Source organism: Adiantum capillus-veneris, chromosome 14 (genome assembly GCF_014529385.1).
Source record: "Adiantum capillus-veneris isolate H3 chromosome 14, ASM1452938v2, whole genome shotgun sequence".
Lineage (NCBI taxonomy): Eukaryota > Viridiplantae > Streptophyta > Polypodiopsida > Polypodiales > Pteridaceae > Adiantum > Adiantum capillus-veneris.
In genome coordinates, this window is record NC_140944.1 from 158,056,708 (window position 1) to 158,128,796 (window position 72,089).

A 72,089-nucleotide genomic window follows, 5' to 3' on the forward strand; every position below is an offset into this window, starting at 1 on the left:
CAATCAGTGTGTTCAATCTCGTATATGAATTCAGCTTCCATTAGCTTATCTATCTCCTCCTTGATTCGCTTAGCAAAAGTATCATTATATGTGTATGGTCTCTGTCTGCTAGGCTTTGCGTCCTGTTTCAGTGGGATTGAGTGTTGGCATATCGATGGGTCAACTCCCTTTAAGTCCTTATAAGACCATGCAAACACATCCCTGTACTCTCTGAGAAGACTCAAAAGTCTCTCTTCCTCGCTTGGAGACAAATCTGTGGCTATGTACACCGGTCTAGGCGTCTCACCTGGAGCTGCTAAATCAACTTTTTTTGCATCCTCCGGTCCGTCATAAGATTCGTTCTCCTTCCTCTCTCGAATAGGTGGAGTTAATATCACCTTCTTATCCTCTATTGTGAATTTCCTATAGTGAGAGGGAACATCCATGTTTTCCTTGATTTTGACGTTTTCGTCCTCTCCACTCTCAATTTCTGTCGTCCAAACTTCCTTCAGAGTTTTCTTGAGCTCTCTGTACTTGTTTCTGCATTCTAACTTGGACTCCGTGTATATTCTGTTGCGCTTGTTCTTTTCTGATTTTTCTGTTTCAGTTTTCGTTCTATTCTTTTGAACTTGATTTCTTGAGCCTCTTTTGTCTTTTCGTAAGCTCTTTTGATCACTGCCTCTCATTCTTCCAGAAATCTTATCCTTAACACAATCTTCAGCCTTTACTAGCATTAGGAATTGATTTTTTCCTCTTATTCTAGGCATCGGATTGGTTCTAACCCCTTTTGTTTTTTTCTTTGCTCTATAGTGTTTCTGGCGTTGTTTAGTTTGGTTCGGAAAATCATAAAATCGGACATCCGTTATAGTTTCTTCGTTTCCGCTTGAATTGTCCGTTGACTCGTTGTCTGCTTCATTTCCCCACTCTGGATGATTGGGAATGTCGTGAAACACCTCTTCTTCATCTTCCTTTTCCAGTGTATCGTTCTTTTCAGTTTCATTTTCGAGTATAGTTCTCAACATGAAATACGGAACCACGTCGTACCCGTCCTTATCGCAAAATTGCGTTGTGGGACCATCTGGAATTGCACAAACATCTAGGGTTGCTAGAATGTGTGTCCATTCTAATGGTTCAAACGTGTCCTCTGGAAAGGGTTCTCTTACATAAGTTTCGTCTTCGATAGCCCTTTCTAAAACATATTCTTCTCGTTTCAGACTTCCACATTTCGAAGCTCCACACATCCATAACTCCTTGGGTTTACCTAACCAAGCTGGAAATTCGGATCCCGCCAAAGTAGCTGAATCAAACTCCTCTACCGGTGTTCGGTTCACATCTTTGTAGCTATGGTCTTTCAGGTTCACACGTGTAATGGTTTCCATATTTCTCAAGTATATGTGATCGTAGCCCCAATCTTGGACCATTTTCAACTGTCTCATGAATGGTCTTCCCAATATGATATCATAGTTATTCTCCTTGGCAAAATCGACAATAGCAAAAGTATGTTCGTATTCAATGCCGCAAGAAGTCACTACAACTTTCTCTAATAACCCCATATGTTTCTCCATGTGTCCATATGCTAATTGGAGTTTCAACCTAGTCTTCCTTATTGCTGGTTTCCCCCATTTTTTCCAGATTTCTTTTGTAGCAATGGCTACCCCTGCTCCGCTGTCTAGTATTGCCATCGTCTTCACTCCTTGGAATTCAACTGGTAAGGTTGTATTCCCCTCTTCACCTTCGCAATACTCTCCGACCTTGTTTAAGGGTACAGGCTTAGCGTTCTTTTGTGGTTTGCTCAGCTCCTCTATGCTCTCTTGCAATCTCGATGTTGGATCTTTTATCCTGAATTTCTCCAAGCATTTTCCTACAGTGGTCCACATATGTGGTCTTAGCCTCAAAAGCTCAGCTAGAGTGATAGTGCATGTCACTGGTGTTGACAAAATCTCTATCAATCCTTGCGAGTCCATGACTTTTTCTGATGAGATTTTTCGTGAGGGAATTGCTCTAATCTCGGATTTTTCTTCATACTCTCCTAAGTATGAAGGTAAGGTTTTCAGTGAATGAGGTTTGCTCTCCATTGTTCCAACAGAGCCCCCATCTCCCCAGTAAGATTGCAAATCCAAGTCCACTTGAGATCCTACGTCAAATTCCACTATGGGAGGATTCCTGATGTCCTTTTCCCAATTTGTCTGATTAGCTTGGCAACTTAGCTCGTTTGCAAAGTTTGCCTCTCTCACTTGTTTCCAAAATTCATTGTAACCCTCATCTTTTCCGTAAATCCTCTGTATGACTGGATGAAAACTCTCTATCTCCTGATCGGTTGTGTTCAATACTATGCGGTCATCCTTTTGTGTATTTTCAGGCTTTTGTGCACCGGGAGTCTTTTCAGCTACCCGTGAAATGATAGTCTCTTGCTGAATTGGGTTTTCCTTTCCACAATTCATTGTTTCTTTTGGTGGTTCTAATAAGGCTTGTGCAGTCTCGATCATTCTCTGGCACATTTCAAGTCTCTGCTTTTCCAATTCCGCGTTTGGGTATGTCATCCACCTCTGTTCTTGTGTTTGGTTGTTCTTTAACCTAGCTTCGTAAGCTCTCATCAGTGCGTCCAATGGTTCGTGTACTTTGTCGACTAGCACTGATCCCCCTGAGCTTAAGCTCATTGTTTCTTTGATACTCTTTTGTTTCGTTCTTTCCGGGCTCATCTCTCGTTTCCCGTTTTGACTCTCAAGTTTTTCTAATCTAGCTTTAGTTTGCTTTAGTTCCTCAGCTAGAATAGCATCTTCACGTTCTTTTCTCAACTTCATGCGTGCTTTTCTAGCTTTCCATGTGTTTTTCTGACTCCGCGGTCCTTGACTAACCCCTTCAGTCTCTAACTTTCCATTCTCAGGTTCTCTAGTGGTTTTCTTAGCTTGAGCTCTAGTAACAACTTGCGTTGGTATCAGAGCTTCATTTTCAGACCCACTGCTGGTAGGAATAGTTTCTAACATATTCAATGTCGTCTTTTGCACTTTGTTTGGATTCTTTGAACAATCCTCAATGAAGTGAGTAACCCCACACTTAGTGCAATAAGCGTTTATTCTAATGATTTCCGTATGTGGGCAAACATTCATCAGATGGTCACCTCCACACTTGTAACAAGGTCCTAGTGCTGGTCTTGGTCCCATTTGATTCGTCCTTTGTGGATAGGATGGTCTCTGTCCTGCTAACCCTCCATGAGCTATGAACATCAAGGTTCTTGCGTCCATATTGTATCTCTCTTCATCAGAAGCACTTGTAACTGTTGGTGTTCCAACATTCCCCATCATGCCCCATGGTTCTGGTTGTTTTGGTTCTTCTGGTGGGTAATACACTGTCGGAGACATGTGTGCACCCGATTCTTCGTAATAGGCTTGAACAGGCACTAAGGCTTGTTCTTCCTGATTCTCTAAGGTTGGTGCATATCTAATGCCCACTAGTCTTGCTCCTGGTAAAGGTGGTTGTTGTCCCAATACCGGTTGCGGTCTTTCTATCCCCATAGGTCCTGGTACATTTCCCGTTGGGTATCGAGGTACTGGATGTATCTGAGGTGGTGCTAATTGAGCAGGAGGTGCATACTGGCGCTCCCTTACATACCCTTTGTTGTAATAACACTCCTCTGTTGGATGATTTGTCCATTTTTGTTCAATAGCACACCATTTCAATGTTTTTGGCAATGGTTTTTGGTATGGTGCCATCCTTTTTAGAGCATCTTCTATCATTTGCTCTATATTTGGCATGGTTGTTGTTTGAACATTCTTTTTAGTGGTAGTCTCACTCGCTACGGAGGAGGAGCTAATGGATGCAAAATCTGTATCCGCTGACACCTCTCCATAAACCGTACAATTATCCACTAAGTACAATGCCTCTCTCGTTACTTGCTCGAAACTTGTACAAGCTTTCAAGTGCAAGTCCTTCTTGAGAGTGTCGTTCCTCAGTCCCTCAATAAAGAGAACAGATAGTCTGTCATCTTGTGGTCGTTCACGTACTGGACATCTCTCAATGTATTGTTTGAAGCGAAGTGAAGCTTCCTTCACCTTTTCGTGTTCTCTCTGTTTAAAAGCATATATTTGTGAGACCGTATTGTGCTTAATCCCTCGTTTTGAGAATTCCTCAGCAAACTCTCTTAGCAAATGGTCAATGTCATGGAATCCCCCTATGTTCATTGGTTGAAACCATGTCAATGCAGTACCTTCTAGAGTAAGACCAAATCCCTCGTATTGTGTATGGAAATCTGTTATCTGCTCAGCTCTTAAGACTTGCTTAAAGAGTGTCACATGTGCATACGGATCTCCTGAACCACCATACTTCTTTGGCATACACTTGGCTACTTGAGATGGTCTCATACGTCTATGATCTGCTACCAATCTCATTGCTCCTGTGTCTCGGCTAAAGCTTTCTCTAGCATCGTGGACTTCATGGGTTACCCTTGTCGGTTCCCCCGCCCTGAATCTACTACTGGGAGGTAAATGTGATGGTTCCGCTTCAAACCTTGGACCTGGAGTGGTATAGGTGGGGATTGGAACTGCACTACCTCGATTCGTCTCCATTGACTCTCTGGAATGTAATGATCCCATTGGTCCGAGCGTCGAGTCCCAAGGTTGACTGAAAGAGTCAGTAACCTGAGTTCTTTGTCCTCCTGTTGTCCTTGAGTTTTGCACTCCAGTTGTTGGTGCTGGTCTATGTGAGCTAGAAGTAACATAATACTGATGTAGTGGTCCCCCAAAGTATGTATATCCTTCTAATTCTTTCTTGCCCATTGTTGAGTATTGCCTGCCATACTTATCGTACGCATCAATTTTCACTTCCGATCCCTCTGTGTAGGTAAAGACATAGAGTCTTTTTTTGTCTGTCAGCTCTCCGGTGTAGGGTTCTTCACATCTATAATAGAGATCTTGCTCCCCATTATTATATTTGTATAGCCCCACATAGATGTTATCAGTGTTGATCCTTGTAGTTTCATTCTCTCTTCTTAACCTCGCATTAGGGAAGTTCATTATTGGTGCTTTCTCCTCGAGTTCTTCATCTATTTTGGCTTTGGTGCCCATCAATCCCCACTTGTCCACAATGTTAGGGTTTAGGACTACCAAGTACATGGTACCCTCGTCATCTAGATATCTATCTCCGCTATAGCTCACAGGCACTAAGTCCTTGAACTCACTAGGTCTATCTTCTATCTTTACACAATAGCGTTCCATTCCGTCTTTGTAGATCTTTGCACCTTGCTCATTGTCATACTGATATTTTATGAACAATAGCTTCATTGTGGCGGAAGGGTTTGATGATCCTGCTGCCATATTTTCTCTGTTGTTCCTGTTCGAGTGTTCGATGAAAATCTCGTAAGACCTCTCCGAAGAAGTATCAGAAACACTTCCTTCAAAGATCGGCTCTAATGGTTGCACCCAACTTTGGTTTACACTTCCCTCGATTGATATGACACTTGCTGGTTCCCCTTGTTTTGGTTGATTATTCCGGAGATTCCTGCCCGATCTCAAATTCAACAATTCCCCTAAAGGACTTTAACTTTTCCGTCTCGGCAATTTGTTTTCCCCAAGTTTTTGTGGTCAGAATTGATCCAAACTGACTGATACTTGGTCAATTGTTTAATCTTGTCAGTTGGACAAATTCTGTTTCATCAAGTGAGAATTTTGTCGCAGTTATGCTGAAAAAAACATTATACGCGTATGATGTCTTTTTTCACAGATTTTGACTATTTTGGTTATGCTCACTCTCAGTGGCCCCTTTATGCTCTGTTCACTCACAAAATTCAGTTTGAACTCTGTTTGAGCAAGTTATGGCTAGTTCAGGCTTTTCTTGGCAATTTTCTGCTTTTGACTTGTGTTTGGGTCAATTGTTATCCAAATGGGATGAAACTTGAAATATAGCCTCTAGATAGCTATTACAATGGATCTGTGTTGGCAAAGTATCAAAATATGTCCAAAATTAGGTCAAAGACATTATACGCGTATGATGTCTTTTTCATCAATTTGGGTCCAAACTTGATATTTATGCTTTCTATAGTGTTTGTAACAATCTTGTCAGGTCAGATTTCAAAACTAAGCAGTGGAAGTGCCAAAAGACATTATACGCGTATGATGTCTTTTGTCCCAGATTTTGACTATTTTTGGTTTTAAGCCTTCTCCAATGTTTATAATTGAGTTTCAAGTGTTTTTGTCAGGTTTGAATGTAAAAACAAGATTTGAATCCAAAATTTCCTATTCTTTGCGTTTCTTGGACTCCGACTTGTCTTTTTGGGTTTCTTTGAGTGTTAATGCTCTTGTTTTAAGTTGATCTTAGGGTAAAACCCCCCTTCTAAACACTCTGGCAATGTCAAATTTTCAATTTTAGTCTCTGTTTAGGTCCTAAGACATCATACGCGTATGATGTCTAAAGTTGCAGATTTCAAGTTTTTCAGCACAGAACTCTTCCAATAGCTCTTTTAAGTGCTCAGCAACAATCAGTTACACAGGAAATTTTTCTAAACTTTGTTTATTGCATATTCCACTACCAAAGCGACTTTTTCAGTGATCTAACATGCAATCAAACACATCAAGCAAATAGAACACCAATTGATAACTCTAGATCAGGATCAAATCAGGCCCTACCTAAGCTACTTCTAATCATAAAATGGATTTTTTGCAATTGAAAATATAAAGAGATTTACTACCACACAAGGAGTAGCAAATTCTTTTTATGTCAACAACCACTTAAACACCATCAAAAACAATCTAATCTAAACTAAACTAAAAATACTGTCAACACGGAAGACCCAGGAATACCCCACTTCCTAGTATCTCTCGAGACCTTCGGAGTCCACCACTCCTAGATCTTTTCTAACTAAAGTATACAAAGTAGTTTATACGACTCACCTCGTAGGATTAGTCTAAGGTCACCTACTTAGGGCTCTCGTCCCCAGCAGCGGCGCCAAATGTTAGGGCGGTTACGCCGCTAGCGGAAGCTAAATAGCGAGAACTCAACCAACAACAGAATTTGTCAGACGAGGACGAAGCTTGACCCGCAGGCGCATGGAAACAACTAGGTTGGTGTCAAATCACCTACTCGACCTTCTAATGAAATTCACTACTAAGGAAATCAAATCTAAGTTCCAAAATACGCAAGTGACTGAAATCCGTACTACGAACGAATGCTATACGAAACAGGATCTAGAATCATGGAATCGATCTCAAACTCAAGGGGAAGTCTATACACTAGGTAAGAACAACACCCTAAAGACTTGAACTGCAAAATCAACCTATAACCACTCCATGCGGCAAACGCGTATGAAGACAGGCCGAAAAATACAGGTAACCGAAACTTGACCCTGATGGTACCAATGTGTAGCTCTACTCGTTGTGGTTCTATAGATATGCTGCACGCTCTATTCCGACACACAAGTTGGAAGAAAACTCACACCGAAGCTCGTAGGAACTTACCACACGTAGAAGCCGATAGCGCGCACTCTTGGTATCTGTGCGTAGCTCTCACCGTTGCTAACACAATGGTGGTGTCGCTTCTCCAATGGCGGCCCCGTAGCCCGCGTAGCAAGAAGATAAGACTCTCTCTCTCTCTCTCTCTCTCTCTCTCTCCCAGACACAGTCACGGCGCTCAAAAACTCTCTTTGATTAATAATTGAATCTCCCTTAGGTTACAAAACTTTGGCTTATATACCTCAGCCTTGGAGGTGAGAACATCTCTAATTATTTACATCAACAGGTGAAGTTACTTCGGGATTACAAGCTGGAAACTCAATTGAGTCCCGTTACTTAATGAATGGCTCAAATCAAAATTAATGTCGGAAAGACATTTATTACAATCAATGGTTACAAAATGATGGGTGTGAGCAAAAATGTGGGTGTGATCCTCTGCTGGCTCAATAGTATTCTTCAAGAAGTAGATGTCTCCTGACACTAGACTGTCATCCTCTGCAACAGTGGTTGTCACATTTACTTCTTGAATCTTCACTGAGGACTTGTTCTTCTCACCATGGTCTTCAGATTTCTCTTTGCCTTTTTCTGCTTTCCATTCTCTGCAGTCTCCTTTCATGTGACCTTTCTTGCCACAATGGTAGCATTCTATGTCACTCTTGCCTTTAGCACTGTGGGACTTGCTACGAGACTGATTCCTCTTTCCACCTTTGTAATTTTCTTTGGTCCTTCCCCTGACAACTAAGGCTGTTCCTTTGCCTTTGTCCATTGTCTTTCTATTGGTTTCTTCAGTAAGCAGACTTCCTTCTACACCTGCTATGTTCAAACCATCTGGAGGTGCAGAATTACTCAAAGCTGTGCGAAAAGTGTCCCAACTTTCCGGCAATGTGATCAACAGGAACATAGCTCTAACAGGTTCATCAAACTTGACACCTTGAGTTGACAACTGACTGTAGATGGTGTTGAATTCATTCAGATGATTGGACATAGGTGTCCCTTCTTTCATCTTCAAGTCAACAAGCTTCTTAAGCCAGTATACCTGTGAAGCTGCACTCTGCTTCTCATAAAGATCACTCAGCTTTATCCATGCTTGATAAGCCGACATCTCATCTGCTACATTGAAGTAAACGCTTTCTGCCAAAGTCAACATAATGGTAGAAAGTGCCAATTCATCCATTTCTCTCCATTCATCTTTGTCCATATCTTCTGGTTTTATCCCCTTGAGCTTTATAGGTTTTATTTGATTCTTTTGTACCAACTCGTGCCAAATTTGCTTCTTCCACAATGGGAAATTGGTTCCATCCAGCTTCTTGATATTGTAAAGAGTAGTGTCCTGTGATCCCAGCCATAGCTACGCTTCACAGTGGTTTACTTTCCTGGGAAAAATTCGGCAGAGTTTCCCCTGTAAACTGACCTCTGAACCAATATCAACCTGTCAAATGAACCAAGAAAGCTTCAGATTCTGCATAAATTTTGGCAGAGTCTCCTTTGTAAAATGGATCTGGTGTACTCAAAAACAGACCAAAAACAGCTCAAAAACACTGTCTCTCTGACACTGTAAGCTTCGGGTAAACCTGTCCTGCACCTGTACTGTCTCTCACTGTCCAGTAAGCATAGACTGCGACAATGCCTCAACGGAAGTAAAGCAAAGATGCAATCCCAACTGTCTAACTCACAGTCAATACATCCTAGCTGCCTATCTAAGGGTGCTCGAGGGATCACTCCAAGACCTGTATCACCGAAAGGATCTCAACATTCGAGAATCCCCCAGCTCAATAAAACCTCACTCGACCCTCAACAAAGGCTGCAGTAAATCTGACAGTACATAGACTTCCCACAAAGTCATACATCCACAAATTTCCCACTATATGTTGTAACTGCTGCGGCGGTTGTTTGCTGCGTGACTCACAGCCAGCAAACCCTCAACAGACATACATCATCTCTGACAATACATCCCATGTGGAAGTACTTGCAATGTCAGGATGAAATCTGGAATATCAAGCAGCAAACACAAGCTACCTGATGAACTAGTGGATGTCGCCTACAGTCTGTGTGTAGATACGCCTGTGTCGTGTGTGACACGCCTCCAAGAACTGTGAGCCGTCCTTCGTTGTGTAGACAGCCACAAATCAACACTTTGGGAGTGCCGATATCCTTAGCACCTGTAGTCGTAGGCCAAAACCCCAAATTTGCAGAGTCAGATCTGCACCCGCCGAGACCACGTAGTCGAAAATGGCCTGCGCAGACCTTTGTCGAAGTCGAACGGTGGCCGAGATGACCTCAGAATGAAATTCTGAGAACACCACGCCCTACGGCCGCTCCCACAAGATTTGGGTCCGTGTCTTTGCCTGTCAAATTTCACTCCAATTTGAGCTGGTGACTCTAGCCTCCTGCTGTGCTGCCCCGAGCCTCGATCTGAGCTCTGATACCAGTTGAAGGAGTACGAGCAGAAGTGCGACGCGAGAGAGAGTGCGAGAAGAAGAGCACGAAGACATGGTGAACTTGCTCTACTGTAATGTGTAGAGCATAGTGAGTTCTTATTAGGTTTTTACAAAAGAATATGTGTACATACTTGGCGGCCCGCCCACTTACCTGGGCAACCACATTGGGCTTTATACCCCAACAGAAAGACCGGCTCAGAGACTAGAGATAATTCGAGTCTACAATGATGGAGAGAGATTCAGAGACGAAAAGGGAAATCACTATCTGATAGTAAGTAACACTGAGGATTACAACAGATATGGGGATAACGTGGCCAAAGGGAAAATGGTTTCAGAAACCCAAGAACCGCCTCCTAACATTGATCGACCTGGAGCGCTTTTTATGTATGATAAGAAAACAAACAGAGTCCCAACCTATAATGAGAATGTAGGGATTTACAAGCATGAAAGCGAAGGAATAGTCTCTTACTTTCAATGCAAGGAACCCTACCCGAATGAATTAAGCAAAGACAAGGTTCTTTACTTATTTTCTTATGAAACTGCTATGGGGAAGGATATTGTTTTTGTTGACAGATACGGGCGAGAATACAAACGTATTCTCCCAGAAGAGGTTGAGTACCAAGAGCCACCTACTCCCCTAGCAAGTCCATTGGGAGAAGAACCAGGCCACTACAGAAGACCAGAGGAGGTATATCGACTAGGACGAGGAGATCCCATGATGAGATTTGGAGACCATCGTAGAATTAGACCTTCTCAAGTGAAAAAATGGGTAAACAAGAAATATACGGGAAGCAAGGATCCAAGAGATCATGTAGCAGCCTTTGTGCGTCTAATTAGAGCTAAAGAGGTGCTAGAATTTCCTACCCAATTTGCAGGATTCGGTTTAACCTTAGAGGATGATGCGGCTACATGGTTTGACTCGGTGGAGCGAAGAGACTTTGAGTCTATGGAGGGAGTGTTTGATGAATTTATCAAGGAATTCTCACAAAGGGGGATAGTTCATAATACCGTCTCGCAAATCCATAAATTCAAACAGAAAGATGGAGAGTCCGTGCGAAAGGCCGCCCTCCGATTAAAAAGATATGTTAAGTTCTGTCCTGTGGAAGAACTGCCAACTTAGTCCAAACTTATGCTTATATTTATACAAGGACTAAGGAATGCAGATCTTCAAAAGGACTTACATATGAAAAGGAGAACTACGTTGAATGATTTGACCAAGGAAGCGCTATACCTTGTGGACAATTGTGTGGTCTACAAAGAGGGTGACTTCAAGGATCTTGACGATGATTCTTCCTAACAACAAAGCGGGAGCAAGTCTGCTAAGACAACACTGAAGGGGGAAGTAGCGGTAAGCCAAGAGCAGTTTGTAGAGGAAGTGCTTAAAAAGATTAACTTGTATTCCAAACCACAAGCTAAACAACCAAAATGGTGTGCGATTGAACAAAAATAGACAAACCATGAAACGGAGGAGTGTTATTATAACAAGGGATATGTAAGAGAACGACCATATGCTCCACAAGCTCAGGCGACATCTCCTCAAGTCCAACCGATGCCTAGATGTCAGACTGGCAACCTACCAGGACCTGTAGGTGCAGAAAAACCACAACCAGTGTTGGGACAACAACTACCCCTACCAGGATTACGACCAGTTGGCATAAGATACACACCCACAGTAACTGAGTCGGACGAGAAGGCTTTGGTACCTATGCATGCATACTATGACGAGCCCAATGGATATGCGGCAAACTCTGTCTATTATCCACAGGACAAACCCTCTACACCAGAAGCATGGAGCATGATAGGAAATACAGGACCACCAGCTGCTGTACATGTAGCGGGAGAAGGACGATATAGCTTGGATGAAAGAACACTATTGTTCATAGCCAACGGAGGCATGAGCGGGCAAAGAATTGCGCACCAACAAAGAGTAGCTCCAAGAGCACCTCAACAGCCTAAAGGACCATGCTACAAGTGTGGAGGAGACCATTGGCTGAGGGATTGCCCTCATGATGAAATCATTAGGGTCAACGCATATTGCACGAAGTGTGGAATTACTCACTTGATCCCTGATTGCCCTAAAAACCTGAGCAAAGGAGCAAAAACTACCTTGAATATGCTGGGAGCGCTACCGTCCAGTGGAGGGTCAGAAAATGAAACTCCGATTCCTGTTAAGGTCTTGACGAGAGCCGAAGCAAGGAAAAATGACAATCAGCCCAAGAGTAACGATGAAAATCAAGAAGAAATCAAGACTGACAAGTCTAGTGTCAGTCGTGATAATCCTTGGAAAGAACGAAGAGCGAAAATGAAAGCTAGACGTGAGCGAAAACAAAAAGATGTAGAAGCTGAGCTAACGATAGCTCGAGAACAACTTAAACAGCAAAGAGAGTCCGACTCTCTAAAATCAACGGAAGGACCAAAGAGTGCAAGCTGAGGAGGGTCGGTATTGGTAGATAAGATCAATGAACCCTTAGATGCAATCTTGCAAGCATATGAAGCAAGATTCAAGAACAGACAGACCCTAGAGCAAAGGTGGATGACATATCCATATCCAGAGATAGAAAAACAGACACTAGAGATGTGCAAACAGCTGATTGAAACTGCACAAGCTTTACTGGAGCCTCCACCTATGGAAGCGGGAGATAGAGTAATCAAACCACCAAACCATGAAACACCTCACAAAACCGAACAAAGGATACCCGACAAGATAGAAAACATTAAATCCTTGCCGGATGTAGAGGATGCAAAAGACGTACCTAATAGCACTAATGAATCACTGAAAGATTTTCCACCATATTCGCCTATTGTGAAAGAAAATTGGCATGAAGAGCTATGCCAAAACGGTGCGAAAAGATCAAGAAAAATATGAGACAAAAACAGTCAAGTCAGCGCCTTTCTCAGAGCTGAACTTGAATAAGACTCCATGGGATTTGGACGTTAAATAATTTCAAGGGGATAATGGTTCAGTTGCATCCGAAGATAGCAGACCACAATCTCTCAAAACTTTGCCATCATATATAGGGGACTATTAGGCAAGATTAGAAATTCGAAGAGTACCTTCTCAGTGAATAGGCGGTTCAAATCAATTGGACACTAAAATCCTGACAGACTTGTTGACCACTCCGGTCAAGTGTACAATCACACTGGCAGAATTGTTAAAAATTAGGCCAAGCATGTGGACGGAAGTGGGCAAATGTCTTGAAAAATTTGGCATAAGGACGCCTCTTAAGTTCTTCGAAACCGAGCTTAATGACACAGAACCGAAGAAAGTCAACACTAGACCAGTGCCACTCAACAAGGTAGGAGAGTATTATGAGGGTGAAGACGGCAACACGACCCTACCAATTGAGTATAATGGCATAGAAACTAAGGCAATACTTGATAGTGGAGCTGGCATTGCCATTGCGACCAAATTGCTATGGGAAAAATGGGAAAAACCAGCAATACGAACAACTAGAATGAAATTGCAACTGGCAGATGGGCACATAGAAAGGCCTATAGGATTGCTTGAGGCAATCGTGGTATCTTCCTGTGGCATAGAGTACAAACATACCTTTGCCATAGTAGATTTCGGCAAGAAGAACAACTATGAAATTATCCTTGGTAGGCCGTTCATGAGGCTACTCAAAATGGTGCAGGACTAGGGGTATGATTATTTGTATCTAAGACATGCTGAAACTACTACACACGTAAACATGAAAAATCATAGCTACCATGATGTCACAAGAACCCCTGTGGAAGAATTTGACTCAACCACCATTAGTGGATCAGAAGTCCCAGCGTGGCTTTGTAAGAAAAAAGAGATATGGATGTGTGGGGCATCTCAATGTAGTGAATTTGACCACGATGAAAGGACACTAGAGAGGGTCTTGGAAGACGATGCCTATATACGAGAACCTTTTCTTGAAGAGAAGCTCGAACCCCTAGAATGGTCTCAAATTTTAGCTACATTGGATGTATGCGTCAATGAAGTCACTCCCACCAATTTTTGTGATGAGAATGGCTACGATATCATACCATACTACATGTTGAGCAAAATTATGGAGGAGGACGAGGACGAAATAGATACTGAGAATACGAGGATCCATAAAACAGAAACGGAACTTGAGATTAAGATAGTGGGCTATGTGGACATCCCCACTAAAGAAATCAAGCAGGAAGGAGAAGAATTTTATGATTCTTCTGATCAAAGTGAAAACAAGGATAACGCGGATGACGAGAAGTTGGAAAATACAGAGGGAGACGACAATCAAGTTCAAGACAATGACGTCTTCTACAATTTTCCAAACCAAAATGAGAGACGTCAAAAAAGATACAAGAGTAAGCGACACCACATCAATACACCAACCAGGTTGAGACCCATGCCAGAGTTTGAGGGTAAGACACATTTCCTTATGAACATTCATGCTGTTGATTGTGCTAAGGATAAAGTGTCAGGAAGATTTCTTAAGGTTGCTGAAGACTCAAGATTTAAGTCCAGACTGTTGAAACCTAAGAAAACCAGCAAACCAAAAAAAAGAGTTCCAACAGAAAAACTGAATGTCTATGGTAGTCCAATTATGACGAAAATTAAACCGAAAACAAGATACAATGAGTGGAAACAAAAAATTAAAAATGTATGGACAACTGAAATGGAAAGTAGCGATGGAACGAACGCTAGTGATGGGAGTAAAAAGATAGATGTACCTCCTCACTATTGTAAGTACACCATTCAGGAAAGAAGATTGGTGGTTCAGCAACCAATGAGGGAGCCTAAATCAAACGAGTCCTACGACGGGCCAGAGAACGCCAAGAAAATAGACTTAGCAGAGCCAGGAGAAAATCCTCGACCTGCTTACATTGCCACAGATCTAGGTCGAGAAGAGGACTTACTGATCAAAACACTAAAGGAATTTTGAGATGTATTTTCCTGGTCGTACAAAGATTTGAAGGGAGTGGATCCTAACATTTGTGAACATTCAATCCCTCTGAAGTCTGATGCAAAGCCAAGCAAACAACATCCATACACGTACAATGAGACATTCGCCAAAAGGATAAAAGAGGAGATAGACAAACTTATGGAGGCTGAATTTATTTATGAGATAGAACACACGGACTGGGTGTCCCCGATAGTGGTGGTACCTAAGAAAAACGGGAAATTACGAGTGTGTGTAAATCTCAAGAAGGTAAACGCAGCAACTATAAGAGACAACTACCCTCTTCCTATCACTGAACACGTCCTGGAACGAGTGGCTGGCAAGCAAGCCTATAGCTTTATGGACGGATTCTCTGGTTATAACCAATTGGGGGTCAAACTAGAAGATCAATACAAAACAGCATTTGCAACAGAATGGGACATATATGTGTTTAGGGTAATGCCATTTGGCTTGACCAATGATCTAGTCACATTTCAGAGATTAATGACATACGCTTTTAAAGAATACTTGTGAAAATTCTTGGATATTTACATGGACGACTTGTGTGTCTATTCTCTATTGAGAGAAGACCATATAGATCATCTGAGAAAGGTATTCAAAAAATGCAGAACGTATAGGATTTGACTCAACCCAGAAAAATGTATTCATGGTACGACAAGGTAAAATCTTAGGCCACATAGTGTCGGCTAATGGAATTACCACTGATGAAGACAAGGTGAAGGTGATCATAGAATTGCCAAGACCAAACACTATACAAGAGGTACAATCATTTATGGGACATTGTGGATACTATCGACGTTTTATCTACATGTACGTTGTAATAGCAAAACCCTTGTATAGTCTAATCACGCTCTTTATTTGGACAAATGAATGTGAGGAGTCATTCCAGAAATTAAAATATGCATTGGTGTCTGCACCAATTCTAAAAGCACCAGATTGGTCAAAGATCTTCCATGTACATGTAGATGCTTCGGCATTTGCAATAGGCTGTATACTAGCACAACCAGATGAGGGAAAGACGGATTTTCCAATCAGTTATGCTAGTAGACAACTCAACAGTGCAGAAAAGAATTATACTGCCACTAAAAGAGAGGGATTGGGTATGATATATGCCGTAAATAAATTTCGGCATTACTTACTCGCGAACAAATTCACATTCTTTGTGGATCATCAGGCACTCTTATACTTAGTAAACAAACCTTGCAACACGGGAGATGGTTCATTGTGTTGCTTGAGTTTGATTTTACGGTAGTGGTTAAGAAAGGAAACACTCATCAAAGAGCAGACCACCTTTCTCGATTACTACATGGCGAAAAAGCTACCGGAGTAGATGATGATCTCCCAGACGCATACCTGTTTAATATAGAGATGGTACCGAAATGGTCAGAGAAAATTATTCCGTTGCTGACATATGGAATGAATCTTGACGACAAACACACGGTGGAAGACATTAGACAAGCACGAAGTTACACAATGCTTGCGGGAAGAATGTACCATCATGGAAACGATGGGATTCTAAGATTGTGTATAGGCCCAGAGGAGTACGAAGCGTATCTAGAGGAGGCCCACACACAAACAGGGGGATTCCATAGAGGAAATCAAATGATGTATGCACAATTAAGAAGACTTGGAGTGTATTGGCCAGGAATGGCAGGCGATGTAGCCAATTACATCAAGACATGCGACTTTTGCACATCCAATACCACAGTGGATTATGCCACATTATACCAAGTGACAGTAGCACCCTCATGGAGTCATGCTATTGTGGATTATTTGACTAATACGGAGCTTCCAGGAGATTGGTCTATAGCCAGACAAAAGGCTTTACAAATCGAAGCGAATATGTATACCATCATTAGTGACCAATTGTATAAAAGAGGAACTGATGACCAGCTGAGGTTAGTTCCTCATGAAAATGACTACTTTCCATTATTGGAACAGGCTCATGAAGGCATAGCAGGTGGTCATTTTTCAGCAGAGAGAACCGTAAAAATCATTATGGTTGCAGGGATTTGGTGGCCGACCATGATTCAAGACGCAGCAGAATTCGTGAAAAGGTGTGATAAATGTCAACGCACTAAGGTACCAGTTAAAAGAGACGAAATGCCTTTAAGACCAATGATGAGTGCTTGAGCATTCGCTAAATGGGGATTGGACTTTGTTGGTCCTATAACTCCACCAGCGTATCGTTCACAAACACAATATATCATAGTGGCCACGGACTACATGACCAAATGGGTGGAAGCAAAAGCCACAACGACAGCGGATGCTAGAACCACGGCACAATTCTTATATGAATATGTGTTTACACGTTATGGCCTTCCAATCAATCTGGTAAGTGATAGAGGGACATACTGAGGCAGTCCGGGGCGGGCAACAAGAAGAGCAACCTCTAGACACCCTTCAAGGCTCCCGTGCTGCTCAATGGGGCTGGGGCACAACACAACACAAACCAAAACAACAGACCCACAGCCAAGTCCCAACTACACAAGGGGCACCACCTAGTTTAAGAGCGAACTAGGACGCAAAAGAGGAGAATCGTTAGAGCAACCCACAAACAAGCAAGGAATTTACACTAACCCTAACACCAATGGAACACTCTCACACACTAAAACACGAGAGAGAGAGAGAGAGAGAGAGAGAGAGAGAGAGAGAGAGAGAGAGAGAGAGAGAGAGAGAGAGAGAGAGATGGTGTACAACTTAGCTTCACTTTATATTTTGCACAAAAAAGGAACTTAGAGCTTGCGGAATCAAGTGACAAGATTTGGTTATAGCATCACTAGCACATTGTCTTAGGGTTATGGGAGCCCTCTCACCATCCACCCTCTTACAATGGTAGCCAAACAATAGCCAATGAATCAGAAGCAACAAAACAACAACCTTCAATGAAACAAGTCACCTTATGAAGCTGAATGAGTTTGCCAAGACAATTTGGAGGAGAAGCGTGAGCCTTTGGACATGAATTGCACCCAAAACTACCAATTCATTGATGTTGGGGTAGATACAACAATGGTAGGAAGAATATCTTCTACTCGCACTCACTCAAACTAGCTCAAGCTTTTCTATGCACCAAGGTGATGGTGTATAGAAAGCTTACTCTCTCTTTACAACCAAGATAGAACTGGCGTGTGGTACGCTCAATCTAGTGTGCAATGGTATAGTGATGTCTTTTACAAGGAGGAATGGGTTCAATTTATAGGTTTTAGAAGCCTTGATTAGGATTAAGCCTAATCAATTTTATTAGGAAAGATCAAGGATTATGATTTTTTATGAATTTCAAATGAGAATGGGGTCTCTCTTTTCTCTTGAGTCACATGGATGTGGGCTCAAGTAAGAGAATTATTGATGTGGTGAAAGGAGAGAAACTTCCATGAGAGTGAGTGAATTTGGTTTACTTGTGCGGTTGCCTACTCCATATGTTGATAGTGTGGGTGCATTTTTACAAGAGAAGTTAGTTGTTAGTGGTAATAATCACTAGAATTGTTAGTGATACATTTACAATGGGTAGGATGAGTTGATTTGATGAAGGAAGAGGGGTGAATTAAAAGAGAATCATTGAGATGGTGAAGCTTTGAAGAAGATTGAACTCACCCTTGTGTAGATTGTGGAAAAAATGACCGCTGGTCTTCTTCTTCTTCTTCGCTTCTTTACGCCTCCGCCACGGTTGACCACCACGATGAAAAGAGGATTTGTTGATGAAAAATCCTCAATTTGCAGAAGTTATCATGGTTAAGATGCTGAATTTTAGATATTTTTAGGAGAGGTAAATGAAATTGTAACATAGAAGCAATAGAGAGAGACATGGAGAGGGTGTATGCATATAGAGGTTCATAAAAGAACTATAGGGATGAGAGAGAAGGGTAATGGTGAAGAGGGTGGGAGAAGCCATGGAAATTGCAGGTTTGAGTGAGAGAAGGAGAAGGAGGGATGTGTAAGAGTGAGTAGGTGTGTGGAAGGGTGAGAGAAGACTAAGGGCTACTTGTGAGAAAAGTGGGCAGACTGGGGTCCACTCAAAAAATCATAGCTCACCGCTGGTAGCTCCAAAAATCATGAAAAAAGTTGAGGTGATTATTCAGAGCGTGGGATACATTTTCTCTTTTGACCACCCCTCCAAATTCGGAGTGGAGATAGGTGCCAAAATTCTCACCAAAAAGCTTGTTTTTGTGCCTGCAAAAGTCTTTTAGTGGCCCCCTCCTTTGTTGAATTTGTACAATGCATCCAAGAGCAAGCCCCTCCTTTGTTATATTATAATACAAAGCATCTAAGTTGCCCTTGACCCATGCATGGAGGAGGATTATTGGTGAATAAAAAAATATATACATGGTGGGACTAGTGTATGGACTATTCATGGACGTTAGCTCAATGAGCACATGGTGTTAGAATAATGAGTAAAAATAATAATAAAAATATAGAGGAGTTATGGATATGGAAAGATATGGGAATCATATGATATGGTCCCTCCTTGAATTATTTTGGGTGAAAGAGGAAAAGGTATGCAAGTAAATAATATAATAAACATAACCATTGAGTAGAAATCAATTTTTTGTTTTCACGAGGGTGAAGGTGAAAATGTGGGAGTGATTTGTATAAAGGAAAAATATGAGGTTAGAGTATGTACATATTGGCAAAAAATATAATTATGGTGTAAGAGGATGAAAGAAGGTGTACATAGGTTTAATAAAACACACACCTAAGTAGAAATATTTAAATAAAATACCAAAATAATTATAAAAAATCCCTATATTTAGGCCATATATACAATGAAATATTTACACACAAAGAGGCCATAATATACTTTCTTTTTTTTATTTTTTTATTTTTTTGGCTCAACTAGCCCAGTGACTAGCTAGCTGAGGGTTTTTAAGAAGATATGGGAAAAGCCCCCTAACTCACACACGCCTATGTACAGTGAAATGGTAGGGATAGCCATAGCGTTTGGGTGAATTTGGTAGGGTGGAGTAACTTACTATGGCAATTATGGAGAGCCGAAAAACGGCTATCAATACTTTGTAAATGAAGTTATCCAACATCTCTTAAATGAGTTTATAGTAATTCATTGCAAATCTGCACCCTATCATCCACAAGCCAATGGCCAAGCAGAAGCGACCAACAAAGTATTGTGCACGATTCTTACAAAACTGGTTAGTGAAACAAGAACAAATTGGGATCAGAAGCTCTATTCGGCATTGTGGGCATATCGAGTTGCATATAAAACAACACTCAATGCTACACCATTTAATATGGTATATGGGTTAAATGCAATATTGCCTATTGACTTTTTGATCCCCACACTAAGGGTAGCAAAACAGTTGGACTGGACGGGGCATGAACTTTCAGAGCGGTTAGAGGACCTTGAAAAATTAGATGAGTTACGACTCAACGCTGTAGCGGCCATCTATGCAAAAAAAAGACAACAGAAAGAGTTTTTTGACAAACATGTCAAGAACAAGGACTTTAAAACGGGCGACTATGTCTTAGTACACCCTTAAACATCATGCCAAAAAGATAAAGAAAAGGGGCATGGGACCTTATTTGATCCAAGAAATATCGTCCAGCGGAGCAGTAAAACTGTCGACACTAGATGGAAAAGAAATGCCGAACTGGATTAGTGGGTGTCGTTAAAAAAAATATCATCTCCCTTTAACACCGGAAATGTTGTTTCAACTGCATTATGGAAAAACATATAGACAGGAACAACAACGAATTCAAGACCAGGCACAACAAGAAGCAAAGGAACGGATTGCTAAACGAAATCAGTTTCTCAGGACAATAAACATGGTCACCCCAATGATGACTGACGAATATCCTCTTTCAACATCCCAAACAATCGAAGCGGATATACAAAGCGACGAATTAGAAAAGACCATGACAGACCTTAGGGCTCAGGACGATAGCATCATCAACGACTTGGAAGATACATGGTGTAGTCCTTACATAAAAGCTTATGCAGGCACAAAACAAGTTGAAATCTATGCATTGGTTGACACTGGAGCAAAAATGAATTTCATCATCTTTGAGCTCTTTCAGAAACTTGGACCAATGAATACGATTCCAGAGACACACAGGTTGAAAGTAGCGTCGGTGAGGTGACCACGATGTGGTCTATTATAATACCAATCACAGTGCAGGCACACCTGTACACTAGAAAATTCCATGTACTGCCACCAAGTAGGTCAGCAACTCCGTGTATCTTAGCAGTGTCATGGATGAAAGCTAACAGGGTATTCATTGATTTGGATACGAATGAGGCACTGTTCAGAAAGGAAAACTTTTCAGAACCCTTCTTATCATATAACCAATTCATATCGAGGAGTAAACAAAAGTCAATACAACCGCAAAAATCTGTCCAACAACAAACAAAGTTTACAAGTCTAGCAACGTCTTATCAAAAATCAGCAACCATGCAGGGAACCAGGCAAGTTTGGGTATGGTGTACAGAGCTGACCGAGGCACAATTACATCAAAAGCGGCAATACAAAGTGTGGATAAGGCGCGATAGCCTAATTCCTATAAAAGAGGAGTTTGAAGAACAGACACAACACCGAAAGCCAACAAAACTTCAAAGAAACATAGTCAATCTGTCAAATACGCAACCGACTATATTGGTATGGAGGCCAAAAGTGCCGATTCAAAGCGAGCCAACAACAAAAGAAGGGCGGACAAAGATGACAATCGTGCAGCTATCTACAACCGTCAAGGTCAACCAACATCATACAAACAGCACGAGGAAAAAAACAGAATCAACAATGAAAATTACAAGGATGTATCAGACACAAATCATCAAGGCAGCAAGAGAGAATGTTCCACCAGATACGACAATAGCGACTTCAAAGGAACCACATACGCCAATTCAAAACCAGTGGAAAACAATCAAACAACGGGCGGTGGAGTTACAACTACTACTTGCAAAGAAAATATGCCAGCCAATTCAAGATACCACAGGAAACCTCGACGACAAATGCCAATAAGCAAATCGCTTATGCCTTCCTCTTGCACTGCATACATTCTTTCTACATGCATTGACCGTACATGCATATAGGGCTATATTACAAGGCCTGCATTAGCACGAGTTCAAACCCATGCACAACACATACCCTTGATGATATCGTGTCGTTCGGGAGGAATCCGACTAGGAGGGGGGGAGGCATTCCAAATGCGGACTCATCATGTCATATATTAGAGGGCAATGTTTGCGAGCAATTTTTCAACCATTTTTTGCGTTTTATTGTGTGATTTTTGGAAAAAAGAATATGCCCTCGTAATTAATCAGAATCGGGGACCAAATCATCATTTATGAGCCCTTAGGGATGTGTATAGACTATAAAGAGAGTCAAATCTGGCCAAAAACTGTCTAAAAACAGCAAAAAATAGGCCAAGGTTGACGATAGTGAGTGAGATTGTACATAGATGAGAGAAAAGTGAGCTAGGCAGTGTTTTTCTTCTCATTGGTATTTTTCTAGGTTAGAATTGTTATTTTCGGGTTATTTTGGGATTTATTTGCTTTATTTTAGCCATTTTCTAGCAAAAATTATAGAAAAAAATCCGCAATCCAGATGGAAACACAAAAGAAGAAACACCTGATCAGAGCAAGGTAAAGAAGACAGAAAAAATAAGGACTACAAAGGTGACAGAGCAAAATGACCACCGTCATGAAGGGACCTCCAAAAGGAGAAATCTACAAAAATGGTAAAATTGGAGCAAACGAAGTCCAAATCAGGAAATTTGCGAGCCTAAACCGCATCTCGCAAAAAGTTATGGCCATAGGTAAAAGATGGGAAAATTTGGTGTCGGAGTCTCGATTACATATAGAGAGACTAGGCTAGAAATCCCTCATTTGAGTCATTTTCCATAGTGAGAGAGAGAGAGCTCCCTAAAGCAGTTGAGACTTCCAGGAGCTCATCCATCGCGCACGGTCGCCAGATCGACATCAGATATGAGAGGTATGCTTGTCAACACTGACTCTAAGTGTTGTTTACTTTAGTTAGTCGCAAAACCTAACCGACATCACAATCACAACCTGTGCACACATACAGTAGAATGGTTGTTAGGGAGACCTAGAGGCCACCAAATGGGACCAAAAGTGAAAGGCACAATGCTAATAGCTTAGGGATCGAGCCTATGACCTCGGTAAGCATGAAGGAAGCCGGTCAGAAAACCCTAATTTAGCAGGACCTGCAAATGGGCGACAAAACCAAGGTGATCGGAAATGAGCCAAAATTCATAGACAGCAAGCCAATGACCTCGAAAAACCGAATGAAGGGTTAGATTATGAAAAATTTCGTCAAAACGGAGCCTAAAGTCCCGACAAAAACCGCACAAAGGTCACGATACTCTAACGGGCCGACCAAGTGACAAAATTACACCAAATTCAACAAGGAACATCCAAAGGAGGTCAACTACGAGATGGAATGTGTCCACTCAGGAAAAAAGTTCTTCCACTAGGGCAAATGCCGACAACAGGCCAGAAAGACGTCCAAATGGTCGTTCTTGGTGTTTCAAACACCAAAATAACAACCGACTGCTTGGATGGAAGGTCAAAAGGAAGTAGAAGACAGCCGGAATCATACAAAGACCAAAAGGAACCGCGACTATCACCTAAGTGGTCTACTTCGACTTCAGGACCAGCTAAGTGCTGCAAACAGGGAGTACATTCTGCTAAATTGATTAAAACTTGATGTGTGTGTCTAGGAGGGCCTATTAACACCATGAATGTCAACTAACATCACAAAACTGGTAAAAATGACAGTGCTCAGTCTATCGCGATAGACTTGAACTTACACTTAGACAAGGGAATCTTTGACTTTGGCTTCATGAGGGGTGCTAACAAGGAATGTTAACCACCAATATCAAGTCAAAGTGCAAGAAAAATCTAATTTGGCCAAAAGACTCAGTCTATCGCGATAGACTTGCTGCAACAATTTTTGGGGGGAAAGACTTTTCAAATTTTTATAAGCTAGACTTGGGGAAGCAAATGAAGGCAGTACACCAAATTTGGTGCCAAGATGGACTCATATAGCAAGCTGAGAAAGACATGCAAACAACTCAGAGTCAGAACAGAAATTCTCAAGGGCAGACAGGTAAAATTTACATGTGAGGGGTCAAGAAACCTTGCATCAACTGGGAGAAGGCAGACAGATGGTCACAAAGCTAGAAAATGACAAACTGGCACTAAGTCCCAGTCTATCGCGATAGACCAAGCAGAGGGATACTGGACCATCTTATCAAAAATCTGAATTAGCAGCTGTCTTCAACGTGATGCAAGATGACCACCCACTAAGTTTGAGCCCAAAACAACACAAAATGAAGGAGATAGACCAACATCTCTCTGAAGGGAATCTGGAAAATTGGGAGTTGATCCAAAAAGGGTCACTTGACATTCATTTGAGGTGAAAAGGGGATCAGACCATGTGCAAGGTATGGGAAACCAAGTGGTGGAGTCACAACTGCAAAAAAGGACCCAGATAAAAAAAATGCCAGTCTATCGCGATAGACTAAGAAAAAGTAGCAAAGGGACAGATTTTGAGCTTTGGCTTATGGAGTGACCTTACATGCCATGAGAGAATACACCACACAAATTTTCAAGGCATTTGGACTCGTTCTCCTTCACCAACAACATTATTTAAAGCCGCCAAAGTCGCACAATGGAAGAACTTGTCTATCTGCTAACATTTTATCTTAACTAATCTTGGGATTAAGAAGGCTCATCTAGATGCATGATTAAGTGGTAATCAATTTAGGAGAGTAGTACTATGTTTGTGCATTAACTGATAATTGTGATGATAGGATCTATGGAGGCTTCTCCGGGAAAAAGAAAAGGCAAGAACCTGGCAACGAAAGGTGCAACACCCTATGCACTTCTACCCAATTCTTTAAAGCCATCAGCCACATGGATACCTACAGATGTGAAACAAGCAGCGGCCTTTCAGCTATATCAAGGTTCATATGTGGATGACAAAAGAAACTTAGTGGATACGGTGATGATTCCCAAGGAGGCAGAGAATTACTTGAAAAGATCACTGCAAAGGTCATGGCTCAAAAAAGTCGGCTTGTGGAACTTTGTGTCACTGCCACCAGTAGGGATAGATTTCAAGAGGGTACATCATCTAATAGAGACTATCCAAGAAGATGGAACTTGCAGAGTGGCAGGCATGGATAATGAAGTGATGGAGATCCAGATCACCAAAGAGATCATCAAAGAGGCATTGAAACTGTCAGATCAAGAAGCAAACATGAGAGAAAGAAGGAAAAATCTCACAGTTTACTTGCAAAAGTCCAAACTACCTTCTTTCGAACTCATAGCAAACCCAGAAGTAAGAGAGCTGACACAGATCTATAGTCAGTGTTTGTTGAGCTACAACAAAAGGCCGCCAAGATACACTACACCGCATGGGAGCATCTCAACCACATTGACATGGGCTATGGGAATGACCTGTGAGTTCTACATAGATCACGCGTCATATCTGTTTGAAGAAATGACAAAGCTAAGGCAGGACAGACCCAATTACATTGCAGGAGGAGAAGTCCTAACCAGAGTAATATACCATGCCATAGGTGCGGTAGATCAGTTGCCACCTGCCCCTCATCAGAACGACTGGCAGGTATTAAGGGAAAATAGCGAAGACGAATCACAAAGGAAAGTACCGGCATCTATTAATACCATTGGAGGACGCAAGCTGGAAAGAGTGACAAGTACACAAGAAAAGATGGCTGAAGAAAAAAGAACTGAAGAGGAAGATGCCCGACTAAAGAAGCGAAAAGCGGAAATGGAAAACAACACCAGGTTGCAGAAGATAGCAAAGATGGAAAGGATGCTAGAAGGGTTTTCTCTAGAAAGATCTCTACGAGGCGATGTAGGCGCCACTTGGAAACCGTCTAGTAGCACTTTCACACTGAGAACGAAGAATAGAAACAACCCAGCTTTTGAGCTGGACTGGTTCGAGAAATACATCCAAGAAAGAAATGCGAGGGATGAGCCAGAACTGATACTAGAAGAGGAGGATCTCCAAACTTTGAGAGATCAGCTGAGGCCGACTTCATGTGATCAGGAGACACCGCCGTCATCTCCAAGGCCAGATACAAGTGAGAGGCAATCTAGCCCACCTGCTGAATCTACTTCGCATTCAGAAATCTCACATCGAGATGACAGAGTTCACACACCACCCAGTGAACAGGAAGAAGAGGAAGAAGAAGAAGAAGGAACAGATAGACGCCAAAACACTGGAACCATATCACAAAGTGATAAAGGCAAGCAAAAGGTGGTGGATCAGTCTAAAGATAAAGATTCCTCCTCTCAAGAAATTGAGTTGGAAGCTACTATAGATGAAGATTTGCAGTCAATGGCGATAATACTAAACCGAACAAGACTGCACAGTCAATGGTTAGCTGATCAGAACCGGTCCAACAAAATGAAGCTACAAAAAACTGATGAGGAAGTTGAGAGGCTGCAAGAGCAAAGGGAAGACACTCTAAAGTTGATCAGCATCAGAGATACTGAAATATTGGGGCTCAAAGCCACTGTAAATCTTCTCAAGGACAATTTACAAGAATTCGGAAGACTCAATGCCATATGTGAAGATACAATAAACGTGTTCCTTGAAGATGTCAGTGAAAGAGACGAACACATCCAGCAGTTGGAAAAGGAAAAGCAAGATGCGCTAGAGACCATCACAAGTTTGCAAGTCGTCATCGAGGACTTACAAATTGAAGTCAAAGATTTAAGAGCAGTAACAGATATCCAAGCAAGAGAAATCGAGCGTGCTAAAAAGCAAAAAACGTCGCTACCAACAACACCAGTAGTCCATCCAGAAGAAGAAGTGGCTGCACTAAAGAGGGAGCTGGAGTTAGAAAGAAAACAACGTTTAAATATTGTTGAAAGTGAGCTTAGAGCAGAAGGTGAACTACAAAGACAAATTTCAGATTTGCAAAGTGAACAACAACAAGGACCAACTCCTGACAGTGAAATGGAAAGCATTGTTTCCAAATCACTCAAGGAAGAAAATGAAAACCTGCACATCAGGATAAAACAGTTAGAGGAGTCGGCCGCTAAAAAAGACATGGAATTTCAAGCTCTACAAATCAATAGTAGAACAATGACCGCACAAATCGCAAGTCTACAAAGTGCAGGGCAGCACCAAGGACAGGGACGAGTGCACATGAAGCCAGTAACAACGAATTTGGCTGGACTCGTCGAAGTTTATGGGGGTCAAGATGAGTACGACGAAGATTCAGATGAACAGGAGGCACATACGCAGACTGATCAAACCGGCTCCAAAGACCAAGAGACAGAAGAAGATTCAGTCACGAAGATGGAAGAGCAGAGGCTAGCCGAGCAGATGGAAAAGCAAACAAAAATGATATGGTACAAGGCTATGCAACTCAAAAAGGAGTTTCTACAAGGGCTTTCCAGATCGGGCAAAACAGCAGCATAGCTACGGCAAGAATGGAATGCTCCTATGTTACCTTATGCTTTGCTGAAGTATGAGACTCTAACACATCAACGATAGCTCAAAAAAGAAGAACAAGTGCCAGTATTTGAAGGAGAAGTACAAGATAGGGAACGGAAAAACAGAATAGTGGACAGCCAGCCAAAGTGGAGGCGTCAATGGATATTCGATCATCCACAACCTGATCCACTTAGTCAACGCACCGCCTGAGCTGAGGAATGACAGAACGTTTTGCCCAACTCCCCGAACATACACCTACAGCTAACATAAAGCACTACAGAGCAGAAATCCAACATGGCTGAATTATCCAGTAATGCCAGGGCCAGCAGAGGGAGAGAGAATATCTGGTTCTTACATGGTGAAAACCCTGCAGGGTGCCATAGCAGAATTTGGAGGCTCTCTTGACCTATCCTGAAAGATGCTATGTAAAATAGCTCGCACATTTTTGGCCTGTCTCACAGCCTTCTCAGAAAGCTGGACATCAGAGTATATGAATACTGAAAGAAGCATCTCAGAATTGTCATACGATCTAAGTGGGCCACCGATAGAGATAATATTGTATGCTTATTTCAAACGGCTGATGTTTCTGCCAAGCTACCATCTCCAGACATTTGAAGAATCATTTTACACGGGCTTCTTCATGTATAAGTCAAAAATTTTTGGCCCATTAATGGCAAGTGACTCTGTGCGCTATGATGCGTTTCTACAGCAAATCACTCAAGAAAGGCGACAACGACAATAAAGACAAAGACGATCATGTCGTGGTAGACATGAACTAGGAGGGGGGGAGTGTTGGAGCCCCATTGGTCCAACTGTTGTAATGAGCCCATTTGTAAAGCATATCAAATTCCATTTTTTATGTCAAAGACGTCTTATCAGTTTGATCCATTCGTCTGGATTATGTAAATATTAGTCAGTTAGTCAGGACTTAGATTTATTCCCACTTTTGTAATCATGAGCAAGAGAACCCCATGTACATTTTTTGAGCTAAGGTGACTAAAGTATAAAAGTCACCTTAGAACCATTTTTGAATAACATTTGAATTAATCATGTGTCGTACGAGTGAGAGAGTGAGAGAGAGAGAGAGAGAGAGAGAGAGAGAGAGAGAGAGAGAGAGAGAGAGAGAGAGAGAGAGAGAGAGAGAGAGTGTCTTATCCTCTTCGCTACGCGGTTCTCCCTCACCGGATTCACGATGCGACCACACCACCGCGATAGTCTCTCCGAGAGCTACGCGCCCACACCACGCATTCGCCGTTTCGAGTTGATCGCGATCGATTCTTCCTCGAGCTTGTTTTGCTTGTAAGTAGCACAAACGGTGTCTGTTTTCAATAATCAAGTGCTTCATGGAATGAGAAAGAGATTAGCTACACATAGATACTGATAAACTTAAGTTTTGCCCACTTTTGGATTATGACCTGTTGGTCTATCGCGACAGCATTCGAGATAGCTAGGGTTCAAATCTGGTGAGATTAGACTTATAGGTAAGTATGTCCTAGTGAGAGGATGGTGCCTAGTAAGTTTGATGCGATTCTGAGTTCATTGGACGTGTAAACTGTGTTGTGAGAGTTAAGGGATAGGGTGGGTTGCATTCTACCATGGTTAGTGATTGATGCATCATAAAAGTGCGTATGTGTAGATTGGTCTCAGCTTGACGAGCTAACGAGATTCCCTACGTGCACCTACGGGTTAGTCGTGTCATCGGATGATAAGTATGTTGTCTGTGTCGTGCTCGTGAGTATGAACAGGGGAGTAGTTAATCCCTAAAACACTATGCCACAAGCCAGGTCGATGAGGTTAAAGGTTCTATGGACTTTAGATCTTACATTATAAGAGAAGAAAATCCCTTTCACATATTAAGGATCCAAAAACAACGCCTTTTTTCCCGCGTTTAAGAGGCACGGACGCCATCCTTAAATCGGAAATATGACATGGGATAAATCTCTAATTAACTAAGACAAAGTGAAAAGTACTCGACTAACCTATCCTTGACTGGCAACCTGAGCCAGTCCCCACTTTCCACCCCACACGCACACTTTTTTTCCACACTGTTTTACGAGTCTTACCATAGCCCGAGCGAGATTTCTCGAGCGAACTAAAACCCGAGCAAGAGAGGCTGGTCAACTTGTGAGTGAAGCGGCCAACTACAATAAGTGAGTGCATGAAAGAAGACTACATTTCTTGAACTCTTGTGGATTTGTATAGGAATCCTATATGTCTTGATTTGTGGATTTGTGAACGCAACACATCATAGGCCATAGGCCAAGCAGGGAAAGAGGAGAGCGATGGGGAAGCTGTACAAAGCACATGACAGTGGCAGTGTTAATGTGGGTCTCTGGAATCTGTGGGTGCTCTAGAGTGCTTTTGGGATGTATTTTACGGCATCACCTCCTACACCAAGGACCACACGCCGGTGTGCGGTCCACTATGAACAACACTGGGGATTTTTGTTTTCAAAACATGACAATATTGCTCACGGGTCCAATGTTTTTTAATCGTTAGATTTCAAACTTGCCTTTAAGAAAATAAAAAAATTTACAGGAAGGACGTGCGGTCCAATAGCAGTCGTTGTGTCAAGCTAAAAACCCTTTCTCAAAGGAGTGGTGGAACGCTCCCGTCAAAAAGGGTAAATTTTCCTACTTTAAGTGTAGCTACAAATATAGGGCCATGGAAAATAGCTATAAAGAAAAAAATTAGTATTAGAACGCAAGGGTAGATCCACACTAACAAAAACAAAACGGATTTGAACTTTTTTCTTATAAAAAAGAGCTCTTCATTCTCTTAGTTTTTCTATTTTGTTCAATATTATAACATTCTACGGGATTGACACATAGCTAGGTTTGGTATGTGCGCAAGATTGCTGCCTCTACTAATAGGGCGAGTAATTTTGTCACAAGAAGACATCATTCCTCCCACTATTATTAAAACATTGTGAAGTATGGAAACATCATGTGCTTCTATTGTCTTGTCTTTGCTCAACTAGCTAGGTGTGAAATTCAAGGCAGGGGGAATATTATCCTTTGTAGCCCCCACACACCAATGCGCCTAGCTAAGTTTGCAAACTATAGGCAATCCAATAGAATCTAAAGATGTAGAATTTTTTTGGAGAAACTAAGGAAAAGGGACCATTTTTACCAAAGGAAAATTTTCAAAATCTTTCTATCCATTAGAGAACGAGATATGGTCTGGATGTAGTGTGGATGTTCCTGTAGGAAAGAACATATCAAATTGTGTAGTTGATCCATTAGGAGTATCTATTGATGGAAAAGGTGGGGCAATTTTTGCTCATATGCGGTCAAAAGAAGCATACATGGCTAGAGTGTTAGTCTCTCACCTATGTATGCGTGACTGCGAAGCTCCCACAATGTCACGATGGTGCTATCTAAGTGCGTCTACCTTCAAATGCACCAGTTGATATTGTGAAATGTGGTGAATAAAATGGAGTCACTTTGCATATGATCTCCTTTGTTTCATGCTAGAGCTCGAGTTCGAGGAAGATGCATCTGTACTAATTCTAAACTTCTTATGTTTTTCTCACTTCCAAAGGTCATGGTTGCTAATAAAAAGGGTCCAATGTTTACTGCCTTTTTGCATATACACCGTGAATACACACGGTAATTGGCCTTGACATCATTGTCACCATCATCGTACCTGTTTGTGGGAACCAAAGTAATGCAGACTTCATCAACCATAGATATCATTCCAAAACCACAAGAGTGCTATCACCCACTGTTGAGCTCTTCTAAGCTCACTATGTTGAGATTGTGTTGTCACGATCACTGTGGGAATGAGTGGATGAGCATACATTGAGGCAAGTCGTCGGCCCACTGATTTGCTATTCAGTGTCATGTTGGAGTCTCTCTCTCTCTCTCTCTTTCTCTATCATTAGTCACCCCTTTTGAGAAGTTTCTACTCACATGTACACATTGGCATCCATTATATATAATAAACTGGTCATTGGTATCTATCATTAGTCACCCCTTTTGAGAAGTTTCTACTCACATGTACACATTGGAATCCTTTATATATAATAAACTGGTCATTGGTCTTGAGAGAGAGAGAGAGAGAGAGAGAGAGAGAGAGAGAGAGAGAGAGAGAGAGAGAGAGAGAGAGAGAAAGAGACCAACACTTTGGACAAATCCACCTCCTCCTCCTCCTCCTCCTCCGTCTCCGCCTCCGCCTCCGCCTCCGCAGCCACCAGCGTCACAACCTCGTCCCCAGCCGCCGCCTTAGCTACCATACCTAGGCTCGTACCCCTACTGTTATACCCATACGCTCGCTTGTACCCGTACCCATGCTCGTACCCTACGTAGCCACGCTCGCTTCTGCCTTCTCAGAAGGCCTGCACACAAGAAGTTGGCACTGTAGCTGAGAGGTTGTGCAGTAACCGCCCACGCTAGCCTTACATACGCGTGTTGACTTCTGAGCCTCGTTGGCACCCTCCACATACACGCACACACTCACACAACAAACACACACACACATGCAATTGCGTCTGTGATTGAAAATCAATGGAGTACATCGCAATGCTCCATTTACTAAGTAGCGTCTATGTAAAGGTACGGGCCATCGCTTGACCAACCGGGGAGTGTTTTTTTTTCCACACACACAGATCATGCATCACGACTAGAGTAGGAGGCGCGACATAAAATTTTTGGCTAGCCCAAAAGGGGGTTTGTTTCCAGGGTTGTGTTGGCAACCGTTGTAATACCATTTGACAAAGGTGACGGTTGTGGCTAATGGCCAGCTTGGACTCCGTAACTACCATGATCGACAGGAGCTCCGTCAAGTTGGCGCGGTTCTCTCTCTCTCTCTCTCTCTCTCTCTCTCAAAACAATGCAAAGGTCTTGAGCAAAACTCTTTGATTCATCATGATGCTGCAAAAATTGACCTAGTACATGGCACCCTTGCGCTTCTTGTCACCACCAATCTCAAAGTGCTTGCATCGCTTGATTGGATGCTGAGTTACATGCTTGCAGCTCTGACATTGCAACCTTAACACAATTTTCTTTGTAGTCTTAACCTTCTTGTGGAAGACCGGCTTTGTTTGGCCACCATAGCTAGATTGCTACCTGTCATAACACCTCTTTCCTTGCACATAGAGAATGTCCTTGCCCTTCTTGTATTGAGTCACCATATGCAAGGTGTGCTTCTTGCAGTCCTTGCCCTTGCAAAAGGGGAATGTTCACCATGGCCGTTGGTTTGTTGAAGCAGCATTGACGATTGGAAGGAGATGAGAGGAGCGCTCTCTCTCTCTCTCTCTCTCTCTCTCTCTCTCTCTCTCTCTCTCTCTCTCTCTCTCTCTCTCTCTCTCTCTCTCTCTCTCTCTCTCTCTCTCTCTCTCTCTCTAGCATCGCACGTCGGCCCGCACCCTTAAAGGGAGTTCGAAAAAAACTTTTTCCCAAAAACTTGGCAAACCGACATATGTGACTGATAGCACACCTTGCAGTCCTTGCCCTTGCAAAAAGGGAATGTTCACCATGGCCGCTAGTTTGCTGAAGCAACATTGACGATCGTAAGGAGATGAGAGGAGCTCTCTCTCTCTCTCTCTCTCTCTCTCTCTCTCTCTCTCTCTCTCTCTCTCTCTCTCTCTCTCTCTCTCTCTCTCTCTCTCTCTCTCTCTCTAGCACCGCGCGCCGGCGTGTGCCCTTAAAGGGAGTTCGAAAAAAAATTGGCAAACCGACTGACGAAACCATCACAATCACGGCTAAGGTTTCAACTTCCAGATCAACTAAGGATCATATTAATCCAAATTTAACTTCTAAGTTTCTAAGAGTGTGGAAAGTAAGATCTTTCCTTCAAAACTCTTCAAAAATCATCAAAAATCAGAACATTGCCTTTATATATTCACTATTTCATGAATTGGCGAACCTTCACACATTCATTTTGTGAGGAATTGCAGCCATTTATATCCATTATCATCATCATCATCTACAAGACCCCACATTGCTAGAAACTTTAGCATCTCATTGCCATCACCCCTGCCTAACAACCACACATGCAATGCCCACGTACTTGTATTGAAGTCTGAGAGCCAAGCAATGAGAATACACCATACAATTATCCCCTAGGCAAAACATGAAAAATCCATGAGAACTTGCTCAATCAATAAATGCTGTGGGAGAAAATCTCTCTGCAAATGTGCATCAAAGGCTACATTCTTACTATAAGCATCGTTCAATGTTGTGAGCAACCATGATCTCTCTCTCTCTCTCTCTCTCTCTCTCTCTCTCTCTCTCTCTCTCTCTCTCTCTCTCTATAGCACCGCACGTCGGCGCGCGCCCTTAAAGGGAGTTCAATACGAAAAAAACTTTTTTCGGCAAACCGACATATTGTGAAACAACAAAGGTAAATTGATAAAATTTGAAGGTTTTTACACCCAATTACAATATTTTTTTCAAATTTTGTAGGTTTTCTCACCTTCAAAAATAAAATTTAGAGGTAAATTTAAAAATTTGTAGGTGGGATTACACTAAACCTAGGTTTTTTTCGAGCACTCGAGTTCAAGTCTTGAGAAAACACACGACTCTCCTCGATCTTTACGGTCTCTTAGAATAGTTTCCTACGAAGTTAAAACTTCTTGTTCTTCTCCTCTTTCTCCCTCCCTCCCTCTCTCTCTTTCGCTCTCTCTCTCTCACTCTCTCTATCCACGCACCGGCGTACACTTGTGAAGGCAGTCCAAAGCCCTGTTCAAATGAACTGGTTCCCTCTCTCTCTCTCTCTCTCTCTCTCTCTCTCTCTCCTCCCAAAGGCTGCATTAGAGACATTCATGTCTTACATAGCACAAAATAGAATTGGCGATTTGGCCTACGTATGGAGTATTCTTGACGAGTACAATCTCTTCAAGAGGGATGATGACAAGTCAAGGGATGGCAACCTCCTTGAACATTTCCTCGGTTTCAATGGCCTGCAACAACTGCTTAAGGATGGATTTGTGGATTTCTTGAGCATGGAGGACTAAGCCATCAAGGCTGATCTCCTCCTTGCTGTTAGTGTAAGTAGTAGACACAAGGGGAGGGGTCTTGTCTGTACGGTGCTTGATGAGAATTTGGCACTTGGGGTTGCTGGAGTTGCGCTAGAAATTCCACGACTAATGCAGACCTCACATCAAAGGCGTTGAACTCGATATTTACCTTGCTTAGATGCTTCAACATCTCTCTTCTCTCTCTCTCTCTCTCTCTCTCTCTCTCTCTCCCTCCCTCTCTCTCTCTCTCTCTCTCTCTCAATGCATGACATTGACGTGCACCTTTTGAAGGTTTTCACACCAAATTACACTACATTTCTCCAAAATTTGTAGGTTTTCTTACCCTCAAATCTAAAACCTGAGCATTAACTATAAATGAATCATCTTATGTCTTGTGCAAACCGAAGCTCTCTTACAAATCTTGCCCACTCTCAAGATACTCTTTTCCTTTTACATGAACCAAGTGCTCCACAACCCTAAGGAAAAAAAATTCACAGTTGAGACATTTTATTGGGTCAAAGTAGTTTCAATCAAAATTGTGTTAATTGATTGGACATAATTTATTTATTTATTTTAAAAATAAAATATTTTAGCGTCTTCAAAATTAAGGATCTTTCATTTGAAAAATTGGTTTATATTTTTATATATTTTAGTGTCTTTAAAATTAGGATTAGTAAAGCATTTTAGTGTTTTGGACGATTTAGAACTCCAATAATCCATCTTGATCAAGCCTGCAGTCAAGAATGATTAGGGACATAACCATTTATGGACCAGAGCATGGCCACAAGATTATTTATATGAATTTGCTACAGCAGACATGGCAATGGTCATGCTTCCGAGTGTTAAGTGTAATTTCTACCTTAAAGGGGCAAAGACGAGCAATGCCCGTGGTATGCAAGTCCTTGCCTAGAGATTATTAAAGCAATGATCTGTTGCCTTGGATGCTAGAAATTTGGTCAGTCTCACCCATTCATCGATGGCAAAAATGGGTTTACAAAGTCGATGACAAAAATGGGTTTGCAAATTCAGTGTAAGATGATATGTTTTGGGATTCTACAAAATCAAACAAGCATATATGTGCAATTAATTAATGATGGCTTACATGATATTAAGCACCGAGTTGTCACACCATGTTTTTGAGGTTGCAAAAAATACATCCCATCCTGTTTGAACCCCATGTTGGTTGTGGAGGGTTATGTTTGGTTTTGCATTTACTTTGCTACATTATCCTCTATAGAGTCACTATTGAGGTCTTGATCTTGAATTTTTTATTTTATATACTCCCTCGGTTACTTGTTCGCTCGGAAGTACTCGCTCGAGGATTGGGATTCCTCCTGTTTTACATATACAAACAGTGTTCCTTAATTAATTCCAAACACAGGTTCTTTTATACAGCCCTTCAAATAATACCAAAACAATTCAAACAATGCTAATGAAGGCAATCCTATTATTCAACAAAAACAACTTTTCCATTTTATCATGATTTTTTGCCGCTACCCGTGGACTTTCTCTGTCTAACCAACAGAGCCTTTGCAAAGGATTTATTCGCTAACCACGAATTACGCAACCTTCCCATCTCGCTAACCGCCAGGCATCCCGCTACCCGCGAGGCATCTCGCTAACCACGAGGCATTCCGCTAACTGCGAGGCATCCCACTTCCCGCGAGGCATCTCGCTAACCGTGAGGAACAAAAGAGAGCCGATAACCTCAGCTTAATCTCCACTATCCGCGAAATCATCTCGCTACCTGCAAGAACCAAAATATATTCTTTCAACAATTCTTCTCATTAATGATTCATCAAACATGATCAACCAATTATTCATATCAGTCAAAACCCACTTATCAAACAATAAAAATTTATTAAGCAATAACAATTCAACAAACAGTAACAATTTATCAAACATTCCTTTCATTAATCTATGAAAACATATGCTTGTTTCATGTGATAGAATCTCGTTTCTTGGACAGTTTAAGGGGTTCCCTACGCTTAACTCCCAAGTCAAACATGAATAACAATGCATAATTATAAATTTGTCTTTCCGGATTTGGAGCGCGTGAGGCTAACTCCTGTGTTGAGGTTGGACGGCTTTGACTTCTTCTTCGGTTGATGCTTTCGCCTGAGATACGTTTGGAGTTGACACCTTTCTTCCCACCTTCCTTGGTGGTGCAATGGCATGGGTGTCCTTAGAACTTCGCGTTACACGCTTCGGAGCCATAGCTTCGGAATGGAGAAAAGAAAAGCGCGTTGATGGAGAGAGAGAGAGAGAGAGTGTGTTCACAAATCGATTGACGGCACGTCGACGATTGGAGATGGAGATGGCTTGAAGGTGAGAGGTTAAGGGAGAGAGGCTTCCTCCGGCGCATCATTGCGAGAGAGCTTCCGCTTTTGTAGATGTGTGTTTTCAAAGTGAGAGGACAAGGGTATTTTATATAGGTTCTAGGGGGTGCTAAGAATACTGAGAGGTTTCAAAAATAGGAGAAGAAAAAAGCTCACGCGTCGTCGCGTCTCAAAAAAATAAAATAAAATTATATATATATATATATATGGGTACGCGAATCCTATGCGCGATTCTAAAAAGCTCTATACTTACAAGTTCCCATTCTATATTGAAAGAGAGAAAGAAAGAAGTATTTTAATTTTGACTCACCTCTCTTTCTTTCTTAAAAATACTATCTCTAAGCTTTTTCTTCACACATAGATTAGGTTCCCACATAAACCTATTGTTCCACATAAAGAAAGATCATAAATAAATAGATTCTGAACCCGATTTTCAATCCGATTGCTCTGATAAACTCATGATGACTCACAAAATTGAGAATCTTAATTACTTTGCAAAATAACTGAAATGACTTATATGGATAAATGTTGGGTACATTACATATTCTAGATTTGAGAGATGTATGTACTTCTTGCTAGTAACATTCTTATCTCTCTACGAGCAATTGACTTGCGATTGTTAACCCTCGCGGCTCACGGACACCCTATCGCCTACAACGAATGCCGTATGAGTCATGTACCGGGCTTGTCGGTCCAATACGAAAAGGGTAGAGTGATCGCCGATTGAATAAGTGTGTGTGTGTATGCATCTAAACCCTAAACCCAAGCCTAGACCTAAGCCTAAGCTCACCCTCAGGCTTACGCATCTATCGCCCTTTAAAATTACGAATTTTAGCTTCACACGTAGCTAAAAATCGACTTTTTTGAGGACCAACGGAGCTTTAGGTGACCGAACGTTGTGCTGTAAAGCACACCGTGACCCTCTGAGTGATACGCTCGTTTTGAGCTATCACACACTTTAATAAAAAAAACCGATCATTAAAAACATTAAAAAACATTTAAAAAAAAAACGAGTGAAAACGGACGCTTAAGAAAGTAAGCGGTTAACCTTCGAGGTTATTCGTCGATGCTTGTAGGGTGCCAAAGGCACATGCATCTGCGCTCTGGTCGTGTGCTAGAGATGGAGCAACTAGAGAGAATTTCAACTTACGCGAGTTCTCATTATCCACCTACTTTAGGTTCCGGGCCCTCGGCGGGGACCGAAGGTAGTACAAACCAAGACCCGAACATAGCGGCTAGTGACTCTTCCTCTGACTATGACGTCATGGAGGGTTTCCCAATTCCTAATCCCGATAGCTCAAGCCAAGACATGTATGCCATGGGCCCACGGTCCGGGCCAAGCGTGCTTAGCCGCTTGAAGGAAACCTTTAGTAGAGCCACTCGCTCCACTCGCTCCGAACATGGCACTAATGATGTAAATGAGGGGGGTGGGGAAGTAAATTCTCCATTCGTGACCAACGTAGATGCTATGCCCTTAGAGAAAGTGCATGTGAATACTTCATTCACTGCACCTCCTGAATCTTCAGAGTTATTTCCCTCTGAGGTCATATTACCCGATGGTAGAAGCCTTGCTGAAGTGCAAGAGGTTGAGCGGTATATCCTTGTAGCGAGGGAAAAGGAAATTGTGAGCTTACGCAAGGCGGAGCAACGAAGAGAGTTAAAATCAAAAGCCCCTATGTCACTATCCTTTCTAAGAGAGCAATCGAGTGCTCCTGACTTAGCAACCGCCCCGCAACCGCTAAGGGCCAACCCATAGAAAGCAACATTGCATCTAGCTCAAAGAACACCCCTAGCACCTCAATCCTAGATGGAACATTCTTAAATGAGAACTGGGAGTACGAACTACAAATAGAAACTCTGATCGACCTATACAAAGGTCACACCTATTACGTGGGTTGGTTAGATGTCCTACAATCCACAATGGGTGCTACTAGTGTGGAGGATCAACAACAAAGAGTTTGTGAGGTCATCCATAGGGTCATTGAGTTAGAGAGGCAGAACAAGGGGATCAACATGCCTTCAACGGGTCTCATGAGATTCTTGGATACAGGAAAGGCTAAACAACCAACCTTATCGCAAATGGAGACTCCCTCGGTAAGTCCGATGGATCTTCCATATGTTGTTTCTCCAGGGGTCTCAGTGCAATCTGAGCCCACAAGTGATAGCTTTACCTTTCTAAGTATAGCTCATCTTTCCCTTGATGACACCACGGCTACCATGCCTACTCCAATGATGGGCATGCCAAGAAACATGCCATGGACCTCATTTGTTAGTAATGCACCGCTACATGGTAGCTCAATGCCTGCAACAGTACCTACAAGTATGTACCAATCGTATGTACCTATGGGTCATCGCACTCATGTAGTCCCTAGGCCCTCCCATGGTTTCAACTACCTATGCTCCACAACCACAACACCCAAGTTCTTATTTCCATGGGACTATACCGGCTAGCATTAGCATGTCGCATCCGATGTATGCTATGCCTAGGGCCACACATATGAACTTTGGGCCACCACATGGCACAACATCGTACTAAATGTGGAACCCAAGGGCTTCCTATGCGCCAAGCCCAATGCCAATACCTACTCCAAATGTAGTCTCTGGAGCGCCTTCACCCACGGTGCCTGCTCACTTAGGTGACTTGGCAACATTTTCTCAAGCTATTGGTCGATCTATTGTTGAGAATATGCGTAACACGCCTGATAGAGAGCCTAGAAGTAAGGCAGTACAAATAGCCAAGCTCACACAAAAAATTAGTGGAGACGGGGATGTGAGAAAGCATATCGAAGTGTTCAAAAAAATATGCCATTCTCTAGGAGAACACAATGACCTACATAAGAGCAATGCTTTACGCCTAACCTTAAGTGGAAAGGTTGGAAATTGGTATAGAACCCTAAGGGTGGAAGAAAAAACGATTTACCCTACTCTTAGGAGTCTGTTCTTGAAAGAATACATACGAGAGGGAGTGCTTTGGGGTGTAGCCTCTCAGCTCCAGAAAGCCCAACGAGAGGAAGGAGAGTCGGTGAGAGACTTTATTAGTCACTTGAAGCATTTGAATTCTCGTTGTAATCCAAATGAGCGCTTCAATAATAATCAATTGCTGGATAGATTCATTAGGGGATTACGACATGAGGATATCTACAATGGCCTAGTCATTAGAGGTATCACCACTTGGGAAGCAATTACCACCAATGCGATCCAATTGGAGGATAATTTAATGATTCAAGGAGAAAGAGTGTCTGTTGAGCCTAAATCTATTAGCTTGCAAGCATCAGGACATCAGCCAATGACCCTAAATCCTATTGCTAAGGACCCAAAGATATCTGAGATGACTTTAGCAGATCTCACCAAGGCTATTCAAGAGAGTCTTAGAGATAATCGTGCTCTGCAAAACAATCATATGTATCCAAGAAGGGAGCAACAATGGTGCTCAGTATGCTATGGACCGCATAGTACCAGTGAATTCCCTACTTCTAGAGTAAAATTAAATGGAGATTGCAATGCCTATGGAAGGTATGGTCATCAAGCTAAGGATTGCATAGTATTTAAGCGCGCGATGACCAATAGACCAACCTTAGCATGGACAGACACACCTCGAGTGCCTAAATTGACATCGACCCCACATCCTGAACAAACAGCACAACACATGGTCCCTAGGGCCCAAAATGTTGTTCAAACAACACCTTTACCACCTCCAGTGCTAGGACCGCAACCACCACATCCGAGAATCACTTCAGTGAATCAAGTGGATTGTGAGTCATCTATTGCTTGTTTGGAAGGCTATGAGGAAGATATAGACCCTAATATTGCCTATGGGATGGATGTGCTTGAAGAAAGTCCACAATACTACATGGAGGACTATTGGGGACAAGTGAAACCTGTATATCAAGTAGCTGCTCTTGCGGAAAGAGGCCAAAATATCAATTACACTGCTAAGAGACCACCTCTTCAATGCTATGAGTGTTTAGGTGCACATCGTGTAACTGAGTGTCCTATTAGGCTACAAAAGAACGCCACACTAATGCAAACCAGTCAAGCGAGCACATCTACAATGCCAATAATCATGTGTAATCGATGTGGCATAGAGCATTTGATTGCCCAATGTCCAAATAATCCAAATGTACCGAAGATCACGCCATTAAATTTGATTGAAGTTACCAAGGAGCCATCACAAAGTACACCTGTGGTACTAGTAAACGTACTCACACGATCGATGCTCCAAAAACAAAATTATATTCTTGAGGAAAGAGACACGAAATCAATTGCCCAATCTCAGAAAAAGAAGAAAACACGAAGGAAGAGATTGCAAAAAGCAGTAAAGTCAGACCCTAGTTCAAAGACCAACATAGGGACTGGTGACGACCCCGTATATACGAACGACACTGAAGAAGATTCTGATTCAAGTGAAACCATGGAGACCAAAACAACCACTAAGATAGAAACCAACAAGGAAGATCTTCATGAGCTACAATGGCCAGGATCCAAGAAGAAGATAGGAACTTATCCAAACCCTACAGAGGAGATTGAGCGAGTCAAGCAATTAAGGAGTTTGGTAGAAGATACCCAACGGGATCTAGAACTAGCACCTAGGCAGATCCAGATTACAGACACCATGTTCCCAACGCAACAACAACCTCACGAAGTCCATAGACCCTTAGCCATACCTAGTGTCATCCAAGAAGAAAGTGAATTAAAGTCATGGTAAAGTGGGCGTACTCACTTCTTGATGGAAAGAATGTTTACAGAGGGACTACTTGATCCTATCGAAGAAATGCAGATCCCATCTTCCCCACGTCAAGGGACTCAAGGCCAAAAGGTGCCGTTAAACATTGCCAAATTGATGGATTTCATGTCTCCAGAAGTTAGAACCACCATCATGTCCAAAGTATATAAAGACCCTGAGCTAGTGTCAGCTCTTCGAGCCTTCTCAATGGAGAACTGAAGTTTGGGCTACCACAATTTTCCCAGATGGATGGAGCTGGGGATATGCTAATAGAGGAAGAACAATTAGATCCACAACCCAACCTAGATGAGAACCTTGTTATAGAAATACCTGTTAACAAGTTGGGACAATACTTTGAGGGTGATGAATCCAATGCGACCATACCAATCACTACTAAGGGATTAATTGTGAAGGGAATCCTTGATGGTGGTGCTGGATTAGCATTGTGACTAAAAATTGATGGGAAACTATGGGAAGACCTCACCTTGCGACCACAACCATAGTAGTGAAAATGGCCAATGGGTCTATTGTTGAACCTATTGGGATGCTAGAAGATCTCAAGATCAAGGTCTTTGGACATAAAATAAGGATTACCTTCATTGTTATGGATTTCTCCAAACACACTATGGCATCAGCGATGATCTTAGGATGTCCTTTCATGAGAGAAGCAAAAATGGTGCATGACTGGTCTAAAAACCATATCTACTTGCAGTTCCAAGATTCTGTCATTCGAGTGGATCTTGTGACTGGTTGAGGACATCCTCTAGGAAACAGATTTATAATCGATCATAGATCTGACACCACAGTTCACTCGGCCCCATTGCAGTATTGTTACACGTGTAAGGCGGACACTGATGTTGGGGAAGATTCTCCTTATATGGATGTACTACTTGGGATGAATGCATCGGACAATGTGGATTGGGTCCACCTAGCAGCAACCATAGACACTTGGGGAAATAGGGGGACAACCTGGGTAACACTTGAGGGGGATGAAATGCCCGTACCCTTAAATATGCTACAAGCAATGCATATAGCTTCTGAGAAGACTCATCCTAATATAGCGAAGAAAACATACAAGTGGGTCCCTAAAGCCTTTTTAGCGACCATAGCTAGTGCTAAAAAACAAAAGCCTTGTAAAAAACGTACCACTCACTCTGAAAAATATAAGAAAAACATGGCGATGGATTCCTAAACGACTATTGGAAGCCCAGGATACTATCAAAGAAATGATCAAATATGGGTGCCAAAACGTAGATTGCGTTCTTACCTGTCACCTAACCCATGTGACCTCAATCCTGTAGCTCCAAAACAAATTAACGATCGTGGAAAGAAAAAAATCACAAAACGCTACAACTAGTTTGGGTATTGAAGAAAGAACGATTTGTTCCACCTAGCTCAGGAAGGGGGGAGTCCCATGAAGCTTCTAGCTCCTCATGTAATGCATCCATAGAGGTAAAAGCTTCTCCACAGCCTCCACCTACAATAGTGGAGCTCCATAAAGCTACAAAGGAGTCCACACCTCCCAGTGTTCAAGAATCACCTAATGAACCAGTTCAAGTTCGATCCTGGGAGAGTACCTTACCACCCTTGCAACTCGACGAGGCACCTAAGGTAAGAGAAAACTACTGGCAAAAATCCTCACCTATTACCAATTGGAACAATTGGTTTCAAAGGGTGACGAGCACATTTCAAACAGTATGACCTACCCAAGGAAGGGGGGAAGTCTTCATTCACGTTAGCCTATTAAATTATTTCCCTCTTACCCTTCTTTCCCTGAACTCTCAATCTCCCAATCTTAGGGAATGTATATATAAAGCCTTATACTCAAAAAACAAAAATAATAAACAGCAAGAGCAATTAGCAAACAAGTATGCACAATAAAAGTCAAAACATTGACCCAGACCTACACATTCACATTCGGTACACTGAAACAAAAACCTATGTCATCAAACACCTTTGATCCTCATCACTCGAGTGATGGAGGGTAGGTAAGATTAGTACAATAGGAGTGTTTTTGTTTTAGAGTTTAGTGATTAGCAAAGTACCTTTTCCCACTGACGTGCCTCCTAGAGGTATTCTTTGTGTTTCTTAGTGTGTATAGGAACGTGTTGCTGTGGTTAGGATTTGGACCTTCATGGAATCTTTCTCTCGTTCACACTTCAAATCAAGCACGACCATCAACACAAACAGGTGTTTCTTGTCCATTAGCATTGCCCCTTATCTTTTTGCATCCATGTTTGTCTGCTTTAATTGTGATTGGTAGCATAATATTCAACGCATTTGCTTAGTATTAAACATTAAATTCAATGTAGTTTTTTGTCATAATCACTTGTCTAGGTTTAAAAATCAAGTAGTCCGACTAAGCTAGTTTGACCAAGCTAGGCGTTAGAAATCTTCTCTTAATACCATGGGGGACGCCTTCCTAATAATCAATGGTTACTTAGGTTCTTAATACGATTTAGGCAGCACTGTGTGAAATGTACTAGAGCTTTCTAGTGGGCTTGACCCTATTGACCTTTAGCTTAAGTATTATAAAGGGAGTTTACTAGTGTGATGAGCCTGGGGAGGTGTACCAGTGTTATATGACCCCCCAAAGTTACAAAATTAAAATGCTGAAAACGAACAAAAAAAAATTAAAAAAATCAAAGTGCCATAATGTAAAATCTTAAGCTGGAAGAGAAATCTCAGCTTGATTGGGTACTTCACTCACATGTATCGCCTATGGTACTAGAGCCCTAGGGTTCCCAGTGTGGGCGCTTTTCCTTGAAAAGCAAAAAACCCAAGGCATACAAAATAAGCACACACATCAAAATGGAATCACTGTGAAAAGACTTTGGGGGGTCAAAGAAAAAGTAACCAGTTAGGCGATGATTTTGTGAGAAATTCTTTTTATCGTAGCTTAACCAGTTAGGCGATGATTTCGTGAGAAATTCTTTTTATCGTAGCTTAACTACAAGGTCTTCTAGGTATAGCCTCTAGTCGGCCCTTGAACATGAAATACTTGGCTCTCGTGATTAAACAACTTAATTGACCAGAGAAAATTAAGAAGCTTACCCATGGTATTAATAGTCGATCTTTAGTGCCTTTCGAACGTTGAATTAGCGACCCCGAACTTGTTTAGTTTTTGACCTTTATGACTGTTTATGCATTTGATTATATTACAATTTAATGTTTATTGCTGACAAATGGTTTAAAATTCTGCTACCATTCAATTTGTCGGTCTACAATTGCATTTACTTTTTAACTGTATATGAGAATGCAATTACTGTGCCAATTGTTGTCTGATTTTGCAGTGACTAAAGAAGGCTAAGGACATTCATCTCAAATTCTCTTCCACCTCGACGAACGAGCTTCAACTCAATAGCTTTCGAGGACAGAATCTACATCAAGAAGGGGGGCATGTTAACCCTCGCGGCTCACGAACACCCTATCGCCTACAACAGATGCCGTATTATTTATTTGGTAGAGCCATGTACCGGGCTTGTCGGTCCAATAGGAAAAGGGTAGAGTGATCGCCGATGAGAGGCGCACTCTAATTGGAACATTCAAGGGTTAGTTGGCTAAGCATGGGTGCCCAAGTGTGAATGGGGCGAGCTCATATAAAAGTCAACTAAACCTAAAATTCACTCATTCTCTCATTTGTGCAATTGAAGATTGCTCTTGCTCCATCTCCATCTTCTTCTTCTTCATCTCCTTGTGTGTGTGTGTGTATGCGTGAGAGAGAGAGAGAGAGAGAGAGAGAGAGAGAGAGAGAGAGAGAGAGAGAGAGAGAGAGAGAGAGAGAGAGAGAGAGAGAGTGCGATCGAGCATTGCGACAATGGCACGGTGGCGGTGAAGCGGTTGAGCGTGGCATAGTGGCGTCTCCCTCTTCTTCGCGGCGAGGAATCCTCCACGACAGCAAGCGTAGAACGGTGAGTGCCACACCACCGCCATCTTTGAGCCTACTAGTTTAGTCTTGTTGTGTGCGTGGAGGCTCGCACACGGTGTATCGGCAAGTTCCTTGCATTGGCACGTGCGACATACGCGCACAACGATATTTAGCATCACAAATTAGGTTGATTAAGTTGGGTCTTAATCTTGTAATTTGTGTGTGTGCCCCGTTAGGAAATAAGACGTAGCTAAATAGATATTTGAGTAGATTACTTAATGGAGAGAGATAGATTTCACACACAAGAGATTATAGAGTAGAGAGAGACAGAGAGAGTACACACGATATACGTGGTTCACCCAATGTGGGCTACGTCCACGGGAAAGCAGCCACTCAATGGCTTTGGTACTTCAAAAGAAGAAGTAGTTTACAAAGGGATTAAACCCTTAATAGAGCTCCCGCCTTCCTTCACTCTCACCACCTCACACTCACCTTGTTGCATCAACTTCACACTATGAAATGTGTGTAAAAATGGCCTCCTTTTATAGGCCAAAAGGGCTGCCCTCTCTTATGAGAGGCAGCCATGTGTAGCCGCCCTTATGTGAATAAGTCCAAATCGGACCCTCCAATCCGCCCATGTGTGTTCACCCTTGTGTAGACAAATCCGCTTTTGAATTCGGCCACCGGCCACCGGCCATTGACTTCCGACCACTTTCCGGCCGCCGTCGGGCCATAATATTCCGGCGAGGGGAAAAAAAAAGTCTCGGGGGCCTCCGCCCCCGAGGCCCCTAAAGTTGCCCCTGATTCTTGTCCATGAAAATTTGGGTTTCCGGTGAGTGATTTTCCTTCACGCACGATGGCTTCTCCTCATAATGGGGGCCTTACAAATGTGCGCTTTTACCACAGAAAATTACAAGGGTAAATCAGGCTCCATACTTAACATGCCCTATTCTTTGCTTGTGTGTAGATAGGTTTTATGAAGATCTAGCACCATTCACCTCGTGTGTGTAGGTATTGATGAAGTGCCTTAATTGACGTGGTAATTAGTGTGTGCTTATCATTAGTGTGCTTGGGGTTTCTAGTCTATGGCAAGTCGGACTTCGGAGGGCTTGATGTGTGTAGGAGATTAATTGATTAGTGATTATAGTAGGTTTAGAGTTAGTCTTGCAATTGCTACTCTCTACTTGCATTGGAGAGGTGATCTCTTGAATCCTCTATCCTATTCATCCGATGTCCGTGCTTCCATGCCCTAGCCAAGTTGCCAGATCCACAAATTTGATAATTTTGTCTGGGTTGCGATCAGGTCGTGCTACAACACCTCCCTACATTTGGCACCCTGCACCTCTCCCATCTCTCCCTTCATCTCTCTCTAGCCATCACACTCTCTCTTCTCTCTCTCTCTCTCTTTGTCTTACTCTCTCTCTCTCTCTCTCTCTCTCTCTCTCTCTCTCTCTCTCTCTCTCTCTCTCTCTCTACACACTACACACACACACACTTTGCCCCGCTGACAGCCCACATGTGCCCGCTCTCTATATTTCCCTCTCTTTTGTCTCTCTCTCTCTCTCTCTCTCTCTCTCTCTCTCTCTCTCTCTCTCTCTCTCTCTCTCTCTCTCTCTCTCTCTCGTGTGCACGTTGCCTCGCCGAGTCGCCATCATCAGCGCCAAGCCAGGCCTGCCACGTCAACTGCGCAACGCCTGCTGACCCACTCCCTCTGTCTCCCTCACCTCGTGCTGTGCACACTGTAAAGCAGTAGCTCCCGCCTCCGACCTCGCCGCAGACGACACTGACAACATCTTCTTCATGCGTGAGCGGGTCAAGTGCCAGCAGGTAGGTATTTTTTAAATATATATTATTATTAGTAAAGAAAAGAAAAGAAAGAAAAAAAATCACTTAAAAAATAAAAAATAAAAAACAAAAAAATCACAAAAATATAGAAAAGTTCACCAAAAATTAAAAAGCTCATTAAAAATTCAACAAAAAAAGGATTAAAAAATCATAAAAAATTACCAAATAAATAGAAAAATAAAAATAAAAAAGTAAAACTAAAATAAAAAACACAGAAGAATCATAAAAAATTCATAAATAACACAAAAAATTCTAAAAAAATCGAGAAGTGACACAGATAAATCCCTAAATAAAAAAGATTCATTAAAAACACAATTTTTTTTAAAAAAATTAAAAATTCACAAAAAATTCACAAAAATTGTAAAAAATCAAAACTTTTCCCAAAAAATCGTAAAAAATCATAAAAAGACCAAAATGTTTAGAAAATTTAAAATTTCACAAATAATTAGGAAAAATAAAAAGAAAGTCCGTGAAGGTGCCAAAAGAAATCAGAAAAGATCGACTCAACTCCGTTACGGGGAGACAAATTTCTAAATTTATCAAAATCGAGCCAAAAATGACAAATCACAATTGTAAACTCATCGAAGCTCAGAATTTCGAGCTAGATTTTGGAATGTCCTTGGGAATCGGGATTGAATTAATTTGGACAAGAATATTATTATTCTAACTAAGGTAGAAGTGAACGTGCCTAATCGTAACCCACAAAAAATTATCAAACCCGTGGATCCGGCAATCCGGCTAGGGCATAGAAGCACGAGCATCGGATGAATAGAATAGAAGATTCAAGAGATCACCTCTCCAATGTAAGCAGAGATTAGCAATGGCAAGACTAACTCTAAACCTACTCTAATCACTAATCAATTAATCTCGTACACATAAAGAGCCCACCGAAGTCCGACTTGCCATAGAATAGAAACCCCAAGCACACTAATGATAAGCACACACTAATTACCACATGTCAATTAAGGCACTTCATCAATAGCTACACACACGAGGTGAATGGTGCTAGAGCTTAATAAAACCTACCTACACACAAGCAAAGAATAGGGCACACACACAAATTACAAGATTAAGACCCAACTTAATCAACCTAATTTGTGATGCTAAATATTGCAAGTCTTGCTGGTAGAGAGATAAGAATATTACTAGCAAGACGTACATACATCTCTCAAAATCTAGAATAATGAAAGTGTAATAATACTTTATGATGAAATGTAGAGAAGAAGTAGACTAATGAGAAAATAAGAATTAGATTAATCAAGAAGAGCTTACTCTAATTACAATGGTTAGCACTAGCCTCTCAAGCATAGACATTAAGCTCAAGGTTAGGTCAAAGAGTGAATACTCTAGAGAGAGGGAGCTCTCAAAAGTGGATCCTCAAGAGTGGATACTCAAGAATGAAGCCTCCTTGCATAAAGGCTTCCTTCTAAGGGCTTTCACCACAATCCCTTCTCTATAGGTTTAAGCTTGAGCCCTCAAACTACCATATACAACTTTGGAACTCCAAGTGAGCCCAATACTTATACAAAGTGTGTTGGAAATATTATGCACAACCATAGATATCTCTCGCTTGATGCATATTCAGTGTAGCCTATGTTAGCCGCTGCTAACATTCCCCCCTTCCTAATTTTGGCGCACATCCTTGTGTGACGGTGAAGCAAGACATGGTGACATGGTAAAAAGCAAGTCCATGGAAGAATTGTTGAGCTGCAAAACATAAGAACAAGTAATGAGCATCAAAGGCCACCAAGAATGAATAAAACATGAAACACAATTAACAATTATGCAAAATGAATTTTTTGCTTCTAAAAGATGGGTGAATCATAGTCAAAAACTAAACAACATAAAGCAAAAAAACACTCAAACTATCATGAAGATTAAACCACTTGCAATTTCAGTTTTATGCATGAAACACAAGCAATGAATTATAGCCCTAGGCTAATGCAAGTTCACAAACCTACAAGCCTAAAAACTGTGTGAACAATCTTAAATAAATCATTCAACTCTATCATGTCTATGGGCTATAAAAAAGCTTCTAATCTATTAGTATATTGTCACAATTTTTTGAAGCTCATGTAAGTTTTGTTTTTGTCATTCATTGAAAAAAGTAAAGCACAATACAAGGCTACCACCCCAAGGCAAGTCTAGGTGCGACTCTCGGCTCCTTGAACCCTCAAGAAGGTGTTCCAAAAGCCTACTAGCCTACCAAGGCAACGGTTAAACCCTATCAGCCCAGGGCATTGGTTTAGGGACTTGACCAAGCAAGCCAAGGTGATTCCCCTTGCCTGCCAAGTGCCAATAAGACGCCAGGCCTCACATAGACACAACATATCATATATATTTTCTTTCATGTGTCTAGTAGCATTTTTGCTACTTTTTCTTGACACTTTTTTGCTTCATTGTTTCATTATTTAGCACTTTTTTATTTGCTTCCAACTTGAGATGCTAATGGCAATTGGACTAAAGAGACTAAAACCTACTCATAGCCCTAGGTCATGTTAAAAATGAATGGAGTATTAAGACTATCACTAAGAGTCTAGGACTAATGAGAAATGATCCTACATTAACCTAAAGTCAAGGCCAATTACCTATGATTAGTACACATAAAACCTAATTTTTTGATGAGTTAATTTTCACCAAGCAAAGTGTTGAAACTTTAGGATGCCTAGCTTTCGAACATGAAAAAACCATAGCTTAGAAGCAAAATTTCACTTAAGCCAAGCAAGAGAATGAAGAGATGAACAAAAGAGAAAATTCATAGAAGAATTACACCTATTCATGTTCTTTGTGCATCCTTGAGCAAGCATCCACTTTGTGTAGAGAACTCTCTTGATGTTTTTATTAAAATCCAAGCTGATTTGAAGCTAAGTGTAAACAGAAGCTCCAAAGCCTTTTATTGAAAAGCCACACAAAAAACATTAATGAAAACCTAAAGCTAGGGTCTTGCATACCCAATTTTGCCAAAGGGAAAAAACCCAAGGGAAAACATGGCCTTTGGTTATGCACATGATGCTCTTTGTAGCAAATTTATGCATACATAACAACAATGAGAGAGAATGAGCTTCTACATAAGAAAATTTTGCAATTTAAAACCTCTCATGCATGATTCAAAAGTTTGATTAATTTCTAGCTCAATGGAAAATGCAAAAAACAAGCCAAGAGTTGAAATTAATGCAAATTTTGAATGAAATGAAGTGGCTCTCGAAAGCCAAATTTTACAATTTAAAGCTTTTTAAAAAGTTGGCTAACAACTAGCTCACATGAAATTTTATAATTTTTAGAGCAATCTATGAGTTAGAGAGACTGCAACTTGATGAAATGAAAGTGAGTGGCTCTCAATAGCCAAATTTTACTTGAAAGCTCTCAAAAAATTGGCTAAACACTAGCTCAAAATGAAAAAGTTTAACTTTTGACCAAGCTATGAGCTAGCATATATACAACTTTTAATCCAAAGAAATGGAATGGCTCTAAATAGCCACATTTTGTAATTTTTTGCAATGATGACATCCCGTATATCTGCAAATTAATCTTGCCACACCCCTTCAAAACAACTCAAATCATTAGTGCTCGAGATTTTTGAATACATATTTAAGCACTAAAAATGCAAAAGCAATGTCAGGCCCAAACTTTGCATGATCTCTTTTTGCTATCAAGAAGCTCAATTTTAGTGCTTTCCAATGATTTTTCATTCAATTTAGGCACTAAAATGTACAAGCAAACCAAGTCCAAGCATAACATGTCTCGATCAAGCATGAATGTATGATCAGTGTAAATCTCGAATGAAGCTCAATTGTTAGTGCACGAAAGCATTTGTCATTCAAAGTAAGCACTAAAAAATGCACGATCAACCACCACCCCAAAAGTTAAATGCCTACTCTTGGCCCTCAAACAAGCTCAATCTTAGTGCTTTGCAATCATATGATCATTCAAATCGAGCACTAAAAGGATTCACAATAAATCACAAGCTCAAAATTTTTAATTCTTTCCTTTGGCCACACACGCCAAGAATTTTAGTGCAAATGGAAAAGATCATCAAACCATTTACCTTACTCCTTCAAAGTAGAACTCAGACATTAGTGCATGAAAGAATTTTATCATTCAAAATAAGCACTAAAAAGGTTCATTGATCACACGCATCTGAAGTCTAATGTGATCTATGAAACTAACCGCAACTCATGGCACCATAGATGCACTAGTATGCTTGTATATAGCAACATTGATTGATTAACACATATAGCATAAGACCTATTGAGCTCAATTCGAATCAATGTGATGCAAAATCTCGTTTTCAATGACCTCTCTTCCATAACACAATAACCGTTCATACCACCTTCAAAATGTTAATGACTATCTCCTTTAACAATTTGTATTGTTGGCACTTAATCTCAAGAAATTTAACGCAAAATTCTAAATCACGAGTTTTGAAGATTTGCATCTGCAATGAGCACGCTACAAAGCGGTGGAACCGGTGATAGCGGTTTTTTGGCTATCTATAATTGCCATAGTAAGCTACCTCACCCTACCAAATTCACCCAACACTATGGCTATCCCTACCATTTCACTGTACATAGGCGTGTGTGAGTTAGGGGGCTTTCCCATATCCTCTTAAAATCCTCAGCTAGCTAGTCACTGGGCTAATTGAGCCAATATATATATATATATATATATATATAGATATTATGGCCCATTTGTGTGTAAATATTGCATTATATATATGGCCTAATTATAGGGATTTTTATAATTATTCTGGTATTTTATTTAAATATTTATACCTAGGTGTGTGTTTTATTAAACTTATGTATACCTTATTTCATCCTCTTACACCATAAGTATATTTTTTGCCAATATGTACATACTCTAACCTCATATTTTTCCTTTATACAAATCACTCCCACATTTTCACCCTCACCCTCGTGAAAACAAAAAATTGATTTCTACTCATTGGTCACGTTTATTATATTATTTACTTGCATACCTTTTCCTCTTTCACCCAAAATAATACAAAGAGGGCCCATATCATATGATTCCAATATCTTTCCATATCCATAATTCATCCATATTTTTATTATTATTTTTACTCATTATTCTAACACCATGTGCTCATTGAGCTAAAGTCCATGAATAGTCCATACACTAGTCCCACCATGTATATATTTATTTATTCACCAATAATCCTCCTCCATGCATGTGTCAAGGGCAACTTGGATGATTTGTATTATGATATGACAAAGGAGGGGCTCACTCTTGGATGCATTGTACAAATTCAACAAAGGAGGGGGCCACTAAAAGACTTTTGCAGGCATAAAAACAGGCTTTTTGGTAAGAATTTTGACACCCATCTCCACTCCGAAATTGGAGTGGTGGTCAAAAGAGAAAATGTAGCCCACGCTCTGAATAATCACCTCAAATTGTTTCATGATTTGTTGAGCAACCACTGATGAGCTATGATTTTTTTAGTGGACCCCAGTCTGCCCACTTTTCTCACAAGTAGCCCTTAGTCTTCTCTCACCTCTTTCCAAACTTCTACACACACACACATTCCTCTCAATACCTCACTCAAACCTGCACCTTCAATGGTTTCTCTCACCTTCTTCACCATTAACCTCCCCACTTACTCCCATAGCTCTCATATGAGCTCTGCATGTACATAGACCATCTCTATGCCTCTCTCTATTATCTCCAAAGTACAATTCCATCTTACTCCTTATATATACACATAAATTCAGCATGTGCACCATGCTTAATCTCTGCAAATCAAGAGATCTCATCAACGGAATTACCATTTTCATCACGATAATCAACCTTGGCGACGGTGGCGTAAAGAAAAGAAGACAAAGAAGAAGATCGATAGTCATTTTGAGAACCTACACAAGTAAGTCCAAAACTTCTTCAATCTTCACCATCACAAGGATTTTTCTCACTTCATTCAACCATATTACTTCAACCATCCACCTCATTCTACCCATTGTAAATGTAACATTAACGTTTTAGTGATTACTAACACTAACCACTAACATACTAACACAAAATAGCATTGACCTAACCATAAAAGACACTTCACCTCAAGACATGTACAAAGCAACTCTCTCTCTCTCTCTCTCTCTCTCTCTCTCTCTCTCTCTCTCTCCTTTTCCTTAAAACTCTACTTTCATCTTATTCACCATCAATAATGCTCTCTTTTGAGCCCACATCCATGACTCAAGCAGACAAAGAAGGCCCGCAATGTTTTGATATTCAAGAAAATCATAATCCTGATTTGTTAGCTGTAAATTAGGATTTTGAATAATCTTAATGAGGGGTCTACAACATATAAATAGGCCCCTCTCCTTCTTGTAAAACAACCTCCAACATCTCACATAGCACCCCAACACTCTATGCGTGAGGAGAGACTTAGGTGTAGCAACCACTTGTGAGCTTCACTCTTGGTGTGAGAGAAGCCTTCAAGCTACACATTGCAAGTGAGAGAGCGTGAGTTCCACAAATCTCAAAACCACTATTGTATATGCTCCTTCATCATTAATAAATTGAGGTTTGGTGCATCAAAGGCGTGATTTGACATTCAAATCTTCGTCCTTCCATTTGTGGAATACGGTTTGGTGAATTCAAGGTGACTTGTGTATTTTGAGTTTCTATCGGTTGATCTTGATTTTAGAAAGTGTTTTAGTGTGTTTTTTCATTGCCAATTTTGTGTCCATTGTAAGAGGGTATTGTGGTGAGAGGTATCCCACACCCTAAGACAGTGTGTGTGTTTTGGCAATGTTTAGCGATCACTAAGCATTGAGTGAGTTTTTGTACAATCTCTACGATAGCAACATAACAAACCATCTCCATTTGCAGGTCACAAATAAGGTATTACGCAAGATCCATTCCTCTCTCTCTTCCCTTTGCTCTAGCTCTCTGTAGTCCATTTTGTGTGTGTCTTGGTGTGAGGTTGCTTGTGTGTGTTGTGTGGTGCATCTTCTTGATTGTGCCAAAATCTCTCTTGCGTCCTAGTTCGCATACCATAACTAGGTGGTGCCCCTATCTTGTTTGGGTTTGGCTGTGGGTTTATTGTTTTGTTGTGTTTGTGGTTGCCCCAGCCCCAATTGAGCAGCACGGGAGCCTTGAGGGGTGTTTAGAGGTCACGTCTCTTGTTGCCCGCCCCGGACCGCCTTAATTTTGGTGCCCCCACTGAGGACTGAGTTTGTGCTTATTATTGTTGTATTGCATGAATGCTTGAATTTTAGCATAATCAAGTCGATTATATGAATCATGAAAACTTGTATGATCGAGTTTAATCTCAAGGCAACAAAAATTGATATAGAATATGGATTGGATTAGCAGAACATAAGAAAGGAAAAAAACATTTTCACATAAGAGTCTAGAATTCATGTTGAAAGTCCTTTCAAAACTTTGTGTAGTTAGTTGATGATTGTTTGGAACTAATCTTTATGTGGTTCTAGCATTGAGAGACTATGACACGCTATACCTTTGAGGATATCCCAATCTTCTTCGGGAATCTAGAAGAGGATGTTGATGATTTTCTTGCTGATTTTAGAATGGTTTGTCGTATCCTTGGTAAAAGGGATGACATTGAAAAAGGGGATTTTCTATTTCTATGCCTTAGAGGCAACGCTGAGCAATGGTTTTGGAGTATGTCTTCTCAGATTGAAGATGGGTATACCCAAATTTCCAAAGCTTTGAAGACCAGATTCTCTAAAATTCCAACAACAGAGACAGCATGGGCTTCATTAGGGAGACTTCAACAACACGGTGAAGACTACTATGCTTATGAGGATTTTTTTTCTCGTCAATGGAGAGGATGTGGATTTAGTTCTACATTTCCAGATTATGTAAAAATGGAGCAATTTATTTCGGGTTTGTCTCCTTTCCTAAAGATTAAGGTTACTTGTAGTGGACCCTCTACCTTTGAAGAAGCGGTCACTATTTCCCGAAGGAAGTTTCACAAGTACTTCTACATCAAAAATGGTTTCCATCATGCTGAAAGATCCAACCATCATGAAAGTGTTTCTATCAAGGAGTCATCTCCTTTGCCATACTTGTCTCCTTCTACTCCTACAAATGTTGAAGAAGTTACTTACATGCCAACTGATTATTCAAGTGCTAAAGTGTGTGGCCAAGATTCAAATGTGGAATCTCTTTCTCCTACCTTTATCATAAGCATGCAAAAATCGACACAAGATATCTCAAATGACATTGATGATTCAATAATGGATATATCCAACCCTTTGGCGGAGGATCAATTTCTAGTCCGAGCAGACGAAGCTTTTGTGCAACATGACTCTATGGAGAATGAAGACCTTGAAGGTAACCTTGATCTTATGGAATTTTCTGAGAGTGTATCTTGTCTAAAAGAAGAGAGTGAAGAAGAAGATGAAATCATAGGTGGAGAGATCATAGACCACATTGATCATAAAGAGATGATTGTGTACATGGAATGCCAACTCCAAAACAAAGTAGAAGAGTGTGAGTTGAATCCATGTGAGGATAATCTTGAAGAAGTGTTTGAGGATGTTGAAAAGCATTGGTATGACCCATGTATGTTAAGCATGGAGGAACCTATCATGCAAGAAGCCAAATGTTTCACAAAATCAAACAGTAATCCATCAGCCTTTGAGGTGGTACAATGTGAGGAGTTACAACCTTACCAAGGGGGGGGGCTTAGAAGGGGATGAAGAACATGGGAGAGTAGTAAAAAATAAAATCATAAAAGGGAACTGTCAGAAGGGTATCATTCTCTCCACTGGTGTTTTAGTGGGTGGCACTTCATTCATGGGACAATTTCTTAGCATGGAAATCCAAGGTTTTGAAGCCCCAATCATCTTCACATTGGGTTTCACCTCTTCAAATTCAACTTCTCTTCTCTTCACATATACCTTTCATCGGGAACACCATACCTTCTTAAGTGGAAAAGGACATGAATACTTGGTGATAAATGGATGTTTCCAAATCTTCTTCATTTGGTTCTTTGGTGTATGGAGGTCTCACATTGTGATGCTTTTGGTCTTCATCATAGATGAAAAACTTGTTGATTGCTACATGTGGATATTTCATCAATCAGTACCAAAATCTATTCTCTTCCAATGTGTTGGAAGCAATAGAAACCTTCGTCTATGATCTACTTATGTGGTAAACTATTTGCAATACCTTCCAACATCAACTGGAAGCATGGATCAAGCTTTCCTAAATCATGAAGGCCATATAATTTTTGACTTGATGAGCCTACCCAGGTTGAATGAATTTTATGAGCTACAGTTCAGGAATTTGCTCATACAAGCTCTTGAAGATCGTAGCAGATACATCAACTTTACACAGGAGGAAGAGAAACCAATATTTTATATCACATTCATAGTGATAGATGCAATGATGGACAACAATAAAATCTACAAGTTTCTTCAACCGAAATCAGTAAGTGGTTCCATACCATACATCTTGCTTTGGGAAAGATATTTCAAGATCTTTGATCCTGGGGGGTGCTTATGGAAACTTTCTCAATAGAGGAGGTTTACTCAGTCACTTCATTACATCCTTCTATTGGCTCTGAGAACCTTTCATATCACACAAGGTCTTTTAATCATACAACAAAGGTTCTTCAAAGATGAGAGCAGACAAAGACAGACATTACACAATCTACCTGTTGTATGATCGGATAAATGGTACATGAATGTACCATTATCTAAGGGGGGGGGACTAATGATAGCCTTTTTTTGGCTTTCCATAACTGCCATAGTAAGCTACCTCACCCTACCAAATTCACCCAAACACTATGGCTATCCCTACCATTTCACTGTACATAGGCGTGTGTGAGTTAGGGGGCTTTTCCCATATCTTCTTAAAATCCTCAGTTAGCTAGTCATTGGGCTAATTGAGCCAAAAAAATAAAATAAATAAATAAAATAAAATATATTATGGCCCATTTGTATGTAAATATTGCATTATGTATATGGCCCAATTATAGGGATTTTTATAATTATTCTGGTATTTTATTTAAATATTTATACCTAGGTGTGTGTTTTATTAAACTTATGTATGCCTTCTTTCATCCTCTTACACCATAAGTATATTTTTTGCCAATATGTACATACTCTAACCTTATATTTTTCCTTTATACAAATCACTCCCACATTTTCATCCTCACCCTTGTGAAAACAAAAAATTGATTTCTACTCATTGGTCACGTTTATTATATTATTTACTTGCATACCTTTTCCTCTTTCACCCAAAATAATACAAAGAGGGCCCATATCATATGATTCCAATATCTTTCCATATCCATAATTCATCCATATTTTTATTATTATTTTTACTCATTATTCTAACACCATGTGCTCATTGAGCTAAAGTCCATGAATAGTCCATACACTAGTCCCACCATGTATATATTTCTTTATTCACCAATAATACTCTTCCATGCATGTGTCAAGGGCAACTTGGATGCTTTGAATTATGATATGACAAAGAAGGGGCTCACTCTTGGATGCATTGTACAAATTCAACAAAGGCGGGGGCCACTAAAAGACTTTTGCAGGCATAAAAACAGGCTTTTTGGTGAGAATTTTGACACCCATCTCCACTCCGAATTTGGAGTGGTGGTCAAAAGAGAAAATGTAGCCCACGCTCTGAATAATCACCTCAAATTGTTTCATGATTTTTGGAGCAACCACCGGTGAGCTATGATTTTTTGAGTGGACACACACACACATTCCTCTCAATCCCTCACTCAAACCTGCACCTTCAATGGTTTCTCTCACCTTCTTCACCATTAACCTCCCCACTTACTCCCATAGCTCTCATATGAGCTCTCCATGTACATAGAACATCTCTATGCCTCTCTCTATTATCTCCAAAGTACAATTGCATCTTACTCCTTATATATATACATAAATTCAGCACGTGTACCATGCTTAATCTCTGCAAATCAAGAGATCTCATCAACAGAATTACCATTTTCATCACGATAATCAACCTTGGCGGCCGTGGCGTAAAGAAAGGAAGACGAAGAAGAAGATCGATAGTCATTTTGAGAACCTACACAAGTAAGTCCAAAACTTCTTCAAGCTTCACCATCACAAGGATTTTCTCACTTCATTCAACCATATTACTTCAACCGTACCATCCACCTCATTCTACCTATTGTAAATGTAACATTAACTTTCTAGTGATTACTAACACTAACCACTAACATACTAACACAAAATAGCATTGACCTAACCATAAAAGACACCTCACCTCAAGACATGTACAAAGTAACTCTCTCTCTCTCTCTCTCTCTCTCTCTCTCTCTCTCTCTCTCTCCTTTTCCTTAAAACTCTACTTTCATTTTATTCACCATCAATAATGCTCTCTTTTGAGCCCACATCCATGACTCAAGCAGACAAAGAAGGCCCGCAATGTTTTGATATTCAAAAAAATCATAATCCTGATTTGTTAGATGTAAATTAGGATTTCTAATAATCTTAATGAGGGGTCTCCAACCTATAAATAGGCCCCTCTCCTTCTTGTAAAACAACCTCCAACATCTCACATAGCACCCGAACACTCTATGTGTGAGGAGAGACTTAGGTGTAGCAACCACTTGTGAGCTTCACTCTTGGTGTGAGAGAAGCCTTCAAGCTACACATTGCAAGTGAGAGAGCGTGAGTTCCACAAATCTCAAAACCACTATTGTATATGCTCCTTCATCATCAATAAATTGGGTTTGGTGCATCAAAGGCGTGATTCGATGTTCAAATCTTCGTCCTTCCATTTGTGGAATACGGTTTGGTGAATTCATGGTGACTTGTGTATTTTGAGTTTCTATTGGTTGATCTTGATTTTAGAAAGTGTTTTAGTGTGTTTTTTCATTGCCAATTTTGTGTCCATTGTAAGAGGGTATTGTGGTGAGAGGTCTCCCACACCCTAAGACAGTGTGTGTGTTTTGGCAATGTTTAGCAATCACTAAGCATTGAGTGAGTTTTTGTACAAGCTCTACGATAGCAACATAACAAACCATCTCCATTTGCAAATCACAAATAAGGTATTATGCAAGATCCATTCCTCTCTCTCTTCCCTTTGTTCTAGCTCTCTCTAGTCCATTTTGTGTGTGTCTTGGTGTGAGGTTGCTTGTGTGTGTTGTGTGGTGCATCTTCTTGGTTGTGCCAAAATCTCTCTTGTGTCCTAGTTCGCATACCATAACTAGGTGGTGCCCCTATCTTGTTTGGGTTTGGCTGTGGGTTTGTTGTTTTGTTGTGTTTGTGGTTGTCCCAGCCCCAATTGAGCAACACGGGAGCCTTGAGGGGTGTTTAGAGGTCACCTCTCTTGTTGCCTGCCCCGGACCGCCTCACCGTCAACAGTGTCATGGCCATGGTGTGTGGTCCATCGATTGTGGGAACAACTGCTTAAAATTTTATTTTTATTTTTAATTCTTTGTTTCCTGATTTCGATGGGCTGCAGCTGCGGGGTCGCTAGAGAGAGAGAGAGGATTGGGACTCGCAGTTTGGGAGAGTGTGTGTGTGTGTAAGGTGAATCCCAAGCCGGGCAAGTGGGTCCTGAGATGAGTGTGTGTGTGGTTGTTTTGAACTGGACCAACTACAGAAAAAGGCTCAAGGTGTTTGGATTGCAAGTAGACAAGGATGTGTAGTATGCTGTGCTGCACTGTGATCAGAGTGAGGCTATTCATGGATGCCATGAGCGTGTGTGTGTGTGTGTGTGTGTGGGAAAGGTCCAAAGATCAGTTAGTGGGTGGGGACCACGAGGTTGAAAGCATGTTGGTAAGCCGGGATGGTGGGTAGAGGATAAGGCCAACATATGCGAGGTTTGCATTGTAGAGGAGGCCACTATGGCATTCCATCTTTTGTAGGTAAAAGTAACGACAGTTTTGGGGTGAGCAGGTCGAGCATGGGTGTGTGTGTGTGTGTGTTGAGTGTGTGTGTGGTCGTGCCAAGCTAGCAGAGTGCATTTGCAGCACCATTTACGGGCAGGCTGCAATGCATTGACTAAAAAGAGAATGGGGCCGAGGCGAGGTGCAGGCTTTTGGCTGGAATCAATGTGTTTTTCAAAACAAATGTGTGTGTGTGGTGTTGTGAGCCTATCAGGCAGGACGCGCATGTGTGTGTGAGTGTGGGGTCCGGCGGCCAGGTGAATACATGAGCGAGCCATTTTCCTCATAAGTAGGTAAAAGGGGGCCGGCTGCAAGTGGCAGGATTCAAAAAGCATTTTTTATAAAAATCCTCCTCTTAAGGGAGGTGCTCATGGAGCAACTGAGTGATGGTTTGGCAAACGCTTGTGGTCAAGTAAGTGAAGGTGATAGATTATTGTAGGTGTATCAATTAAGCAAAAATTTTGCAATACATTATTGACAAAATCAATTCCCCTTGTTTTCCGTTCTTCCAACCAATCTTAAATCAATTGAGAAAAGCATACATGTGTAAGAACATATGCACTACCCAGTTCAATCTCTCTGTCTTCTGGGTCTAGTCTCAAAGTACTTTGCACCTGCGCATTGAGATGCAAATTATGTATTCTCACACATCATGCAAGATCATTGAGAATTTAAAACAATTCCACATCAAAATTTTAAAGTTCTCATTAAATTTTTTTCACCATATTAGCTCATTTTGCTTCCAATTTTGCATTAAAGACAATTTCCAATCGATTAATTGCATATTGCATGCTCACAAGATGAGTGATCTAATTGTCCTTGGCCTTTCCAAACCCAATTTGTACTAATTGCAAAATCAATTGCTTGTCTCCAATAGCCCTTATTATTCAAATTCAATTGAATTTGTCATTTGGCTTGTATGGCTACTCATGAGTGAAAAATATCCGCAATTGAGCATTAATAAAGTGATGAATCTCAATTCTCGAAGCCAATTTGTGATGCATACATTCACTTTTTGGCGAAATTAATCATCATAATTGGAGCCGATTTGATGGTGCACACACTTGTGTGTGCAATCACTACAACAAAAAAAGGTGTTATCGACGCATATATCGACGCAACCTATGCGCGTCACTGTGAAACCAGTTGCTATTAGCGACGCGCATAGCGACGCATATAGCGACGACCATAGCACAAATTCTTTTTCTTGGGCAGAGGGCAGGTAGTCTGGCCTGTGCCCAGTTAAAAGATGGACACAGCCACAACCAGACTTCCTGCCCTCTGCCCAAGAAAGTGAGCAGCACCAAAATATCAACCATGCTCCCGAGCGCAGAAATTTCGGTAGAGTTCCCTTTGTTTTTACATAAACTTTTCAAAAAAAACCATATCATGTATACGCCTCCTACATGCTATCCATGTAGGATCTCACATGAGATTTTAGGCCAATGAAAGACAACCGTAACAACTGATAGCTGTTGGATCTCCTATGATCTACCTATCCCAGCTAGCTGGTTTAGCCGTTTAGTCCATACCCAGCAGTTTAGGATTCCATAATATTTTATTTTGTCATCTTCTTACTCTGACTTTGTATCAGATCCATCACATTGTAACTTTCTTGTCTCATGTCTCATAGGTCACTTTGGCCTTCTCTATCTCTCTCTCCCTCTCTCTCATTGATTACCTACACACACACACACATTTCTCTCTCTCTCTCTCTCTTTCTCTCTCTCTCTCTCTCTTTCCTACACACACATACACTTCTCTCTCTCTCTCTCTCTCTCTCTCTCTCCTACACACACACACACACTTCTCTCTCTCTCTCCCTCTCTCTCATTGATTACCTACACACACACACACATTTCTCTCTCTCTCTCTCTCTCTCTCTCTCTCTCTCTCTCTCTCTTTCCTACACACACATACACTTCTCTCTCTCTCTCTCTCTCTCTCTCTCTCTCTCTTTCCTACACACACACACACTACTCTCTCTCTCTCTCTATTTCCTCTACACACACACACACACACACACACACATCTCTCTCTCTCTCTCTCTCTCTCTCTCTCTCTCTCTCTCTCTCTCTCTCCTACACACACACACACACACACACACACACCGCTCTCTCTCTCTCTCTCTTTCCTACACACACACACACCGCGCTCTCTCTCTATCTCTCTCTCTCTCTCTCTCTCTCTCTCTCTCTCTCTCTCTCTTTCCTACACACACACACACGATGTAGAGAGAGAGAGAGAGAGAGGGGGGGGGGGGGGGGGGGGGGGGGGCATAATACCTGCACAGCAGGTGGAGGCCAAGATTTGAGTAGAGCGCAGGCGAAAATGGTCCCTGTTGCTCGCGGGTTTTGCTTTTTTTCCCCCAAATTTTTTTGCGTCGCTATACGCGTCGATTTACGCGTTGCTATACACGTCGATATACACGTGGGAAATAATGCCTTTCCACGTTTATATCGACGCACATTGCGACGCGTATATCGACGCGTATAGCGACGCCCGCTAATTTCGTCGATATACGCGCATCGATATCTCCATGTAGTGTTGTAGTGAATGATGTGTCTTCGCATGGAGCAAAGAAATAGCTTGGAGTGTAATCACGATGTAAGTGCACTCACTTGTTTTATCGTTTCTTGATTGATTAATGAGGTTCAATGTTGTTAATCATTTGCTGAAATTAGGTGTGTAACACAAATTGACCTACACTTTGCACCTAATTTGATACACTTGGAATGAAATTGATAGTCAAATTGTGACTAATGAACTTTGTGTGTATCCAAATAATGCTTAATTCTCATCAAGATTTCATGTCTGTGCATAAAAGTCATTGTGTGTGCATACATCAAAGAGGGAAAAAAATTGTCAAAAATTTCAAGTGTGTGTGCACCTAACCTCGAATTTGTGCATGCATATAAAGTGATGGAATTGATGATACATGAGTATACAATCATGTAAATGATGTGTATGTTAGTCTAATTCAATCATGTAAATGATGCAATCATGTAAATGATGTGTATGTTAGGCTAATTCAATCATTGGATAAGCCTAATTGCCAAAAAATTGGACAAAAATTGAGTGTGTGTGCCCACTTGATTTTCAATGATTGATGGTCAATTGGGACACCTAAATGGTTTTTGATTATGAAATTTGCATAAAAAGTGTGTGAAATCATTAGGTGTAAGCCTAAATGCATTGTCAATCGAGCCAAATTTGAATTTTTGTGCTTAATTTTTGAGTTGTGCATTGCTTGATTGGGTAAAAATAGTGCTAATTTTTTAGAAATTAAGCATGCATGCATTCACTTATGCTTGATGAGTTTGCAATTTAAGCATTCCAATGTGGAATTGATGTAATTTTGGCATAAATTTAGGTGTGTGTGCCTACTCAATAGCATGTGCAATCCGGTCTTTGAATGAATAATTGGTGTTTTTTTAAACCAATTATGATGATTAATTTGGCCAAATAGTTAATGTATGCATCACAAATTGGCTTCGAGAAATGAGATTCATCACTTAATTAATGCTCAATTGCGGATATTTTCACTCATGAGTAGCCATACAAGCCAAATGACAAATTCAATTGAATTTAAATGATAAGGGCTATTGGAGATGAGCAATTGATTTTGCAATTAGTACAAATTGGGCTTGGAAAGGCCAAGGACAATTAGATCACTCATCTTGTGAGCATGCAATATGCAATTAATGGATTGGAAATTGTCTTTAATGCAAAATTGGAAGCAAAATGAGGTAATATGGTGAAATTTTTTTTGTTTCCAATTACAAATTACAAGATTAAGGCCCAACTTAATCAACCTAATTTGTGATGCTAAATATCGCAAATCAATGCTCGTAGAGAGATAAGAGTGGTTACTAGCAAGAAGTACTTACATCTCTCAAATCTAAAATAATGAAAGTGTAATACTACTTCATGACAAGATGAAATGTAGAGAAGAAGTAGACTAATGAAAAAATAAGGATTAGATTAATCAAGAAGAGCTTACTCTAATTACAATGGTTAGCAATAGCCTCTCAAGCATATACATTAAGCTCAAGGCTAGGCCAAAGAGTGAACACTCTAGAGAGAGGGAGCTCTCAAAAGTGGATCCTCAAGAGTGGATACTCAAGAATATTCTTCTTAGACAAGGATTCTACACAGGGTATATAAAGAGTTGGCTACCATTCAACCACAAGCCAATTGCAACTACACCAGACCTACATGAAGATCACAAGAAATCACAAGACCTAGAACAAAGCAAAGTCAACAATGGATATACAAAGGTCATCAAGAGATTTGGGTTCCTAAGTCTTCCAATGAACCTAGTCAAAATCCAAATGCCGAAAGTGAAAAGAGGCCTACAACAACATCAAAGACTCCCATAAACAGGCCGAATTGAAGAATCAAACGGACAATGGAGTCTTTACAGTCAAAGAAGGATAACCCAACCAACGAGAATGTAGATTCCAAGATGATAAAACATGTATGGCAAAAGAAACCTTCAATGCCAACTTGGTCCTTCACTAATCCTCTTTTTGAGGATTTAAGCTTACTTTTACCTGAATAAATGTTTGTAGTAAGCTCAAGAATGTAAAAAGTCAAGTCGCCAGGGTGCAAAAAACACTCTTTGGCATAGTCAGAGTTGGGCAACTGAGCCATAAAATGAGCAAAGCATTAGTCCCAAAGGTTCAAGTCATATTAAACTCTGTGCTAAGAGTCATAGTTATTAGGCTTACGGTCAAGCTGGAAGAGTTGAGCATATCTAAAGTCATGTTGCTAATGCTGGATGAGATGAGCATAAGAGTCAAAGTCTATTAACTTACAATTGGTGGAGTGTCGTAGAGTCCAACACTCACGGACAATGCACAATAAGATGAGAGCACATATCCTCATCAACAAAAACCATTCTTAAAGGGGTGACACCTTGCAAAGCCATTTCATATGCTTTTATAGCTACACCATCTTTCTGCATAACCCCCCAAAATACTTCTTGCACAACATATTGTTTCCCATGCATTTCTCTGTATGCATACATAGGATGTCCCACCATTGGACATATGCATTAGACAATCTTTCTTGCTTCCACTAATGCACCTTAAGTGGACTACAACAGGAAAACTAATGTTCCATCATGCTACCCTTTCATATTTGCTGCCTTTTTAATTCCATATCTATTAGCAAATAATCCCTTGAGTACTTTATTAATATTTCCCATGCTAATAAGTACTCCAATAATGCGCTTATCCCAAAGGTACTTTTTTTCCACTAGTTTTTTTCCCTTTGGTCATCCAGGTATTAGACCTTAATTTAGAACCTCATCATTCTACTTCCCTTCTATATACTTTTCCTAAATAAATAGCAGCCTCATCATTATGCTATTACATCGACAAATGCCTCCAAGGACACTTTTCAATAGTGCCTGAGGATGGGCACTAAAATCGAAAGGGAGAAATGTTAACTGAGTCAACGTCAGTTAATAGAAGCTACTAAAGACCGAAGACGTACGAATTCACATCGAAGATCAAAGTGAAGAAGCAGTAAAGATTGGAGTTACACATTTTTCATGTTTTCCCAAAATGGTCATGTATTGTAAATTCCCCATTTATTTCAAGACATTGTAATATTTCTAATGTGTTACGGGCTCAATGGGAGTTCCAAGCTGTAAAGAATAGGTCATTTATTGTGCCTAGGTAGCAGATTAGTAAGTGGTGGAGCCCTAAAGTCCTTAGGTGCCCAGACATTGCACATTTATACCCTAGGTATATAAGGTAGTGTGTAAAAGAAATTAGGGTTCTCAAGTCATTTGTTGAGAGAACTCTTTGGTGAGATCTCTGGAGGTGTGTGGCTATGGAGTCCTTGAGCTTCTCCTTGCTCATGAGACTTGATTAACACTGATCAATGATTCATTCTCTCTCACTATGCCTCTCTCTTACTTCTTATGATTTCCTATGATGCTTAGATTAACTAGATCTTAACTAATTAGTGGTTAATCTCTCTCTAATCTTATGTGATTGCCCTCTTTTGCTTGTGTGTGCATGTAGGTTTGATTGGAGTGTGGTGCTCGATAGATCTATGTGTGTGTGCTTGCAATTAGTGTGTTGCATGATAGGATTAGTATTGTGTGCGTCTTGCAATCGTAGTGTGTGTGATTGGGTTGATTGGAGGTGAAAAGAAGTGGATATGGAGATTGCCCTTCATTGCGGCTTAGCTCCTCATATACCAAGAAGCTCACCTTGTAGAGTTAACCATTTATGTTGCCATGATTAGCTCACTAACCGTGTGAGTGTTTCAAATGCCCTAGCCGTGTAGCTCATCCCTCTGTATTGACAATTTTGTTGGTCATTGGAGCTATTGCATTGATGGAGCCCCCAACACTCCTTGAGTTCCTAGACCATGTTGTATCCCATGTGACAAAATCTGCCAAATCAAACCCTCGAGGGGTTCACTATGTGTAAAACTACCATATCATGTGCGTTCAAGACATGTTTGTAAAACCCCTTATCTATAAATTTTGTTAGGAATATAATGTACCCTTCTATTTTAAAATCTGTAAGTTTTTTTTCAAATTTGAAAAAACGATATCCTTTTATATATATATTTTTGTAAGTTTCAAGAACTTTAAATACCCTTCTGTTGAACTCACATGATAGGTTACATTTTTCTTAGGTGACCTCCCCAGGATCAAACCCTACAAGTGGGTCCATAACTGCGTAATGCAAAAACTTATTTTGGACACTTCAGCCCAAATTTATTGGCTCTTACATGACCTTGTTATCTTGTTGAAGAGAAAAAATGGATGACAATATAGAAGTTATCCTACTTGGAAAAGGAAACAAAAGACATATTCAAAAAAGTGAACAAAACCAAATCACATGCATACCTGGAGGTTGAACATAGTGTTCACTTACCTGTACTGAAAGGCACCTGCCCAAATTTCTCGCCTTCAAAGGCCTAGGAACACTAATTGAAACTTTGTGAAATGCAAGTCGTATTGCACCTTTAACCTTGGGTGTTTCCTTTGCAATCCATACCCCTTGGTTAAAAACGACATTGTCAAACCCCTTGGTTAGAATTTTGTAGGGAAACTTCTCAACTAGCAGTTGGTGGCCCTTGGCCTTTTCCGTGACTCCCCTTGAGTTTGTCCTTGTTACCATGTAAGCTTAAAATTTTCCACTACCCCTTGGCAGTAGGTGGGCTTCTTTCCATCAATATTAATAAGTGATGTGTAATCACGAGCTAGGTCTTTCCCCACAACCGTACTCTTATAGACACTCTTAGTGCTTTAGATAAAATAGGAGATCCACAGAAGTTGGAATTGTATTCACAGTTGGATCGTTTCTAGACCCAAAAGTAATCTTGGGTTTTTGTGAACATGCGTGCTATTTGAAATGCTGGCTTCATCTATACACCTTGGTAGAGATAAGCCCTTACGAGTTAAAGACGTTCAAAAGCTCAACTAGATATTCACATTTAAAGTGTGTAGTGCTTAAGTAATGCCCAAAAAATTGCTAATGGCAAGACTCTTGCTTGTCTATTAGAATCAATGGGTACTCAGCTGAATAGAATTGTTCGATCTTGAAAGCAATCACTAATGGATTACAAACAAATGGCTTTGAGCCATTCCAAAATTGTGGAAATATATGGCTCTTAGCCCTTCCTATTGGCTCTGAGCCCTTCCTATTACCGTATTGACATAGAAAGATTTCAATAAAATCATGCCTAGTTTCACCTTTCTTGCAGAGAAGTTGAAAAGAGAGAGAGAGAGAGAGAATGATGGGTTGAGGAAAATCCCTTATTATATTGTATTGAATGCCCCCTGTGTATACCTCTATGCAAACAATGGTTGTGTGGTAGCTTATTCTATAAGTGTATGGAATTGGAGCTGATCTCTTTAGATAGCTAATTCTAGGGTTAGAGTTTACAGCTACTGGTGATTCATTAGTTCAATTAGTAGAACTGGAGGAAAGATAGAAACTGAGCTAGAACAGTTATATGAACTTGAATACATCTACTGAGAATTAGACAAGTTGAATGACTGGAATTAGTATTCAGATTCAGAAGAAATGGATACAAGGCATGTTTGGCTGAAGTGTACTTGACTATTGTATTAGGAATTACAGAGTAAGAGTAAAAGTGGGAATAATGTAGCCTAGGAACAACTTCAGGACTACAATCACACACTAAGAGTAGGAAGTCAAAAGATAAAACAACCCAAAAGTACAACCCAACAATTGCCAACCTGATTACAATGTAATGGGTCCTATTTATAGCTTCTTGGAGTTACAATGGTGACCGTCATGGTAATTACTGAATGATCCGCTGCTAGGCTTTCTGAGAGCTGGTTCCCACTAGTGAAACTGCCTCCGCCATCTACATCCTTCCCTCTTTTCTTGAATTTTGGTAAGACTCCAAAATTTTTGAAAAAAATCCACCGTCTGATCCTTATGAAATATGGCTTTATGCCATAATTCATGCTTTGTTGAGTGCTTGACACCCCCTATAGTTGTAATTCCATGGGTGTCAGCCAAAGAGATGTCCACACCTTGCTGAAAAAATCTGCCGTTTGATTCTGGAAAGGTGGGGAAAAATCCACCATTTGATTCTGAGACGGCTGGAAAATTCCTTTATCAAGTACCAAGATGGAACTACCCAGTATCCTTCCACTGAACCCGCTTCCTTTTGCCTTTACGTATGGGATGGTGTCTCCGAAGTTCCAGTGTTGGCATTGTCCTTCTGAATGAGTCTGTAAATGGCCTCCTACTCAAGATGATCCCGCCTCTTTATGGTCATTTTTACTTCATAAGGCGTGAGAGGATGATGAGTTTTGTTTTTGGGATCATACAGCGTGCGTTTGCCTTTTGTGAGACGAGTTCTGGCCAGTTTCTGACAATGCAAGGCTGTATGGATACATCCTTCTGGAAGTGGCTGATTAGTTATGATTCTAGATTCAAAAAGAATCTCAACCATCTCTCTGTACTGGGTCCTAGACCTGGTTTAGCCGTAATGTACTTTTCAAGAACTTCTGAGGACTCAACATTGAGTTGCAGCAGTTGGTTGGTGATCTTAGTGAGACCTCTGAGATGAATTTTCCACTGTCCCATACACAGTTTGATCCTCTGCACCTCATCTCTTAACTCCCAAAAATCATTTAGTTGGAGAGCGTCATTGAAAAGTGTTTGCCAGGTTTTCCATTCCACAGTCGATCGCTCATACCAATCCTGAAGATCATCAATAATCTTGAAGTATGTGAGCCAATTTACCGGTTCTATGTGTTGAGGATAGAGTGCTGGAAAAAATCTTGGAAACTCTGCCTCTCTTGATGGCAAAGCATACAAGAGAATTGGGGAATCAAGCACAAATTCTAAGAAATTAAGGAGAGCTTGGTTCTCTTGCTGCATCATCTTTCTGGTTACCTTAACCAGCTGAAACAGACGCCGGAGAGTAGTTGCCTGTTCTCCCACTGACATTCGAGTTTGAGGTCCCTTACTGGTGGCAGTTTGATCTTCAAGAATAACTCGCACCCTTTGATCCAGAACCCCCCTAGCAATTTGCATTTGTACTAAGACCTCTTTTAATTGACTTTTGACATCCTTCATGCATCTATACGTTGGCTTGTTCCCCAGGAGAAGTTCTAATTCCATGGCTAGGGAACGGCAATCTGCAGTAAAATGCCGTTACCAATGTGGATTAGCTACTCTCTCTTCAGCAGTCAATATCCATTTAGGCACCCTTTCTAACAGTTGTATTGTACTGGGATGCTGAGGTAGTTGATAGACTTCCTGATCATGGAAAGTAGCTAATTTCCAATGCTCAACCATTTCCTTGGCTCTGACATATAGTCACTGAAATTGCTCCAGATCAGAGATAAGATCATCATCCTCTAGATACCACCTGGTTATAGGAGCCTGCTGATGTCTCAATTTCTTATTCAATGTGATGAGCTTTAATAAATGTTTCTCATCACCTGCTAGACCCTCAGTCACCGCTTTGCCTTTCCCTTTAGCATCCCTACTGTGTTGTGACTGGTGTGCTGGTGATTTTTCAGTGTTGCTGGGTTGTTGCTGTCCTAGCTGTTGATCACTCGACTGCTTCTCTTCAGGCTAGTCTGGTTGGTCTGCCTGAGACTGATCATTTCCTCTTGTTGTCCCTGCACCACTAGTACCAGGTTCTAGAGGTGGAGATAGCGGAGAGTCATCATCATCATCATTATGCCCTTCTTCTTGTTCATCCTCCTTCTCTGCTTCTTCTTCCTCCTTATCATCATCCTTCTGCTATTCAATATAATCAAGGATGGATTGATTTGCTAGAGCACTATTATTTTCAGAAATTTTATCTTGCAAATCACTCTGCATTGTCTCCATGAGAGCCCTCAAGTTATCTATGTTGAAAACAACATTCCCTTCTGGATTCAAGATCTCTGCCAGATTATTATAGATATATCTTTGTGTTAATGTGGCCTTCAATGTAGTGTGGCTCGTCAGTAAGGAGTTGAACTCAAATCTCTTCATTCTTAGCATGGTTTCAAACCTATCAGCAGCTCTTTCAGCTTCTGTCTTTTCTTCCTGTATGGTTTGTATCTCAGACTCCACCTTGTCAAGCTTACTTTGTAATTTCTGAATGGTTCTAGCTGGCTGAGATTCAAGGATACTGTGGTGCAGGTTCTGGGCTGCTCTCCCTTCCTCCAGCTTTTTAATCTACTCCTCAGCCTCCCTCAATTCAGTCTTTACCTTAGTTAGTTCATCTTTTGACCCTACAGTATCTATCATTTTTCCCATGCAATTGACAATAGTGTTCAATGATGACTGAATAAGTACGGAACAACCATCCTTAACTGTTGCTGGGTCAGAGTCAGCTCGCTCATAGACCGTGACAGGAGCCAGGTAGGGTAATGTAGAATAATCAAATTTTTGCAAAACTAGGCGTCCCTTGAGAGGATGAGTCTGCATCTGCTGTAACCTATCTTTCTTTGTCAATAGTAGGGCTGCTTGAATGTATGGGATGAAAACCCTGCCAAGTGGACTTGCAGATGCTGGTCCTTTGCATTTATCAGTCTGGTTTGCTGGCTGCTCAGGACTGGATCTTTCTGATTGGTCTTGTCTAGTATGGTGGTTGCTGAAATCTGACCTGCTGGCTGGCTGACTCCACCAATGGTTTGGAAAGTATGATGTTCAGTCTAGCTAGCTGAAGTCTTTTCAGTAGAAACTATCTTGATTTGACTTTCTAGATGCTTCAAGAGAGCCATGATTTTGATCAGTGCTGTCCTTGGCCTCTTTGAACTACCAGCTTCCTCTTGTATAGCATTTCTCTTTTGTCCAATGGAAACTGATTGGTTTTTTGAGGCTTCTTCATCAGATGATAATTCCACATTCTGGAATGTTGGGAATGGATTGTGGCTCCAAGCCATTCTCACCTGATCATGGGCGTCTGGAGAAGTTGCCCAATAAAGAAACTGTCAAACTTACCAAGCCTTGAATACACTTTGAGACTTCAACTTGGCAGTTTGCTGTAGTACATTATGCGACAATATCTGACAAAGCTTGATATCAACTTTAGAATCCAATCTCTTTGCTAATCATAGCAAAGAGTTTCTCTGACACATATGTTGGATTATTTTTCAAGCTCACAGCTTCAGCCACAAATCAATAAGCAGCACGAACGTCCAGACCTGCTACTCGAATCCCTTGCGCACTGGCTTTTTGTCTCCTTTTGGCAGTGTCATCTACCTTCAAAGTTGCACTGATCTACTCTGCGGTTGCCACAAATGGCTTTGGCTCATTTGGCATTTTGAAAGCAAAAGCAATGTTCTCCGGATCCTTGTGGCTTGTAGAACCACACACAAATCCCATAGTTGGAGCAAAGCCTTGGCTTGCTCAGTAAACACATAATGCTAAATTTTACTATGTGGAATGATTGGAAGAGTTGCCTTTGCAGCAGTAATAAGATCTTGGGTTTCATCAATAGTCTCCTGCATCTTCTCCGACATTTTATTCCTACCCATACACCTTGAGGACAATGAAGCAGTAGACGAAGAAGAATATGACTTACTTGATTCGGCGAACTCGTATTCTGGTGTGGCTGGCAAGGATAAGCGACAATCCACAGTCTCCTCAGAAGAAGAAATTTGTGGCTGCAGAGTGAGGAAACCTCGGAGCTCGGTGATGGTGAATGGGCAGCAGAAGGTAAGTGTGGCACAGGAGATTTGCGAGAAAAAACACTGACTCGCCTTACTGCTATACGCGTTCGCATCATAAAAGCTCCACTACTTATTGTTCCTAGAGTTCTGTG